Source organism: Leiobunum rupestre, chromosome 5 (genome assembly GCF_980474605.1).
Source record: "Leiobunum rupestre chromosome 5, qqLeiRupe1.1.hap1, whole genome shotgun sequence".
Lineage (NCBI taxonomy): Eukaryota > Metazoa > Arthropoda > Arachnida > Opiliones > Sclerosomatidae > Leiobunum > Leiobunum rupestre.
The window spans coordinates 27,807,027-27,879,115 of record NC_143388.1 but is presented as its reverse complement, the minus strand read 5'-3'; the positions used below and the strand labels follow the sequence as shown (position 1 = coordinate 27,879,115).

At 35.4% G+C, this 72,089-nt stretch overlaps 1 protein-coding gene across 1 annotated transcript; it reads left to right on the top strand.

Moving 5' to 3' along the window:
• Window positions 1-55,003: 55,003 nt before the first annotated feature.
• On the top strand, window positions 55,004-61,742 carry LOC149944037 (uncharacterized). Its single transcript, XM_090176274.1, has 4 exons — window positions 55,004-55,071; window positions 59,616-59,777; window positions 60,194-60,371; window positions 61,486-61,742. The coding sequence occupies exons 1-4, from the start codon at window positions 55,039-55,041 to the stop codon at window positions 61,740-61,742; spliced, it is 630 nt and encodes a 209-aa protein (XP_090032400.1). The 5' UTR covers window positions 55,004-55,038.
• Window positions 61,743-72,089: the final 10,347 nt, after the last annotated feature.

Here is a 72,089-nt window from a genome sequence, read left to right as displayed (position 1 = left end):
CGATTTCACTCTTAGCAAAAGAAAATAACTAAAAAGGGGAGATGTTAAGGGAGTAATAGCTAGAAGGCGCTAGGTGATGGTATTGAACATTGGCAATAGCAAGCTCAGCCAGAAGCGCGCAGTTGACATTAATCATCGTGGAACATGCACGATGTAATAAGGTTATGACAGAGTATGATTTAGAGCTATTTGAGATATTGTTTAATATTCGTATTTAAAAATACGAGTTTTCAATATTAAAGAGTTTGCGAACTACTCCAAGAACGGTGGTGTGACTCAGTCTACTACTTACTTAATTACAGCTCTATCAAAAAGGCAATACAACATAATTATTTATAATGGGTTCTATAAAGTTAAGAGTAACATGAAATTAATCACTGAACTTAATTATTGTTTTTCTCTTTAAATAAGGTTCAATTATTTTGGGCCTATTTGAAAGTAAAATATTGAATTTCAGAAATGAGGGAAACCTAACATCTAAAAAAATTAGGATCAAATAAAATCTTCAAGCCATTGATTATAAAAAACAACTGTTGAATGTTGGAACAAAAGCAGAAACGTTTGAAACATTTCCGCGGCAAGTCTCATAAAGACGTTTTTGTCAGAAAGCGTGAATTTAATTTGTTATGATCTTATAACTTTGTTAAAAATAGGCTTTTTTCTACCTAACCAATCCTATTTTTACAAAATGACCTACATCTTTCTCATTGCAAAATTTGCCTACCAGTGACTGATTTAAATCCAGTTTTCAAAACGGTGAAATATTTTAATTTTCTCTGAAAATTTAAAATAAATTAAATAAAGTTTCATTATTCGAGATAATATACATTTTATAAAAGGTATGTTCGAGAACGGATAGTCAGCGAACAGGCACAACACTTTGATTTTGGCAATATTCCCGGTTAAATATATATGTTCCAATATTTGATATTTTATTCCTGGATATATAGAAATGATAATAGCGTTCAAATAACATGGCGGAAATTAAATATAATATTCTTAAAAATTAAATTAATTTTAGTATTGCAAGGCTTACCAGCACCCTTGATATCTAGGCTTTTTTTTTTCAAGAATAGGGTCCCCTCCAAAATATTTGTTTTGATTTTGCTATGTTATAGCATTTTAATATGGAATCTACTGTCATTAGGTGGGGTTTATATATGCAACCCTGGTGATTGTAAAGAACGGGGTTTGGGGGGGGGCTGTCCAACCCCGCAGCGCTCGAGCGAAGGGAGTGCGCGGTGCCATCGGGCTCCAATGTATAGAGTCTTTGGATAATTTTTAATTAACTATATCTCCTTAAGTATTAATTTCCGAAAAAATAGTGCCCCGTGATCAGGACCACTTGGCGTATTTGGGAACAAAACAATACCCCGACAGGAGGAGTTATGGTTAAAATTTGCCAAATTCCCAAAAAGATTATTCATTACCGTGATACTAATATTTATAACATTACAGTGATACGTATAGAAAAAAATTATATAAATGAAGTTATTTATGTGCAGTTTTTCGGTCTAGTGGACATCTGATCTTAAAGAAGGAAGATGTTTAAGTAAAGAGACCTGAAGACAATATAAATAAGTTTAGAGGTGGAGAGCAAATCTTTCTGTGGAGACCTAGAGCCCATATATAAAAGCTGAGGTCCCGAGGTTCCCTACGGTTTAGTTGAGCAAATTATTAAAGTATTTATTTACTTTTATTTTTTTCACGACTACATAATATAAAATAAATAATACGCAAAAAATTGGTAAGCATAGAGATCTAGGTTGGTAGGGTACGCGACCATATTGGACGCATTTAGAAATTAAAAATCAAGACACGTGAAATTAGTTATATACTTTCCGAAATAATTCATACGCTACATAACTACTGATATTGTAAATTTTATCTCTGAACTTTGTAACGTTTATGTGGAATATCCACTGCTGCACTAGCAGTGGATATTGCTGCTGTAAAATTGAACCTTGAAAAATAAAACTAAAATAAAGTTGAATAAACGTTCTACTCACACAAAGTTCATTCTATTGATTTTGTTTTGAGAGCAGTTTCTCGAGAAAGGCATGATAGCGTAATCGGCGTGTAAAGGTCTAGAGAAGTAAAAGATCTCCGGATATTGAAACAAATCAATATATGATTCGATTGTGCCAACTAGTAGTACATAACTCGAACATAGTAGATGCAGTTCTCCTTTCAATAGACCTTCGAAAATACTATCATCGAAGAATTCATTCAAATCAATGTAAAATTTTCCTTTAGAATCAGTGATTCGCCTCTTCAATTCATGGTAGATCTTCCGCTCCTCCGCCTTCAAATAAATGAGGCACATTACGAATATACGGAATTTTTGTAAATGCCAAAGTCAAACCCAAAAATTTAAAATTTATAACCAAGCTGGGGTGGCTACACAAAGAATTGTAAAGTGATCTAAAACTACTGATTTTGTACAATATCTACGAAGCTGTGGTTACAAGAAGATCCATATTAAACCTCAGTATTTACATTTTTGTCCATGTTTTTGCTTATCACGCGGGTGTATTGTGGTAAAGTCTCTGAATACGTAAGAAACTATCCACTTGCACCGCGTGTTTGTCACCCTCGTTGCGCGTCTAATAAGCATTCCTCCTCCTTTGTTCCCTTCTTTCATACAGAGCTGGGCAAAACCGACATTTAGTTCACCGGTTTTGAACTATTTCGAGTTCGCTCGTGTTCAGTTTACGAACCATCAGGGGGAAAAATAGGCTTCCGTCTTTCGTTCATTGCAGGAATAATTATTATAATATAATAAATAATAATAACCAACTCTCCCTTCCTCTCAGCATGAATTCAACGACAGTCAAGTCTTTTCAACTCCTCTTTTTGGCCGCCTGCTAGTCGGCCACTGCCTGGAACCACCGGCGGGGAGTCTAGGTTCGGTCTTTGGTCTCATCATATGGAGAATGGTGGTTTATGGGGGTAAGCTCAACATGGACTCGGCCCATAAAATTCTCTATAAATGAGTGCATATCTGTATGAGATAACTATTAATTAATCTTCTGACTATGTTTCTTTTAACGTTATTCGCTTGGTTCATATACCCACCCAGTGACCCAGACTCACACTGGCAGGGCCGTGCTAAGGTCTTTAGCAGCCCTGTGCGAAAATGAGTTTAACGACCCTATCCAGGAGCGCACTAGCGTAACTAGAGGGAGCGGTTCGCCCTGGGTGGCACGTTTTGGTAACAAATAAGTGTGACACTGATCGAAGCCCAACCCGTCACTTTCAACGTATTAGAGTACATTTCCTAGTGTTGAAAGGGGGCAATTTTTTATTTCGTTTCTCCAAAGGTGGTCAAAATCTGCGACCTATTGATTATACCCTCTTTAAGAGGAAACCCAATGAAGATTAAGTACCACCCCCTTCTCGACTCCCCCCTTGACGAATTTGTGGCTACGCCACTGCCGAATAAAAGCACTATATGGCAACCGGGTTTCAATTTTGACATTAATTTTCCCTTAGCATCACGCTGTATTGACTGATACTGCACTGACGAAATGTTTTGTAACCAGAAGTTAATTATTCTTTTATTTTCACTCCATAACTAATCATATTCCGGCCGTAAATTAAGTAAATGAAACGAAAATAGATATGGCTGCCTTTAGAAGGGCTAAAAGCCTAACACTCAATAATAAAGGGAATTTTAGAGCGATTATAGTTTGCGAAAGGATAACCAAATTCCCCATTTATAATTTAAGTAATTTAAAAATATTTAAGACCTGAATTAAAAATCTAATTACCCTGAAACATGGTCCAATATATATTAATAAAAATAAAACCAATCGCAGCCTTCTATCTTATACCGTTTTCTCACAAAATTGCCCGTAAAATCGGTTCCGATTAGAATAATATATGAACCACCACATTCTACATTCACGAAGCTTTGACGTGACATAATTTGACCAATAAGATTCAAGGCTAAGAAATAAACACCAAAAACCTGAAGAACATTAAGCGAAAATGTCAACGAGACCATGCTCAAAGGTTAATCAATTTGAGAATTTCTTAGCTGAGGACCTTCGCCAGGCGGCCCCCATTATCAAACTAATCCGCGCAGCTATTTTTACGACGAAGAGATAATAAAAGACGAGTTTCCTCTTCCTAACTTCCGATTACGCAATCGCTTTGTGACAGACTAGTACATTAACCGAAATCGTTAAGTGTCATACTTAGGTTTCCCCTTCGCGTAAAAACTTGTTGAAATTTACGGTAATAGTAGGTACTGCAGATTCAGTGAGCGTGATCTTTTCAAAACGAACCATATCAGAAATGCCCAGATCTGCTTTCATGCAGGCATTGCGTATCCCATATACTTACAATACACGGGTCAAAGGTGTAACGTGGCAACCGACAGCGCCACACGGGTCTCAAATGAGGGTTTATTCTTTCAGAAACGACTGAAATCGGTATTCCGCGAAACACAGTTCGCAACTTTGCAAGCCGATGTTTCAATAATGGTTTGACATGAAACGATTAATAGATCCTTATTATTTTTAACAATCACTTATTTTACACTTTTGAAAGCAAAAACGCCGAAATGAGAGAATCAGTATCTTAGAATTGATTTAATATCAATACAGGCTGAACTAAATTCTACCAGAACAAGTGACTCCAGCACCAAAAATCGGAAATCCTAAAAAACCTTCCCTTAAAAAATTTAATTAAGTGGTATAATAAATTTATGTATCAAGCGTTTCTTATTTACGTTGCTGTGAATATCGATACAAATTTGTAAAAGTGCAGAAATGTATTAAAATAGCCGAACACATCAACGTTATAAAAAGATTCGTGATTTCTATTACATTAAAAATACTCGTCACTAATGTCGAGTAAAGTGCAACATAAGCATCTTTTGGATCCTGATATTGGTTCTTCGGTGCTGAAAGGAATCGTTGTTTTGCCAATGTTAATGGTTTAAGCTCACCATTACCTCGTAGTAACTTCAACGATATATATTTTAATTTTAAATACCTTAAAAACACAACATACCATCATATTAATGAAAATTTCTTCCGTGCCATCTTTAACAAGGGCCAATTTTTTTAAATGTTCCTTCATGAGGTCCTCCACGGTGTCGATTACGAAATATTCGGTGCTCGAAAACTTTGACTTCATGTGACTAGTTAGTTCGATGCTGATAATTGCGGATGCAAGTAACCACACCCCAGATACTACTCTCCATTTAAATCCATTTGAACTCACACTATCGGGATACGCTAAAACCAAAAGTGATATAATTACCAAAAGTGTGACAATCAATGTACTTTCGTATGCTAAAGGTTTAATGAATGCTCGACTCGAGATGGACCACATAAAAGACTATTTATTGTCACCTTTCTGTATCTTTTTTTAAAACTATGGTATTATATCGTAGGTAGATGGCTATAGCATCTCCACAGAACGACGAAAAATCAAAAAATACACTAACTTTGACCAGTGCTACTTAGTTCCTCCGCTCCTCACTACGAGGCGTTATTTGTTGGTTTTAACTTCTTTCTCTCCCCAAGACATACTTCCCCTTCTCCCCTCCCAACTTGTATTTCGCTCGTAACATTCATTCAGAAATTGGTACGATTGACACACTTTTTGTAATTACGTCACTTTTGCTAAAACAATTATTTAATGATCAGCGAGGTTAAAAATCAAGGCATTGTTCTAAGCCTAAATCGGTTGGTTTCTTGTAAAGTCACGGTAAGAGGTAGCCAATTTAGTATGCGTAACCTCATCATGACGTATAAGCTACAGCTAGCTTTCCTTAACAAGAACGTATTCAGGTTAGCAGTAAATAAGAAGTCGTTAGTATATCGGATGTATCCTCTGTTTTTACGAAAACCTGAAAATGTGGAAAGAATAAACAAAGTAAGGGGGAAGAGTGTGGTTTTTCTTTCCGGAAACCAGAGGTGTGTTTTCTGTTCACCTAAATACATCCTTAGTTAAACCTTTAAAATTAACATTTTTGCATGGAAAGGTGAAAGTTATCTTGTTTGCGATAAAACTTGGAATTTCACAGCTTCAACATCTCATTCGAACTTTCGCAAGGCGCCACCAGCTTTGATCGTGAGACTAAAGTTCATCCAAGCACTCCACCTAAAGAACACAAAGTGAATTGCACACAATAAAAATAAAAAAACCTTATCCCCAAAACATCAACCGACTTTTTATGCCTTTAATTCAGATAGCCGGTTACAATTCGTAGTAAGGTGGTCGCCAAGTAATCCATTAGCTCCCAACACTTACTGAGAGTTTTGTTACAGTGCACCTGGCACAAAAACGGAATCATAAAGGTCCCAATACAGAGTTTTACAGCCCCCAAAGGGAACGCATGTCAATAAGTATTTTAGTTTGGAATACTTCTTTTAAAAAGTCATAGATAAAGGGGGATTCCAAGATAAGTCCTATTTAACTGTTCTAAATTTACAATTAGTTCCAAGTTAAAGGTAGTCTGACTCTCTTGACGAGTTTCTGGAAAAGCAACACTCTAAAAAAGGTTGGGTAAAAAGGTACCCAAAATGAGTAAACTTTTACAAAAAACTATTATGGTCACTATTTCACCTATCCAAGAAGTTGGGCAAATCTTAAAATACCCAAATTAGACAAAAAGTATAACCAAAATGTGGGTCAATATAAAATAACCCTAAATTTTGGGTAATAAATTGTTAACCCAAAAAATGGGTTTTATTCAAAATACTTGGCTTAAATTGTGACTTTTGTCATCAACCGTAACTCGAGGAAAAAACCAAATATGGTATTCCGCTCATTGACGCTCTCAAGATCTCGCCCACCCCGCCATACACCTTCATGGGCTACATTGAACGTTTCAGCATTCACATAGGAATTGCCCAGTGGGGCTTTCTGACTGACGACGTGAGTGAAACAAGATGATTTACAAACTGAAGTGCACGCTCATTGTGGGAGATTGTCAAAAACAAGCGCTTTCAACTTTTGCTCACCTCTGATATACCCTGATAACTTAACAAACGTGTATTATACTACCAATTATAATAATCAACTTTACGTCACGTTTTAGTTGGGCACTTTTAATCTTTGCTTTGATTAAGTATTAACGGAATCTAATAGTAATGAACATTAAACAGGGGCGTACCGAAGAGTGTCTCTACCCTCAAAACATCCCTTCGCCCGTACCCTACGCTCCTATCTTACCCTCTCCTGTGCTTAACGTTTTACTGTATTCATATTGGTTTTTTTTGGGTTTTATATATATATATATATATATAAAACCCAAAAAAAACCAAGTATGAAACAAAGTTTGTCAAGTCGTCTGAGTTTGGATTGTTACGGTAGATTGAAATTTTTTATTAAAATTATTATATATTATATTTCGCGAAACCGCGACTACCGAAAGCGCCTATGTCATTCTAGCGGTACTACTCCCAATTCAATGGCGAAAACGGCTCGGCGTCTAGTTATAATAAGTGAAGCATTTGCGTACTCTCTTTATATATAAAGCGAGATACACGAAAAAGAAAAAAAGAGATTGAACGATGCTACAGCAATTTCAAAATCCAATCAAACCCGCTTACTATATTTATCGTCGTTTATCCCGCTGTAGTAAAAATATATACATTTCATCCTGACGAATACTAGTTGTTTTTTAACTGAACTGCTTTGAATAACTGGAATTATTCATACCCAAATATAACATAAACAATTCAAACACTTATTACTGAAATATTAACGTAAGAACAACCGACACTGTATCACACGTTATCTTTACCCAACGCAACTTTATGAATATTGGCTTGTAAAATTTTCACTTTCCTAAAGAATATCACTATAATATTCACGACTTACCTAATTTACAATAAGTAAAAAAAACTGTAACATCTCCTATAGAAATTAAAACTAGGTATTTTTATAAATTTTTTACAGATTGCCAAATTTAACGTAGAAAATTAACACTGAAAAAATAACGAACAACCGATATTCTCTATCTGCCTTTGAATTTTAAAAGGTGCTGTAGGAAAAATGACTATTTAAAAAGCTTTTACCACAAGGCTGAACTAAAGTTCCGACACACTATAGCTGCCTAGCATAGAAATCAGGTCTTGTAAGTTATACATAAGGAGAAGCAACTACATCGAAATCACAAACATAGTTAATGACTTTAGGGAAGTAAATTGCTGGGAAATTCTAAATGATTTGTTGCAACATCGTTTACAATCGATTTAGTAGTTTTTTAATTAACAAACATGTTTCATAATTTTTATTTTGCCAAGTCCACCTCGATTTGCCAACTCTACAAAGCAGGCTCCCCCCCCCCCCCCAAAGGTACGTCCCTGACATTAAAAGTACTTGTTGCTTTAATTTATTTATGCTAATAAAATCTATTAATAATTAATTTATAAGTCGAATCTAATTCTAAAAGCAATCCTAAGTAGTATAATATAAAGTGGGAAATCACTTTTATTTTATAAACCAGAAAGTTTGGAAGACGACAAAATTTATTTTACTACCTTGTGGGAAGAAAATAAGCTATAATCCATAAATAACCCAAAAAGCATTGGTATTCCAACTGTATTCGAAGATTTGATAACCAAATTTTGTAACTTAAATCAATACTAATTTCGTAAAGCTCATCCTTCCCAAATTTGACGAAAGAATAGTTAAGGCTTTCATAACATACGTGTGTTAAAATATATTTTAACTGCGGTCAAATTTTTATTAATCCTAGAGAAAATTGTGACAAAAAGTATCGAATCAGTTTCTGGGTGAAAAAATTAGAAAATGCATATGAAAAATATCGACTCTGCGAATTAAGAGTAAAATGTTTGTTGCAATAAACAAGAAAGGGGTTTGCCTTGGTTCTTCTGTCTGACAAAGCGGCTATAATGGCAATAACAGCCTTTTTCGAATTAAGTTTGCATTAATGTAAAAGTAAACTACAGTAAACTAGAGTTGAGTCTTGGGAACGCTAAAGGCGGGCGTACCCGACCCGACCCAAGGTGTATTATTTTTTTTCGGGTCCGGTCGGGTCGGGCTTTTAACATAAAACTGACCAGATCGGGTCGAGCTTTTTATATATTAGTGATCAGGCCTTCAAGTTTCTATTTAATTTGCAACCGCAAATCTCTACATATAGAAAGCGAATCATTATCACGAGTTAATCATACCCTTGGCACGTTCACTCATTTTTAATCGTTTCTCAAAGAGCTGTAAGCGCCATCTACTGACACAAGCTTTAAACAATACTGTAAAAGTATTAACCTTTGTACTTTGTAGTTGAGAAATCGTGCTGTCTCTGACTCACCAGCAAAATACTACTATTAGATACTCAACCTCAGCTACTCGAATTTTGACGATGCGCAAATCAGTATCCTGCTTTAAAAATAGTTGCGCAAAGAGTTTTGGGAATACCGGTATCAGAAGCTACTGACGAACGAGTTTTTTCGACAACAGGTGAAACTCTCGGGCCACGGAGAACTTATTTGAAAGGCTCAACCCTTTCTTCCATAACATTTGTGCACAAAAACTACTTGGATAAATAATCTGTGCGTAGGATCTACGTATGGTGTTATAACGCATTTCAATCAAATTATTTTGTTAATATTTTTCAAGAGAAAATAAATAATTGAGTTCCTAATGCTATTGACCATTTTTGAAAGCCTTTAGGAAATCATAGCATTTAAAATTTTTAATCTGGGATCCTGGCAGTCTGCTCTGGCAAGCAGTGGCGTAAATAGTGCCCCCGCAGACCCCGCGGCGCGTGGGGGGGGGCACCGAGAACTAAGGGGCCCCCAAACGTTAATGATTAAAATCGGTGCTATTTAAAAGGGCCCCGAGTCGTTTTTCGCGGGGGGGGGGGGGGCGGAGAAAAATCCTAAAGGGAATTTATTCAATGGGCAACGGTTTTGCCATGGCAACGAAAAATGTTTTTGACAACATAAAATGGAAATTTTCCCATTAAAAATAACTTGGGATTTAGACCGATTCCAATGGTCCCAAGTGTGAAAATTTTTTAAAAATTTTAAAAAACATTAAAATACCAAAATATTAAAAAAAATTTAAAAATTGACCAAGAAAATCAAAATTGATAACATTTTGATCAATTTGAATTAAATGGGTGAATATGAACCGATATGGCTTAAATAGGAAAAATTTCCATTTTATGTTGTCAAAATCATTTTTCGTTGCCATGGCAAAACCGTTGCCCATTGAATAAATTCCCTTTAGGATTTTTCAAGTTACATGAAGGTCTACCAATCCCCTGAGATTGAACAAAATCGGTGTGTAACACCTCGGGTCGTCTCCTTGTTAGTGTACCTACGTACATTCATTTTCGTAAAGTTGTAAGTTCTGATGTAAGGGATGCACTTGCGAAATACCGAAGGAATGAATGTAAATTGATAGACTGGAATTCAGTGGTAAAAATAAGTAAATAACCACTCATTTGTTAAGTGTTATCGGTACACAAAAAATGATCAACACACGCTCAGTTTTTAATAATGTTTAAATTCATAAATAACTCTACTTTTTTCGTCGCGTACTCATTTTACCCAAAAATTTCACCACAAATGGTTGGCCTACCTCCCCAAAAATCCTGGCGCCGCTACTGTCCTAGTTACGCCACTGTCTGGCATATAGTACAAGCGTAAACTATAAACATAAAAAGGGCTAGTTTTTCGGGTCAGGCCAGGTTTCAATTTTATCGGGCGGGGTTTAATTCTTTTTTTTAAATTGTCTCGGGCCGGACCGGGTCGGGTTTCAACTTTGGCATGCCGGGTCGGGTCGGGTTTTCGAAATGAATAAATTTGGCGGTCGGAGTCGGGTCGGGTTTTCGAAATGAATAAATTTGGCGGTCGGAGTCGGGTCGGGTTTCAATTTTGTATTTTCTTATCGGGTCGGGTCGGGCTTTAAAACTAGTCGGCCCGACTCATCTCTACAGTAAACATCATTTAGTAGATGGTTTACATATAGGGTAAGACTTTCGTTATAGGCGACACCGCTACGCAACTTTAACCATGAAAACTCATTTTCGATTATGTAATCGTGTAATGAATTAATTTAAATATTTGCTAAATAGTTTGCAAATAAAGCCTACATTCGAAGAAAAGAATACACAAATTCATCCAAATATTTTCCAGGAAATTATAAACCGTCGTTTTAAGTTTTTGCATCTTCTTTTGTTGAATCGAAGTCAATTTGATTTTAGCGTAGAGACTCATGAACAGTGACACGGACAACCAACAAACAACGAAATAGGCAACACTCTGAAAGAAAATTCGTCAATCAAATAATTAAAATTATTTGCCTTTATCTAAATTTATATATTCTGTTTATTTAACTGCCCTATCAAGGCTTCCATTAAATATGAATATTCGCTGCCAGTATTTTTATTAACTTTTGACCAACAAAGCCATCGCAGCCTTGTTGACCTATTAATGAATAATTATTTGGTTCATGCGAAAGAAACGTTTACCACTAGAAGATTTTGGTGCAGAATTTTAAACTATTAGATGAAACTCTTTTATGGTTATTAACGGTTTTTGTCACAAGATGGGGTAAAAACTCTAATTTTTCACAGTGTTGATTATTTACGACAGACTCAACTCCAGTCGCGTTAGAACACGGGAGGTTGTCGTTGAAATGGCCAATAATTCGCGGTGGAATTCGCAGTGGAAAAATTGGGAAGACGTACAGGTGCAAGCTTATCATTTTAATCACATTTCATCAAAAGTTGCTGCAAGTTCCCGCAGAAGCCAAAAATGTTCCTCAAAAACAAAAAGAGATAGACCATCAAAGGCTAAGAAAGCTTTGGTGGTTGTTCATGCCAATTAACTTGTGTCGACATTTGTACCTATTAAATGTTTCTTTTATTTGACGTTTGTGGTAAATTATACACTTGGATAAAATTATTCGATTTGTGGATGATTTTACCATTTATTTGAGGAACCTTTAATTTTATGCCTTTTTCTAATTAGACTCCTTTTAATTTTGTTATATCGTAATAAAGATGAATAAAAGTAACTATGCGTCTTACTTCAAAGTCAATATTCAAGATATCCATGGTTGTCGCCTTGATTGGCCTCGGATGAGTAGACACTATTAAAATATCAGTTGCGTGCAAAACCCTCGAAGTTATCGATAATGCGTTATTTGTCCTGTCCGGCGTAAAATACGACAGCTCGCACAGAAAGAAGAACGCGTCGACGTCCTGCAATGATAAAAATAAGTTCATATTTCCCATTCTTTTGTAAAATGCTTTATATTAAAGGTGATTTATACCGGGTTTTTTCCTTCAGACAAGTGATTTTTTACCAAAACTACTTAAGGTAAAAATTAATTAATTTGGTAGTAAAACATAATGTGGTCAAAATGTTAAGTGATTGAACCTAGGATGTCGAATAGTAAAGGATCAGTCGAAATCGATTTTGACATTATTAAAATAGTTATTTTAAAGTTTCGATATGGGTACTTCTACACTTAACAAGATTCGAATAATTTATTACACTCATTTCGGGGTTTTTGTTTTTGGGACAATTGATTATATACGAAAACTACTTGGTTTTAAAAGTTAATACACAGGGAAAATTAATTGGTTAAATATAATCGTTTTCTGAAAATAGTTTCACAATTTTCGAAAAATTATTCTTTGTACCAATAGTTGTTAGATCAATTTGGTCAATTGACAATCTGTAAAGCATCGTCTGAAACCTACGAATATCTTTGATTCGATGGAAAAAGACTTATTTATCACTGAAATAAACGAGTTGAAAAATTAACAAGTTGGGAAAGGCAAAATAATCTTGATTGTTCCGGAAATTTTACGTTTTATGAGAATCGACGGAAACCTCCAAAAAATGAATACCTGTACTAGTTTTAATAAAATGCCATACACGTAGAATAGTTTGCACGTTCAAAAATAGTATTCGTGATTTATTAAATACAATCATTTATTTCAAACTCTCTAAATAATGTTTTAAAAGTGGGTTAAATCGTACGCCCATCGGCTGCAACGCAATCTTGAGCACGGATGTAGATCATCTAACAATCTACTTGGAGAAGGTGACCGAATTCAAAGTAGAGTGTGTGCGATTTTTGAAGTGCGACATCCAAACTGAAGGCCGTCCCTAAATACAGTAAAGCTAGCTCTCAGTGACTTTCAACAGTTTAGTTATGTAGAACCTAGGTTTCGTGGATTGGGTCACCTAATTTGGACTTTGAGAGCACTGTTCTCGCATATTTTGCTGCATACTCTCGAAGAAGTTGCGCGTCCGTTAGTTCCGATTTATTTTTCAGAAAAAGCGTGTTAAGACAAATTTACGCAAATATAGGTACCATCCATACAGAGCTACGCTTCACGAAGAACTCATTGATGGGGATTTTCAAAGACGTTACGACTTCTGGAACTAGCTGCTCAATGTGGGGAAAGACGATCCCCAATTTACCTTTTAAAATCCCAATATATCGCTATTTATTAGTTTTAAAGGAACTACATCCTGATATTTAAACACAATCTAGAAGTAATATAATATCTCACACCATGCTTAACCCGGACTTGAATTTTCATGTAAGAACACTACCGTGACCCCGCCCAGGAATTTTATGTTTCAGTACGCGCACTACAATTCAGTAGTTAAAAAAGATACTTCAAATTAAAAAAAAAGTGATCTTACCCAATTTCGTGATAAATCAACATCGAATCCTTTCGCGAACGTTTCTGCTATAGGAAAGTCGAAAAGTACGACACTAGGAAACAAAATTGATGAATTAGATTTATTTTGGCTCATAATATGACCGTTTAAATCGTTTATTAGCCAGGTTATAAATTATCTTCCTTCTCTTCATTAATAAGTTTCTTAAGACAACCAAGTATAAATAACTTTAAATCTTAATCTTTTATAAACAAAATTAATAATTACAAACTGAATGTACGGTAGTTTTTATTTCAGTCTCGAAATCAATTACGCTCAAATAAATATGTTTCTTAATTTTATCAAGAATGTATTTATTTATACTCAGGGAGAATGAATATGTCGAGACTATCGACGGACACGTTGAGCCCCTAACCCCGTCACGCTAAGGGGGGGGGGGGAGAAGGAGGCGGTCTTATTTTTTGCGTCCTCGCAGCAGCGTTAATCGCGTCGAAAAACGTAATTTTTAAGAACCAATGAGATTGCAGTATTATTTGATTTTATTAAAGCGGAGCAGCATACCGGGGGGCCCAACGGGTGGAATTGGAGAAACGCTAAAAATAATCTCGACATATTCATTCTCCCTGAGTATAAATAAATACATTCTTGATTTTATCAAATGTTCTTCATTTCTATCGACAATTTCAAAATTAGTTTCATCCCATTATACGAATTTCTTAATCAGTGTTTATCGGCGGTTTCACTCAGTGAAACCAATAACGCCCAATTATTAGTTGAAGGTTCGCGCCTGGTTTTTTGCGAAATAAATTTCTTTGGTCTTCTTATATGTGAACAGTACCCACCGTGGCCTCACGTATTAACACTTTCGCAGGGACCGTGTTCCCTATTTAGAATAATGCAGAGTTAGAGGAAGCATGGAACTAATAAGAAGCTTCGCTTAGGGACGTTTTACTTGAGTGGAAGGAGAAAAATAACCGTTCCCCTCTCCATCTATCGGGAAAAATGTCTAAACCGGAAATCGGTTTAATTTTGTTTGAGCAAACAAAACCTCGTGCGATTCGTACCGGCTTGTTACTTTTGCGTTGGTTAGAATCTTTTCAGCATTATGTAATATATTCAGTTATCGTGAGCTTCCAATGAATTAGGTAAATAACAGAAAAATTAGCAAAATATGATCAGATTTTTCCTGAGGGATATTCTTTTCAAACAGGCCCACTTACAGATAGGCCTACTAACACCATTTACTATGATGACTTATCTTCTGAATCTTCAGGTAAATCATTTATTTTTACTATTGTTTAAATTTGAACCTATTTTAAACTATTAAATTTAAATAGATGACAGTAACACAAAATTGTGGGGGAAATATGCGAGTGTAAGTGGTAATGATTGCGAGAATGTGAGAAAAGGACCTCTGATGAGTCCGTCGAGGCCAGGAAATTCAGGATAAAGTTATGCAAATCTGTAAGTTTCATGAAATATCAATATATTTTTATGTGGTATCTTTTGCTTATTTGGGTTTCGAATTATTTTCTTAGTAACAAGAGCCCTACAAAACCTGGTGCTTCAGAACTAAATGCTTAAAATTTGTAGGTTTATTTAGCTATTAATAATTATGTTTGTTTCATAATTAAATCCTTTATCTTTATCTAGAAATGTTCCTATTAACAAAGAAAGGAAACGTAAAAAAGCAGATGAAACATTTTAACAGAAAATTGTGGAAGGTTGGTATTAATAGCACTAGAACATTGACTTTATATATATATATTAAATTTATAAGTATCATTTAAACTTGTAGTTTTTACGGCAATGCTGACGTCCTTGGGGCAAAAGCTGGGACAAAAAATTAGATTTTTTTTAGACTTTAACGTAGTAACGAGAACTTCTGTTAATTTTAGTTTTTCTTTCCGAAGTTAACTACGAGAAAATGTTTGAAAAAACATTTATCATAGCACAGAAAGAAGTTTTGAAGGAATTGGACCTTTTCTCGGAAGTAGAAAAGAATTACTTAAAAGAGTGGATTGGACAGCTGGATTTCAGTAGCATTGGTTTTTTTTTTCAAGTTAAAAGATGAATTAAGGAAGATGTTCACAAGCACTAGAGAAGACCAACTGTGAAAGTTTCAAGAAAATTCTAAAAAACTAAAATTTCAAACACATTGTGGAAGAGTTACATAATGACCAATTTAATGTAATATATTGCTTAGAATTTCATTTCCTTGTCACAAATTTTAATTATAATCATAATTTCAGATTTCCAATTTGAAAGACCCAGAAATTGTGATGGGGCTACATTTGATGATTCCGCACATTTACGAAACGGGGATATCTTTCCAATGTGATCCTGTTAAACTCTATATTAGCTAACCATTTTTAGAAATGGATTGCAGCCTGTACTATGTTGTAGGGTTCATTCTTAATAAACTATTAAAGCCTAATAGTCCTGATGACTTATAGAAAATTGGAAGAACAATATCCGTGAGTGATAAAACTCTAGTGCCAATTGAGTACCGCAAATGGACCGAGGCTCTAGATAGAGGGGGCTTAAAATATCCAAACTTTAAAGGATTTGAGCTTTTCAAGGAAATTCAAGCATGAATTGGTATATTTTACAATGACACATTCATAAAATTCAAAAAAAAAGAAAGGCCGGTATGATATATATGTAGATAAAAATATTGAAATGAAATGGACGAGCATTGATATTAAAGCTGGAGTTACTTAAGAACATGCAACTAAAGTAAGGAACATGATCCGTTAGGATTTTTCTTTTGGCTTGACCCCGAATTCGTCCATTCTGTCTGCAATCTCTCCATTCAAACTGAAGATTTAAGGCTTCTTGATTGGTTTTGGGTTCATACGTGTTGAGCAGTGCTAGCCACATCCCTCGTGCGCTGGACTGAACTCGTATCAACGGAAAATCACTAGGATCGACCATCTTCGCAATAATGATTTTCGCTGCCTTTTTGCCCTTTTCTCACTCGGCGACCTTCTTGGCGTGCGCAGACTGCTGTACTGGTGTTGCAGTTTCCGTTAGTGGAACGGGAATAGTGAGTTCTCCCTGTACTACTTCATTTGCGCCTGGTTTCTCCATTAGTAATATCTCAACGCCAAACCACCAGTTGGACCAATTGGACGATCCCTACAATTTCTGAAATCTAGCCAAGTCTTCTGCCATTGCCACGACCCACTGAATTAATATTGCGCTCAACAAGAAAAACCAAAGAACCAAATGAATATGGTACAGGAACACCAGCGACAAAGAGACAACTCGAAAGCGTTCTGAATTACTACAGTACCCGGAACATACCACCAGTTGCAAAAAACAAACACATGATCTTGCTATTTCTATCTTAACCACGCTCTGCTACCATGATAAGAAAGACCGAAACTAGGTTGATAAAAATAGTAGATAAAAACACAACTGTATTAACCAACTTGAGTGCATGAAAAGGATATGTATTGAACGACAGTTGGGGTATTTATATATACAATAAAGAACAATAATACATATGAAACAAAGTGCATATAGCTAAAAAACATAAAGCAAACATATATGTTTACACTATCCTTTTTTAACATAGAACCAATAGAAAACCAGTAAGGCTTAAGTTAATTAACCATATGATAGGGAATCATTAGACAACCCGTAGGAATCATCTGGTGAAAAACGTAGGGAACCATTTGAAAAACCAATGGTAACTATCTGGTTAAAAACTTTAGGAGCCATTTGAAAAAGCAGTGGGAACCACCTGGTTTTACCCAGAGGGGTACCCATTAGATGTCCTTCTGGCTTTATCCGTAGTACACCACTATTAACCAGTAATGTCCATCTGGGCTTATCCATAAGACCCCACTAGAAAAACCACTAACGCCACTCAATTTAAACCAACTGGAAACCCATATACGACCATTAATACTAGACCCATTGGAAACGTAAGGGAAAAATCAGCAGTTCTTTTGATAAGGGGGGTACAGACCACTAAGGACCTCTGTCAGCATCCACCTTCTCCTTAAAGCTTTTCCCACCACCATGGTGAGTAGTGTTAAATACTTTATTTTCGGTATTTAAGATAAATAATATATACTCCAACGATAAAGTATTTAAAGTAAAATACTAAATACTCATAGCGTAAAGCATTTAAATTAAAATACTTTATTTTAGTATTTTTAAATACTATATACTCAAAATACTGTAATTTTTTTAAAAGCGGAAAAAAGGCTTTATTACATAAAAAAGCGGTACAGTGAGCAGCTTAATCCAATTTATCGGAACCTTTAGTGCTCCGACTTGTCAAATTGCACAAGTTAGTGCATTTGGTCATTGCGCTTCTAATCCTTTTTGTAATTACTTTTATCTTTAATTATGCATTATTTACATCTGTAGTCGCTAGCAAATACAAATTAAGCAGCTTTCTTGGTAGTTTAGTATTCTTGAACTTGACTTCGCTGACCATTTGATGGATAAAGTATTTTCGCTAATAAAATTCGGTATTTTCTTCAAAATACAAGTAAAAATAAATTTAAAATAAAAAACTAAATACATTTCTTTAAAAGTATTTAAAATAAAAAACTAAATGCATTTCTTTAAAAGTATTTAAAATAAAAAACTAAGTACATTTATTTTAAAGTATTTAAAATGAAAAACTAAATGCATTTCTTTTAAAGTATTTAAAATAAAAACTAAATACATTTCTTTAAAAGTATTTAAAATAAAAAACTAAGTACATTTCTTTAAAAGTATTTAAAAAATACAAAATACATTTCTTTAAAAGTATTTAAAATGAAAATTTAAATACATTTCTTTAAAAGTATTTAAAATAAAAACTAAATACATTTCTTTAAAAGTATTTAAAAAAATACAAAATACATTTCTTTAAAAGTATTTAAAATAAAATACAAAATACTGAAAAAGTACAATTCAAGAAGTATCTTAATTCAAGGAATACACTGCGCATACTTCCATACCAGAGATAATGAGAAAAATATATTAGATTACCTCATTTTTATCTTTTTAGCTATATAAATACCTGAAATTAGGTACCACTACACTTGTTTCGCGAAGAATGTTATAAATACTTCCAAATCTTCAGAACGATTACAAATTGGGGTTTTTAAATTCATTTTCTGATAAGCCTTTTTTGCGGGGAAAGATGACGCATGCTTTTCGTGGCAAAGCTGGGACCAATGAATTTGAAATGTTGTGTTACGCCTTACAAGATTATTCTCGAGAGGTGGTTCGATGGTACGGTTGGAATATTTGGGAGAGCTAAATATATTATCGGACGCCGACTGAAAAACGTCTGAGAACTTGACTAATAACCGTGAATTGAGGAAACGATGAGTTTAAAATTAAATAACACTTTAATATCTTAACTATTTTCTACGCAATACTTCGCGATACAATTGGGTCCCTTTGCTGGGACAGCTAACTAAAAATGGTCTTTGCTTTGACCGCTCTCAATCTCAACAGATTTTCCGTTATTAACGGTCTCTTTTTTAAAAAACATCTTTTTAAACAATATTACTATACATCGAATAAATACCGCGAGGCGCGCGCTTACTCGCGACAAGGCAGGGTTTTTCTTTTTCTTTTTAATTATTTTGCTAGCATTTTTACGTTATGAAGTTGCAATTTACATGTAAAGGTTATGAATTTATTATAATTTTGAAAGTATAAAGGGAAAAATGGGGCGCGTAAGAAACTATTTTACAGGGGTTTTAAAATTCATTTTCTGATAAGCCATTTTTGCGGGGAAAGATGACGCATGCTTTTCGTGGCAAAGCTGGGACCAATGAATTTGAAATGTTGTGTTACGCCTTACACTCGACGTAGTTAAGCCCCGCCTTTTTCTCGACGCCCTTTCGTAACACCGTGCCAATGGAACCTAAGACATTCCAAGTATATACCTATATAGTTTCCTGATGCATCATTAAAGATAAAAGTAATTACAAAAAGGATATATATATATATATATATATATATATATATATATATATATAGTGTTGTTGTTGTCATCCCCAATTGCAACACTTATCCATATCTTTTTATCCAGTAATAATATGAGTACCATTTTTCTACGATATACTTCATAGGGTTTACTCTACCCGCCAAACCAAGTTTCGTTAGTTAAAAAGAGTTAGCATTGATTTGTAAGCCCTTTTCATTTGACCCACCTTAAACACTTTAAAAATATACGCAGTATTATAATTTTTGACCGATTGACTTTTAAATTCCGTTTCATTTTTAATCAAGATAACCGCTATAAATCTACACTGTGTGCACGTTTCAGCTCTCTCAGGTGAACTAGGGGGACGACCCCCCTTAAAAAAGTCAAAAGCAATTACGCACTCTTATAATTTTGGATCCGATTGACTTTTTCCAATACGAAACAATTTAAACAGTTTATTCCAAGACAAAAACAGTAAAAATTTCTTCCAAGACGAAAATAAATTCCCACAAGACATGAACTTAATTTTGTCTTGTTTGGAGGGCCATATTTCGGCGCGCTGTTAGAGTTTTGCTTGCCTTATTTCTTATAAATTTAAATGAGAAACGGGGGAGCATTCAACCGCCTCAACTTCATAAACGAGCCTTCTCAAATTAGTTTTTTAGTGTCCACTGTTCCACTGCGGCCAGGGCAATGCTGTTTCTTGGAGGGATTTTTTGTCAAAATCAAAATTGACAAAAAACATTTATCCATCAATGTCAATGCGCATATGGAGAAGGGGCGGTAGCGAAATATCAAACTATCAATTCTGTAAGTTCCATTTTAATTTGTGGCAATATGTTACGCTATATCCGGTTTTTAGTCAAATAATAAACAAAATGCTTAAGTGGACGTAAAATAATTCTTTATTTTTGTGCCCAAGGCTTAAATTGGCACCATCGACTGTATGTCGTAACACTTCATTAAAATCACTTACGTCGGCATAACAGACCGCCACAATTTTGAATTTGACCAATGCTATCGATAGTTTGATATTTCGCTAGCAGCCTATTCTGACAACGCGCACTGTCATTCTTGAGAAATCATGATATTTTTGTAATTTTCATTTTTACTAAAGAGCATCCCAGGATTCTTTAGCTGATTATTATTATTAAACACTTACCTGAAATTGGATCGATATTCGACAGCATCTGTCACCTGTGTTACGTAACTCTTTATTGAAGTAATAAAAGTTGTTTCCTATTTTACAAATACCAAAACCCGTTAACTACTTTTTTAAATATATAAACTCTATAGAAAAATTATAAAATATCCTGGCACGATTTGAAAAAGAGATGGGAGACGCTCAATGTACCGTACGTGGCTATTCATGTTTCAGGGTTGAAAAACGGTGCTGTTTGTGGATATTCGATTTAGAAGGGAGGAAGCCTATTGCGCTATTAAATAATTAAGAAAGGAAGGAAGTGAAATAATCCATTTCTACCAAATCGTCAATGAGAAGGCGAAAAGAGAGTGCATTTTTTGCGTTTAAATTCCAAAATATTGTTTTGATTTTGGAGATTCCCGCATTTATTGTTAAAAAAAGCAATTTTCAAACCTTTTCCTACCGTTATTTCTAACCATTTTAATTTAAGGGTGCTTAGAAAAATAGTTCTTACCGTAATCACACCCATCCTTATAATTGACGAATCATCTCCTTTCCCCAATTCCATCGCCATTTCTCTTCGTCAACTGAAAAATTGCAAGAGAAGTTTTAAAAAATGTAATAATGTTTGAGATGTTGCATAGGCAAAGAAATTTAACCCTGGAGTCTGGGTAAACACAGTCTAAATCAAGGGATCTGGGTAAACGTAGTCTGAATAAAAAAATAGAAATCTTTTTGATTTTGATTTCCACTACACCCTAGGCAGTGAGGAATACGTTCAAAGTCCACAGCAATCGTGTAAAACAGTTAAAATGCCGCGTGGTAATTACAATGATTGACTTGTAAGAGAAAACCTGCCTCAAAAAGGTATCTATACTTTTTTTTGCTTTTTTGGAATTAATATTTTTTAAACTTCTCTTAATTATTTTCTCCCTTCCTGGAAACTCAAAAAACGTTCTTACGCCACTGTGTCAACTACCCGACGAAGTTAACTATCTTTTTCTAAAGTAAAAGACGCACAGAAAGTATTCAGATATCCGAGGCTTGGAAAAAGCGCAGTTGAACTAGAAGCAATTTATTCCAGTTTGAAGTAACGGGTGGTATTCATTTTTAGAAGTAATTAGTTCTAAAAAGTTCCCATTTGTTACTCAGAATACTCCTAGCTTACTATGTCATGAAACGAACTAATAATATATTTACATTTCTACCGAATAGGAAAAATAATTAATAAATAAACTGCAATTTTCCCATTATATTTGTAAGCGCACTTGATAGAAAATGCGACGGAAGGCTGCCGAAAATACAAAATACCATTAACTCGGTCGATTTATCGTGAAGCGGTACTTTAGGCAATTTAAGTTCCAGTGATGTAATGACTCCAGAGTCGCGTACTAAAATAAATAGTAAACGGAAGTGCCCCGAGCAAACTTTAGATTTAGAAGCAAGAGATGGTGTCTTAGGCGTTGTCAAATTGAAAGTTGCTTTTCAATATTTCCTATGGCTAGAGCTACTCCACCAAAGCTCGACTTTACGCGGCTAATTCCCGCTCTTGTGTTATTTCTCATTTCGAATACGGGGAACATTAAATTTCATATGGCGTGTCAAGTTTCTTCACGTGAGAATAGAGAGATCAAGCTCGCCACAAGAAACGAATATCTAGAACGTATAGGAAAGATAGACGTAGCCTTATTGCACGCAGCCTTTATGGGGTACGCGTTCGTCGTACACTTTGGTTTTATTCTTAGTAAATGTTTCTAATATTTTAAAACGAGAAAGGCTAAAGGCCGCATACGTTATTAGTAATGTTCCAAACATATACGCTTTATCTAAGTAAACAAAACTTGGCTTTAATCAGTTACAAAATTGTATTTTCAAATTATGTCTTTCGCCCGAATCGTGTTGATATTTGTCATTACTTTTCGACGTTTTGCAACGTCTTGTACCGCTTCTCGGTGACGTTTTCGGCTTCGTTCATGGCATGTAACTCAACGTCCATAATTATCTATTGACAAAGAGTGGTGTAGGCGTCCCAACATTTTTTGGTTCCACTTACAATGTTAGTTTTAGAAGTAGGCAACTAAAGACCTTTTTACACGAGCCAACTTTTCAAATCAAAATGCTGAGTCAGCAAAAATGGATCAGTGATCCATTTTTTTCTCGCGTACTTTTTTGGTGGATCAACTCATTGAACTTTTATTCACACGAACCAACTAGTTGACTCAACTCAAGTTGACTCATCTAGTTGGATCAAAAAGTTGGTTCGTGTGAAAAGGCTTTTAGAAAGAACTAACTTTTCGTTATAGCCGTCGAACTGAACGTGGTTGTTTCAACGTCTTCAGAGCTTTTCTTAACCCATCTATTAAGGCCTTCTCTCACGAGCCAACTTTTTGACCCAACTAGATGAGTCAACTTGAGTTGAGTCAACTAGTTGGTTCGTGTGAATAAAAGTTTGATGAGTTGATCCACCAAAAAAGTACGCGAGAAAAAAATGGATCACTGATCCATTTTTGCTGACTCAGCATTTTGATTTCAAAAGTTGGCTCTTGACTGTGTTTCACAAAAGCGTGTCTGAGCTAGGACCTAATTAAGCTAGAGGCGCTTATCCTTCTTGGTAGGCATGGTCCCATTTGATCGATTTCCAAAATATCGACGAATGGTCCTTTTGATCGACACTGTGGTTTCATTTTATCGACAAGTTTTTAAAAGGAACCATTTGATCGAAAAATTGAGAGCATTAGTTATTTATAAGGGAAATAGTTAAAAGGGTTTAGGTTCTATGTTGCAAGTGTCTTGTGTATAAAATTAATAGATGCAGCCTATTAATGTTCATTTTGAAATAATGGTTGCTCAATATCGGGTTGGGTCGGGTTGTGTTAGGTTAAATTTATTTTACGGATTTTCTAGGGTTTAAGACAATATAATTAATAAATACACTTTTATATGTTTTAATATAAACCTTTCGATAATGTGGGAACTGCTTTTCAGTTGTCAATGAAATACACGTCGATCCAAAGAACCCATTGTCGAAAATTTGGAAATCGATCAAAAGCATTCAAATCTTCTAGATAACACGTCATATATACGTCACTCCACATAAAGCTAAAATTGTTAGTTCGACTAGCTGACACACTTATAGATATAAGAAAACAGAATACCAAACTAAGGTCATGATGTTAAAATCGGACCTAAATTGGATCGTTGGCACAAATCTTTTATCCAAACAACCCAATACATCCCATGAATGGGTTTATTATAAATATATAGAAAGATGCACTATTTTGAACTTTGATGATTGAATATTTTTTCATTTATTACAGTTGTAGAATTTACGCGTGTTGTATTTTTCTGACCGGTTGCATTTGATGACATGCTGTTACTCTTTTACCTATTCATTGGTGCGTTTGGTCTTTGGTGATACGGACGACGTAGCAGACCACAATGATGACTTAGAGAAAACTGAAAAGTACAATTGTTTTCCCTCTGTATAATAAAAGAAAATTATTCAGAAATTATATGGAGAATAGTGTATAACAGGTTGTTTTAAACATGGTTGTTTTAGTTCCATTGAGTAGAAGCGTTGACGATTCTGGCATGTTGTCAAAGTTCTTGATAAATTGGCGGAAATAATTTACTGACTAATTGTTCGTGCTTATGGGTTGGCGTTGGAAACAGCCATGCGCTTTTTCTTTTTAGCTGCCCACATTGAATCTCATTTCGAAACCAAGGTCATTTATTTTATCCTGAAGGAAAAATAAATTCTTGAGATTCAAGGTTAAGTTGGCTCTTCGTAAAGTGGTTCCCGGACCTTTCCGGTGTTCCTTTTTTTCTTCCGTTACTTTAAGAATAAATATATCTTCAAGGTACCCTAAGGGTATTGAATATCGTTATGGTAACCGGGTTGTATTATTAAACGAGTAACAGGAGAGCTCCTTAGATATACCGATGATCCAAAAAATGGGTTCCATATAAAGAAGCTACTGTTGGCCAGGGAATATTGGAGTTCTACTTCTAGCTAATGTTTTCCTTAATATCATAAAAGATAGGCATCGCAGTTACTGACTGCCAAATAGATGAACACCTACAGAAATTATGGGAGGTTTTCTCGACGACCTTGTCTATCGAAATCTTAAATTCAATGTGAAAACCATTTTCCAAAGAGACGAAACGGGAAGATATAAAGTACGTTAACTATTTCGCAACGCGGCAAAAGACCTCGGAGAACCAAAAAGCATATAGCAATGCAACGATTTTTTTCAAACCCAATCCAAATCTAAACAAGCAATATCAGTTCGTGAATGAATATCTGAAGTTAGGCCACATGGAGCTGATACAATCTCTAGAAAGAGTTGTCGAGAAGAGAACGAAGTATTAACTTCTCCATCACGCCGTCTTAAATGAATCAAGTTCAACTTTTAAATTACGCATCGTAATCGATGCCTCAGTGAAAACATCAAATGAAATATCTCCTCTAGTTGGTCCTAAGCTTCAAAACGATCTTGTCAAATTGTGTATTCGTTTTTAGATTACAACCTTAGCTATAACCACTGAGCATATTCCACTGAGTACGCCCTGAAAACTAAATTTCAATTACTTGCAAGCACCAAGCACGCAAATGAGCATCTAACAATCAGGATTTATTGGAGTCCTTAGCAAGGAAAATAATTGCCCACTAGCAATTGAAGCAGTCGATCAGTTTTTTACGTTTTATCACATGTATCCCACCCAGTAACTGTGACTAAACGTGACATATTAATGAAGAACTTGAATTGGTCTTAGATCATTGGACTAAAGTCACTCAGAATGAAATCTTTGAAGCAGAGATTCGACTCCTATTTAAAAACAAGTCGCTAACTAGAATAGGCAAGCTTTCACCCCTAAATCCAATAAAGAAATTCTACGTAATACACACGCAAACCTGCTATTGAACTAAACCCATCTCCTAACTAATAACTTGCATATCAAAAATAAACATGGCGGTCTACAATTGTTGATTTCATTGGAGATGCGGTTCGATATCACAAACGAAGATGTATCCGTTGCGTTAGTGTTCAAATCAAAACATTATCTCAGACCGTAGTAGCTAGAGTAAGTCTTGTCAGAGTATTTCTTTGATGCGGCGTCGATTATGCCGGTCCGTTCCTCCAACGAGTTCTCAAGGGACGTTGACAAAAAAATTCTGGGGTAACGTCGAAACACAAATGATTCCTTAAATATGGTTTGGTGCAGCATCGTTGGTTGTGAAAGTATTTATGGAGCTCCAGGAAAAGGATTCCATCGCATTCTAAAGAAGATAATAATTCACAGAAAAATTGGAGCCCAGCACCGAGTTCATGGGTTTCATGGGTTGGAGCCTATGGAATCTTGACTGGATTCCAACGCTTAATTTACCATCCAGTAGAATAATACCCCAATCAAAACATGAATTAGTGAAAAAGAAGGGCAGCTAGACAAGAATAAATAAATATAAGAAAGGTAAGTAAATTAAATTGGTTCCTAAACTTGAGCCTTGTCAGTTTCGAAAATTTCAAGAATTAATTCGATTATGCCTTATTTCTAGGAAGAGTATAAAGTTTTTACGAATTAATTGGTTCAAGAGCAAATACTTGGTCTTTCACTATATTTTCATCATTATAACCTGGTAGAAGACTTTTCTAAAGAACAACCTACCTTAAGAAATTGGGTCAGTGGGCACGGTTGCCCTGTTTAAACAGAAACTCTTATTATTCATGACTTTAATGAATAGTGATATAATTTTTAATAATGATTATTTGGGCTGTATGGCTGAATAGCCCTAGCCCCTACCCCAAAAATTTGAGCTAAGAAAGTTGAAACTCGTGTCACCGATCACAACCACAAGATAGGATAAAAAGGCTACCGTGTTACCAACAGAAGATTTGCGTTAACATTTTAAGGAATCAGTGGTAATCTCCGGCTTCTTTAATCCAGAAACGAATGGAAATGTAGCTACGGAAGTTAACTTACCACCTGAGGCTTGTCGATTAAAGTTTTATTCTAACGGAACTCATATTGAACTTGAAATTAAGAACCGAACTTTTTGAGAAAGAATTAAAGCACTGAAAGAGGAAATGATGAAGAAGATTTGGGGAGTAGAAAAAATAAGAGGCAATTATGAAATAAAGTTTTACACTGGATTACCGTTCTTGGTCATTTTTATGTTCACGTAAGTGTTCAAATATTTTAAGCGATAAATAAGATAAAAATATTAATAATTGTAAATAAAAGGTTCTTACAACCAAAAGCAGAAAGAATGACGTACTGGAGCGCGAAGAAAAGTACCTCAACTTATAAAAACGGAAGCTTTCTCTTGTGGATCATATTATCACCAATATAATGATACTGGAAGTTGGACTCTTTCCTCAATATGTAGCTGAACAATTTGAAATTTCAATAACAACAATATTCCGTCATTAGTGACCGTTCACTTGGTTCAATGGTGAATGTATTTTCATACTGAATCCTGCCAATCGGCTATAATTATCGACCACGCATATTTGCGGGAGGTATTTTAATTGTTAAAAGAAACACTATTACATTTCATAACACAGAACTAACCAAATAACCTTTCATTTAAATACCTATCTAGTTCCGATGGATTTAAGATGCAGTCCACTAACGACGTTGGAAATTATTTCTCTATGCAAGCTAAAACTTGTTATTCTCCCTCGTCTTAATGACTTCCACAATTTGTTGGTTGACTGTTCTTCATTTTCAATGAACTCGACCACTTCTTTTCTTACTACTTGAAAGTTTACTAACTGCTCCCGCACATTTTCATCGATATCACGGTATATGAAAGCTAGAATTAAACATTTGTTAACCAAATGTTACTAACCACGATTGTAAAGAAGTTTCTCGAGCTGGCCATAAAGAAATGCGATTGTATCATGAACGTCATCCGACGGAACTGAGCTTTCAACTTCAACACAAATAATTGTATCCAAATTGTCAAGTCAGAGGCGTACCGACCGGGTTCCGGGGATACATTTTGAACAGGACGCCACCTTTAATGTCGGGGCCGCCAAAAACACTTCTATCCTTAAAATATCAAAGCAATTTATATTTTTTTTTGTATAGAAGCAGGCACCATATTCCCTCCATACGACTCTGTGTCAAGTACAATAACCAAACGGTAACTGTCATATATGGGTAATATCTTGATTTGATGTATAGAAACTGCCCATCAATCTATTTATTTAGAATAAATAATTAGTCACGAATTAAAGCAGGATTAAATTAATCGATATCACTATCAACAAACCACACTCTTTTCTAATCCTCCGATAATATCGTTCGCATCACGATGGGCCACTGCTTTTTCAAAACCTTTGAAAAGTTTATTGCTGTTGTTGTTAATGACAGATTAGTCTTCAACCATATAATTGTAAATTTCAACAGATGTAATTAGTGGTAGAGTTCAAAGAAGGGTACGAGCTTTCCAGTTTAATATTTTATGTGGTTGTGGAACATCTTTCCGCATAAATCTATTCATTAAAGTTTGAAAATGTTTAATGACTTAAGTTAATAAAACCTACCAGCATTTTTTTTTAAATCAACTTCCTCGGAACCACTTATGAACACCACAACCAAGCAAAAAATCAGGCTTTTTCTTGAAAAACGCTTCGCTCGAGCGCTGAGGGCACGCGGCGCCACCTTTACCCCATTCTTGATATCACGATGAGCCGTCTACAACGCGACCTAGAGGACAGTACCTAGCCATAACGAACAAAGTATATTGTCCAATTTATTATTGACCTACTGTGTCGCAAAAAGGGAGTATAAAATAAATCGAAAAACTGTCTGCTTTCTAACGTGACTAGCGCCAATTATTCCTAGTTTTGGAAATGTGAAATGAGTTGGTCCATATAAATAACAAACAATAAAAAGTAATTTTTGAATTTGAAATAAAAATGATTGCAACGAATTTTCGGGTAGCTTCAGCTAATCTGAGGGTCAGTTTAACATTCTCAAAAATCCCTAAATATTCTTGTCCCTGAGAAGTACGATGTTCACATTTAAGAGGGGTCGGAGTGTGCAATAACTGGTGGCTTTACCGGGGAGTCGGGGTCCGGCTCTTGTAACCCATAAGGGCGGTGGCGCACTGGGAGATGTTAGCTCCGTCCAAAGGGTCCTATCTCCGACCTCCGACTTCGGTCAGGTGTGGGCTGGATACTGGGCTTCGGCCCGGGCTAACGGAGAGGGGCCGGGAAAACTGGCCACCTCGGCGGATTGGGTAGCCTGCTGTTGGGCTGCGGGCCTCCGTATGAGGGCACGGCGGACCTATCTCCCGGCCTTTTGTAGCTCCACCGGGATCTCCGGTGCCAGCTGTGCCGGGTTATGCGGGCTGCTGTGTGCCCACCGTTCCCCTTTAGGAGCTCTTTCCAAAGGGCCTGGCTCGCTGCCTTTATAGGTGGGGTGTCGGCCGGAGTTGCTAGAGCATCCGTTCTCTATCCCACTGCTGTGTGCGAAGTGGCGGGCTGGTCGTCCCATTGTTGCACCTTCCGCTGGGTTGAGTGGCTTGCGTCAAAGGTGCGACCATCACTAGTGGGGTTCTGCTACCTATGCTGGTTTTGTCACCTGTCCGGACTTGTGGACGCTGGCGTAGGGCATTCTGATGATAGGCCTCCGGTGGTGTGGTTCTTTTCTTACCGGTACACCGTTCTATAAATTCTGACAACATGTTCACATTTAAGCAAGCGCTCATTTTAATACCTGATCCCGCTTAGATTGCTGAATTTTCCACCTGAATATAAGCTTAACCTCTACAAAATACAGCTTAAGAAGGTCTAATGCAACTGTTACAAGCTGCATTTATTCCTTCGAACCGAGCAACTTATTCACAGCTCAACAGATACATTATCATCTTAGCCGAAAGGCCGAGAAACTACGAATTGCTGTTCGACTAAACATAAATACCCTAGATAATATTTTAACGAACAATATTTAACCGTAGAAAAACATTAAAATTATTGCTTTTTACAGCACGACCGAACATAAAACATACAATAGCAGTTCAGCTGGATGCTAAACAAAGTAATGACAAAAACACCGACCCGAAATGACGTTTTCCAAGGAAAAAAGGCTTAATTTACATTATTTAAGTCATGAAGAGCCATGCGCATATGTAAAATATCTGCGCAAGTGGAAAACGCGCAAATGGAAAACTGTGGAAATGGGAAACTGCGCAAGTGAAACTTGAGCAAATGTAAAACCGCGTAATTGCATATGAGCTAATGATAAATGCGTAAAAGAGAAAACCGTGAAAATGTAAAATATCTGCGCAAGTGGAAAACTGCGCTTATAAAAAATGGGCAAATGAAAAACGAGCCAATGGAAAACTGCGGAAATGGTTAACTGCGGAAGTGAAACTCGCGCAATTGCATATGCGCTAATGGGAACTACGCAAAAAAGAACTGCGTAATTGGACCAATACCGGTGGAAGTCTTCTTTTGCAACGTGAACTGGAGTTTTTAGATTCAGGTAAATTTCAAATCAACGAACATAGTATCACCAGTGGCGTAAATAGTGCCCCCGTAGACCCCGCAATGCGCCTTCCCAAATTATGAATCGTATTAGATGCCTAGTATTGTTTAAAGTTGATCGTAACTAAGACAGCTTAGTAAATTAATGCAGACGACCATTTAGAATAAAAATCTTTTATGGGTAGGGGTATTAGTAATAGTTTTTATAGTTTTTATATAACGTTATTTATAATTTATTTCTAAGCTAACTTCTGTCCTACTTGATCTAATTTGATCTTTGTCCTTGGAAGTGGTCGTAGCAACAAAAATGACAATAGAGGTCGTATCCGATATGGGCGCCGTAGAAGCACCGCGTATCAGTCGGACAAGAAGAAAACTGAGCAAATGGGCTCAACCGAACGCAGTACAGATTTAAAATCGAATACTCGACCAACAGGCACTAGTGATTCACATTCTTCAACATTTATACGGTCTACCCTGTCCACGGTCACTGGTGACAGGCCTCAGATTGATGTTACAATTAATGACACCGTTATTACTTGCCTCGTTGTCATTTGAGCTGGTATCAACCTTATACCCAAGGAAAGATTTGTGAAAATAGACCACTACGTTTTTCCACTCACGTTTGTTCAGCCCTCAGACAAGTTTTAAATAGCTTGAAGGAGTATGAATTCACCTTCAAAGCGAGGATAAACAAGTGTCACGTGCTTTCGTCACATTTGTGGGCAACAAGGCTGTTCCCCCGAAGATCAAAAAGTGAAAGCCATTCGAGATGGATCACCGCCAACGTGCGCGAAAGATGTCTGTAGTTTTATCCGCTAAGAAAGCGATAGAAGTAAACCAAACCTTAGATAATTCAATCCCGAGTTATCTACTTACCAGACAGTAGACGCCAGCCCTGTAGGAGAAATTATGTCACAGGATAATTCAGATGGAATTTTTTTTTTATTTCCTACGAAAGCAAGGCGCTCACAGATAAGATATCCTCATGTTTTATCGAGACGTCCCTTAAAAGATATCTCCGCAATTCAGAGTTACTTACTAAAAACATAATCCCGGTTCAATCCCGCCCGGTATAATAATTTTAATTTCATTAAAATAATTGAGACGAAACAACCAAGTTGAATTTATTCAGAATAATATAAATTAAGTAGTTACAACCGCGAGTTAGATCTAAGACCATTTACACCTGGACTACAATATATAAATATAACTCCGATTTCAGAGTGTCCGCTACAAAACACCACCAAGTGGAGAAAATCCGCGAAAGTAATCCACAAACATGCAGCAACCCTCCCTTTTTTTATCCCCCTTCTTTAAGAGGCGAACGGTTCGCGCTCTCTTCCGCTGTTTTTCTCGGACTCGGAGTTCCTCTTCATTTCTAGCGGGGTCAAAATAAATTTTCGGTGGTCTGCAACTTCACGCCCGTTAAGTGCTTAAGCCTAGGGCCCTAGGCAACAATAACGCTGGCTATTCGGTGCTCTTGTGGTGCATGCAAAAACGATAAGCGGTATATTCAAGACAATATTAAGTTAATTAAGTTTCCCAGTGTAAAACTGGAACGTGCCAAATGTTATAAGTGGGTCAAGGCTTGTGGTAGGTTAGACTTTACAAAGAAAGATTTGAAGAGTCGATACTCGAACAAACGATTTTACGTGTGCTTGTCGCATTAATAACTCATAATTAAACATACCTTCAACAAGTTCCTAAAACATTTTAGGTGGAATTTCAATAAACTTTGCCATGTGGTTTCCACTTAAGCCTTGACGCCGTAAATAACCGTAATAACGGGCGAAAATTGGGCACGTAAAATGTCGGGAGAGGAGGGCGCGACGCTATGAACGAAAGGAGCGCGAAGTGAACGCGTTTTTTCAGCATGAATTCCCTTGTGGACGATAGTTGCCTCTAAATAACGATGGTGGCGTTGGAGTAGCGACGACACTGGCCTAACAACAACGCCTATCTTCATTACAGTTCAGGTGTAAATGGTCTTAGGTTAGACGTACTAAAACAATGCACAATTGAATTTAACCCTATTTATAGAACAAGTTTATCAGTTAAATATAATACGAAGCAAATTTTAATAAAAGAAATATCTACAAAGGGTATTTGTATTTTTCTCACTTACGAACTACTTGCCGCATCTTTAACGCTCATTTTATTTCAACACTCGCCCTTGAAGAAGATACCGTAGAATAGCTATATTTGACATCTGGTAGTGGACGACTCATAGACTTCCAGTTGACGTTGTTACACATACCGCATGCAAAAGACCAATTTCCAATATCATATAATGACTCGCACACCCAGGAAATCAATGACTGCGTTATGAATCGTAGATATCCAAATATCCAAACTAATAAAAATGAATTAACAAGAAGCGAAAAACTTACCATTCACAAAGCACAGAAAGCCACTTGACTAAACAACAGCTCGTTAATCAATAAATGACCGTAGATGGAATAGTTAGGGCTCTTTATAAATAAAACAAACAAACCCAGTTGATGAACTGCATTAAACATCTTAATCAGTCGAGAAAACGTTTAAATTAAATTACGAAGTAATGATGACATAGTTAAAAACCCAGACCAACATAAGTATAAGAGCAAAAGCTGTTTTCGAAAAACACTGTAGCTTAACAAGCGTCGGTAGCTCAGTGGTTAGAGTAAATCTCTTGCACGTAGCAGACCCGGTTCGATTCCCGGCCGGCACCAAAAATCGCAAATTAATACTAAGACGAATACCGTAAACAATTGGTGGAAACCCTGCCCTTGGACGTTGAGAGGTGGCCACAACAAACAAACATAACAGACTCATCAAAAAAAAACACAACAGACTCAACAGTCTCAACACCCACAACCGTCATAACACAAACACAACAAACTCAACACCCACAACCGTCATAACACAAACTCAACATTCACACCCTACACATAGACATTGCAATAACGAAATATCCAATCAAACGGAGTTAAAACTGTCGCGACGGTGAGCCAAACCTTCCAAACCAAACCCAACCGCAAATTAATCCGTTAACGCTCACCGTCACACGGTGGTTTTTCCAACCCTTCGACAGTCCTAGCAACTGCGAACGCAATGATTAACCAATGAAAATGCGGACGCGTTCGCAGGACAGACAGACACACAGACAGACACGGTGATTGTATAACCCCTCCTAGGGGACTTTGTCCCCTCGGAGAGGTAATATGTGACCGTTTTTACAACTTAATAAATGGAGTTAATTTTTAAAAATATAAAAATTGTGTGACTTAACATTTAACAAATATTTAAATAAGATGAACATTCGAAAAATGGGGTTGGTTTTTTATCGTTCCAACACCATTAAAACACAATGTGATGACTCGAAACCCGTTTCAACAACTTTCAAAAATTAAAACACTCGTGACGACCGAACCGAGTTTGAGCCGAGCCGAGTCGACTCAACGGCGGCTCGATTATTAAATGGGCGAGCTTTTTTGGCCGAGACGAGCCAATTAAGTCAATAACTATCGAGCCATATTGGCTCGCTAGCTTATTGGCTATAAGTGGGTATTGCCTTACTTACACCCCCGCGCAAATTCGGAGAAACAAGTCACAATTTAAATATTTTTTCAATAAATTCTTAATTCTTAAAATCTTAGTAACTTGAGATTTTTTTAAACAAGCATCTAAAGCGGGCAGGCTCGGCGTGGCTCGTTTTTTTTTCGAGTCGAGTTGCGCTCGAGCCGTGCCAAACTTCAGCTCGGCTCGACTCGAGTACAGCCGCTGCTTTTGGTAGTTGAGTCGAGCCGAGCTATCAAAAACTGACTCAGCTCTGCTCGTGAATAGTCGAAGAGGAAAGTACTAACTATAAACGGTTTTAATCGGCTTTGACCTCTTCTTCAGTACCTTCTGGAACTTTTTACACCATCTCACTCTCTCTCTCACTCGATTACTTGCTGGTTGTACTGGCTCGCTCTCTCTTAGTCTACGATATCCCACTGACCAACCGTAAATTAAGTGCATTATATTCGGAATTAGTTAAATGTGCCATACTTGTTAAAACTTTTGAAGGAAAAATAAGACTTTTAGAAACCGAATTTTAATTTTATACCATCCAAATTTTAAATATTACAGGAGCTTAAAATACAAATACAATATTGTATTTTACAATTTAAAGGGGGGTCATTTGAAAGACCTATTGTACAAGAAGGAAGAACGAGACGTTGAGGAACTACGTCAAGGCATAATTAAAGGTTGTGAGACAACTCGAAACACGCCAGGAACTTTTGCCAGAGTTCATGAAGCATTCATGTAATTGAATGAACAATTCCTGTAATTATTGATAATTGCAACTTTAAATCTTATTAATTAGTACCATATGAATTTTTAGCAAAAATAAAATAAAAACTTGTTTTTTGAATAGGATCGAGTCATTTAAATTAGGTTGGCATTACTAAAATCATTATTACATACTTCTAACAGTTCAATAATAAATTTTTGGCACTTGTTTATAACTTGATCGTTTCATCAAAAAGAGCAAAAGCTTATTTCATGCAAACAATTTGGTTCAAGGCAGAATACCAAGGGAGGGATTTGAAGGATTTTAGTTGTTTTCGAACGTACATTTTGGGGGCCCATATCTCTGAAACGAAGCACGGTAGTACCTATATTTATAAGACCTTTTCGACTCATCTGGACCCAAAGAACATGCCCCCAAGTTTACGATATGCTATCTGAAACAACCTGTATACTTAAGGTTTTTTGTTATTTCCCAAAACAAAACAAACGAAGTGATCAGTACACCAGCCAAGAAAACCAAGAAAGGGAAATACAAGTTGTAGAAAAATAGGCAAGCAGGATTTTGCAAGTATACCTTTCTTACATCGCTGTAAAGAAGTCCACTAGCGAGGTATCGTTCAATTCTGGAAATTAAATGGCATTCACTTTTGAAATAAAAGGTTTTACTGTAACCAAAAATGTACTTATGTTGATATGTTGAGGCGATTATTTCGTTGCGTTTAATCCCTTGCGCTGGAAGAGAAAGGTCCTTACCCTAACTAAAATCCGCCAAGTTCCCTAAAAATGATGTTTTTTGAAGCTCACGCCGATGACGTTTTTCCTTCCCCCACTCGACCGGGTAGCCCGTTGATCGTCTCAACATTATCAATATCAATAAATTTATTATTAATTAAACCAAGATAAGGAGGACAAAGGACTGGTATGATTTCGAAATTAATTGAAATATTAAAATTAACCTTTGTTGCTCAGAAAATGTAAAACTATTAAATCGTTAGGGTATAAAAATGTGTTAACTTATTTGAAAATACCTAGTAACTTTATAAATTGTATCTATTGTGTTGTTTTAACATTTTTAGAAACTTTAGAGATGATGCACAAATATCTAGATACTGATTAAACTTAATCAATGAGAAATTATTTCTATCACGACTACAAAAAAGTCACCATCTTAGACATCTAGCGATTTTTAATGCCTTTAAATCTGGTAGCCGGTTTACAAAGCGTTTCGAATAATTAAGAATTTTTATGTTGTATAAAATGTAAATCACGGTCATTCTTTAAAATCCTTTACACTAGAAAGAGTCAAACATTTTAGAATTCTAGTTGAAATTTTAACCAAAAAACTTTTCTAAAACCTCTCAAAGTCAGTTTCGGATTGTCCTAATCGGTTCGGGACCCTTTGGAAATAATAGTTTGATTGGCAAAGTAAAAGTACATTTATTTCCCTGTGGTACAAGTAAATTGGTTTTTGAAGTTTTCCTGGTCAATTAAAGGTATGGTTCGGTTAGAAACAACTCTTTCGAAACGTAAAAGTGCAAATTGGGATTTCCACACATTTCCATGAGGGCCAAAGAAAACAAGTTGGCAAGCCAAAATATACCTCTCCTCGGAAGAATTGTCCCTATAGTGGTAATAATTTATCGAAATGACCCTTAAAGATAGATCTCCGCAATTCAGAGCTATTTACTAAAACCGTAATCCCGGTTCTATCCCGCCCGGTATAAAATTTTAATTATAATTAAAATAATTGAGACGAAACAACCGATTATAATTTATTCAGAATATTATAAATTAAGTAGTTACAACAGTGCATTAGACAGTCCAGGTGTAAATGGTCTTAGGTTAGACGTACTAAAACAATGCACAATTGAATTTAACCCTATTTACAGAACAAGTTTATCAGTTGAATATAATACGAAGCAAATTTTAATAAAAGAAATATCTACAAAGGGTAAAATGGCGCCAATTCTCTGTGCATCTAAAATGTATCAGGTTGCGGCTTAAAGAGTTTCAAGCTAATGGCCAAGTTATAAAACCATGTGATGCTAAATACATTGAAACATTTTATTTATAACAAAGTTAGCCTTGTCTCAACGTCACACGCATTCAAAATACGCAGAAGTAACGTTATACTACACCCAATGCAATATCAAACATTAAAGTAACAAGCCTTCTTAACAGTCACCCTTATCATACTTACCGAGCGTCACTCAATCAAGCCAGCACCGAGCGCTGTAATAGGTGGGGGTGCCGAAACGGGATTGGGACGACGGGACCAATAAACTTGCCCGCAAGACGGCGCCACAATGAGATCTCGCACCACCAGAAAAACTTGCTAGGGCCGCTACTGAATCAAGCACTACACAATGGAGACATGCAGCACCGATACGAAGTCTGCAACTGGCCTAAAATAGTTATTCGGAAAAATAAATCGGGTTATCATTTAAAAAAACAATTACTTATTTTTAAACAGTTATAACGAAAAATAACTAACACAGATTCACTATTCGCACACCACTATCAAACGGGACCTGAAATTTGTACGGTCTTCCTGGACAGCATGGACTCTTTGTAAAAATGTATTCTATTTGGCACAAATCAATTAAGCACAGATTGAAATACCTCCAGCGAATATGTTTGAAATTTCCCAGAAAGTGGACTTACTGCAGCCAAAATATGAGGGGCATGAAAAATTGGTGCTACTTTTTCATACACTAAGGATTCTTTTCCATTGAATTAATATATAAATCAACTTGACTGGTTTCAAATAATTTCCTTTTTTACCTCTGTGAATCCATAACCGTTCATCGTCAGCTGGAATATCATCATGGAGATAATTTGGGAATTATTTGCGATGATCATGATGAATATTGCATATGTGGTTCATAAACGAGGTCCCTTTTCCAATGCGTTCTTCTTTAGTTTTGGATGAACTAGCCACCCAATAGAGGTGATAAATAATAGACTGCATCCCAACCTCAATGTCTTCACAACCTTTTATAGTCGCAACTGCCCTTAGCTTCTTCTTTATATCTTTTTTTTTTATAAATTTGAGAAACAGGTTTTAAAAATTAAAGTCAAGTCATATTCTACTTTAAGTCACGTGCCAGTTGTCAAATTCGTGAACTATTTCTGGATGTTTTTTCTCATATATGCAGTACTTCCAATATGTTGGTCCGTTACAAAAATACCAATTTTTATACCTTGCTCATGGAAAAAATTTAAGCCTCTGATAAGGCCTTCCATTTCCATTTGGTTGGAGCATTTAACTTCAGTTTTCAAAATTTATAATTTTAAATTTAGTTTATATTTTTCTGGTAGAAAATTACTTGTACAAGTTCAACATTTATAATTTTATTAGTTTAACCCCTCATAAAGTGGTACTGTCCGTATTTAGCCGACAACCTTAAATTAATAAATGGAAGATTATTAATCCAAAGATTCGGAAAATGTAATTGATTAATGAAAAAACAGGGACTAACTGCCCTTCCATCCGAGCACAATAATATATTTTGCATCAAGTGGTCAATACCTTTTCAATCACTGGGTGGGACAATCTTTGATAATAAAAAATACATCCTAGGACTGAAGCATTGAGTTTTAAAATTTTTCAAAACATTCAACCTTTTTTGTGGGTAGAACTACAGTAAAAAACATGCAAGCCGCTAACAAATAATTCCCTCATGATGTGCCACCAAATTTTGGCTGACTTTCCCATTTAAAAATATGACCTTCAACACATTATGCTGGAACACACAGATTGTGAACCACAAATTCTTTGTTTAACATTTACTACTGGATATTTATGAATATTTGACAAATTATGAAAAGTGTCGAAAGATATGATGAAAAGACAATCAATTTATCTTCAAGATGGGGATCAAATTCAGATGGTAATGTCTCTGTAAATATAAAGAAATTTTAAGAAAAAATTAAAATTGAATTATATTTCAAATGTCATACTCAGAAGTCTTAAAGTCCTCAGCCTCTTCACTTTCAACTATCGTCCCTCTACTGGTTTCATATGAGATATCGCTATAATGTTTACCACCTTAACTGGTTACAGTTTCTTCTTCTACAATATCCTCTTCTATATTTCATAATTAAAATGATTCAAGTTCTTACCGGCTCGCTTGTCACTTCATATAAATTAAAATCCAGTAATATAACCACTATTGCACAATTAAAAATTCATTTATTAACACAACAGCTGTTTCGAGACGGCTTTCTGTTGAAGTAATTGCTCAACGGCAATTTGGCAAACAGCAAAGCTCCCGAAAGGATGACGACGAGGATAAAATTACGAGAACTGGTTTATTTACATACAATACAGAGTTACAAGATAACGTTAAAGTTAGAACTGCACTACCGAAATGAGCGAAGCTAATGAGACAAGTTACAATAATAAAGCAGTTATTATATACGCATTAATAAAAAACATGATTATCGGGTTATTTAGTAAAAAAGGCGTTTCCCGATAATCTATCAGGGTAAATGCATTGCGGGTCGAGAGTCCTCATCGCATTATCTCCCACATTTTCGCGCCTCGGCGAATTTCTAATAATGGGGGAGCAGAAAAAGCAGCAAAGCTTGGTTCACCACTAGTAGCGCTTAGCACTTTATTACTTTACATGTTTCTAATACAATTATAAACGCATTTTTGAAACTTTCTTAGGTAGCTGTATATAAACTGATTTGTATGCCGGTTTATCTTAATTTATACGCATTTAAACTAATAATAGATTTCACCCAATTTAACGGGGTGTGTACAATTTAATGGAGTTTGTCCAATTTAATGGAGTTTGTCCAATTTAATGGAGTTTGTCCAATTTAATGGAGTTTGTCCAATTTAATGGAGTTTGTCCAATTTAATGGAGTTTGTCCAATTTCATTGAATTTCTCCAATTTAATGGGGCTGGTCCAATTTAATTGATTTCATCCAATTTATCGGGGTCTGTCCAATTTAATTGAGTTTCTCCAATTTAATGGAGTGGATCCAATTTCATGCAGTTGGTCCAAATTAAGGGAGTTTGCCCATTTAATTGAGTTTGTCCAATATAGTCTAATTGAACTAAAAAACTTGGATTAACAAATTTTAATATCATTTTACACATTTTCTTTATCTTACCTAAATTTACTGGCATTTTCTTTAATTATCTCTCATTTACCGAAAATGGGCTTATTCACCCAAAAGTAGAATAATTTTACAATTTTATGCACAGGGGGACCCTTAAAATCATTGATTTTTCCCATGTTAAATTACATAGAAAACGTTTCATTTTTGGTTGCCATGGCAAATTTATAGGTTAATAAATCTCTTCCCTAAATTGCAATTTTCAAGTGACGTTAAGGTCGACTAAATCCCTGAGTTGAAACAAAGTCGTTGGGTTACACCTCGGGTCGTATTTGATTAATCCATAACTAAAATTGAATATATTTAACCACTTTTGGTTATAGACTTTCTCTACAGTGAGTAGGCTCTTGGAACGATCGAGTTCGAAGCTAAACAAGCGGTCTCATTTTGCGACTACAAACGCGATAAAAGTGATCAGAGAGTATTATATCAGGCATACATTCAAAGTTCGTTACCTTTATGAGCTCTTAATATTCGGCAATGCCATTAATTTTTATTTATCAGTACGGGGAAAAACGCCGTTGAATAAATAATGTTGTTATTTTTCAAGTACCCTCCGAGTATATTATCAATCAATCTCCCTTTGCTACCTCAATTAGGTAATGAAAAAGACACCCAACGCGTAGGTGCTTGTGGGAAATTAACAAACCGCTCAATATAAAACACCATTATTAATGCTTTGTTATCAAGTTTCTCTAAATAGGCATGATTAAATAATATAAAAAATATAGATCGTAGATTCCACTAGAGTGCGAAATGCGTACATTTTTGTTATGCTCTGCAAAAGTCCCCGGCTTCGGCCAAGTTTTACGAGTTTAGGGATAAAAGCGAGAATTTTACGTATGTTGTAGGTTGATAAGAAACATTTCACTGCGGTTTCCAGATTCATTGCATCCAGTTTTATTAACGTGGTCTATGAAATTTGTGAGTATTTTTGAATAAATTATCTTTGTAAAGGCAAGAGTAAATTGGGGGAGTATAAGGCTTCATTGCAATTTTTGAGAGCTGGCCCTTTTCAAGAAAGCTCCAGCCTTTCTCCTTCTCATTTCTGGAGTTTTTACGCGGATGAATACAACCAGTGAAGGAACTACAATGTGCAACGCTCCGAGCAATTAAGACGCGTCTAAGCGCCGTAATTTGGCGCTAGCTCTAGATGGGGATTTGGCGAGGGGGTAACGACTACGTGTAGTAGGTGTACATTTTGAAAAAGTAATACTTTAAGTATCATTGGGAAATATGAAAAATAAACTGTAATATATTCGAAATCTTGTATTACCGCTTAATATCGTGTATTCCGCGGAATAAGAGATGAAGTACTGAGAATATTCGTAATATTTCGTGAAGTATAATGAATATTAAGAATATTCGTGAAGTATTTTTCGAAGTATAACGAATATTAAGAATAAAAGTATAGTATTTCGCGAAGTATCACGAATATTAAGGAAACTCGTGAAGTATATCATAAGATTTCTAATATTGAAAAAATCACGAAATATTTTCGAAATATTTCAATTCCATATAATATTGAGAATTACCGTAGGAATACGATGAGCGACGATGAGTACCGGTAGTAGCGAGGTTTTGAATTCTTGATATTTGGGAGTTTTTCGGTGTAGTCTAAATAGTTTTTTGGTTTTCGACGCGAATCCTACTATACCTCAAAATCTTCTTGGGAAATTATTTCGGCCAATTATCCGCGGTTCAAAACCCTTTACAACTTTCATGGCATTGGAGTTGAGGAGTCCTCTTTTACTAATGAACAAGCTAATATGGCAAATTATTATCCAGTGGCGGCGCTAGGGGGTAGGCCAGGTATAATGAAACAGTGGTATTTGAGTCTTTCATTGTAAAATTTATTCCAGGAACCAAGTATATTAAAAGGTTTTAATCGTAATTTTTTATTCAAGCATTTCGTTGAAAAAGGGGGGGGGGGGGGGTGGGGTTTTGTTCCCATTTATTTATTTATTTCACCTTAATAATTTGTACACTTATTAAATTCGTGTTTCCCACTCTACTTTAAGTTTGAAGATATGATAGATATCTTATAAAACATAAAAACAATAACTTAAGTCTGAAGTGCAATAAAAAACAATTTTTGATAACTACTTGTGCAGGAAAAGCAGAATATCGCATTGTTTATTATAGCTTTCTACTATATAATAATATCCAACTTTGAATGGGTCACTACTCATAAAAATTAAATGTATAGAATAATTTATGAATTTAGACTTTCAAATATACTTAAATAATATAGTATACGTTTATAAGTTTAGTAACAGTACAGTACCTGAGGATTTGAGGCTAAATAAGCTAATATTTAAAAATGATTAAGATTCAGAGCATCTGGAGCTCTCCGGCGCAATTTATTTTTTTGTTAGAGTAGATGGAACAATACAATCCGCCATCGACAAATAACATAGGGACTCATAAGGTAAGCCAAATTCCCGGCAAGGAAATTTCCCAAGAACGGTCACGCTAAACGACTGGATCGCCACCTCGCGAATTTTTAAGGAAACAAAAATTTAGTACAATATGGCTGCCTCCTAGGTCTCTGTTAATTTACGAAAAATTTAAATTTTTTAAGTATAATGACGGTAAAAAGGGTTTTTATGGCGACTGCAAAAATGATTCAAGGCGCGAAGTTAAGGAATTAAATACTATAGGTTTCCAAACACTAAAAAACAATTTACAAAATTTGAAACGTGGTTATTGAACACAATGAACAGCGGTTGGGACTTGGCCTATATTGATAAATTCGACTACAAGAAGAGTGCCAAATATGTTTGCTCACTACATTTCACAGGACAATCTCGACCAACTATTTTAAATCCACATCTAGTGCCATTAATTGGAAAGGTAATTAATCAGTCTGCTTATAATATTTCACATATTAGGTTTTCAAATTCGTTGTTAAGAATATCTGAAAAAAAATCTATTAGCCAAGGCCTAGAAATCATAAGTAATTATCAAAACAAATATTCTAAACACAAGGCTAGAAAGATTCATTTCATTTTCTAACTATTCCAAATTTATTATTACTAACACAAAATTAATTAATCCTGTATCAAAATAACTCAAAAAACATTTTTTCATGTTTATCACCGTCATGCAGTCCTTGGTGAAGTGTCGCTCGATAAGGATGAAAATGGTGTCTTTTGAGTGTTCTCCAAACGTAGTTTCGATCCAACCCTAAGTCAAAGCTGGTAGTCCTGACGCTCGCTCGAGGATAGGCGACGAAGTAGGCAAGTATGGTGTTTTCCATGTCGATGTCCTGGAGACCACGAAACCTCGGATTGATATTACCCCAGTTGTCGAAGTCGCGGACCACTCTAAGAACCGTCGTATGACTTGGTCTGCAATTGGGAAATCTTCGTCTAAATAACTGACTTACTAGAGTAGCATTACGACGACCTTCTCTGTAAAATAATTCTAGCATATGAGCGCGCTGATCTCGAGTGTAAAGAGGCATACTGGACAACAATTGGCTAAGCTGAGATAATGTTTTAACTTTGAAATGTAAACGCTTTAAATACTACTCGGACAATTGATATTTCACGTTAAAAAACAACAAAATAAAAATAATTGTAATTTTTGGTCTACAAATCTTTGTTTGATGATCTTACTCGTAACCACGGCGAAATGGAAGACGCGGTCTTTGTCTACTTTGTCTAATTAGGTGTTGAACGTAATAATTTTCTTTAACAATAACTTTTTGCAGATCTGATTATTAACTACATAGCTGAAAGCATAAGTTCCCTAAAATAAATGTACATGTGTGTTGTGATTATGTACGATTGTTTACGTTAAAGGCTATTGCCTGCTAGTACAACTTGTTTTTCCCCCGACCTCCAAACTCAGTGAAAAATAGGTCTTTTTCAACCGAACCAAAATTATTTTTACACTTTCGACTATGCCCTACAACTTTTCTATTGAAACATTTTGCGTGACACCTACCGGTGAAAAAATAAATTTTCCAAAACGGCACAAAATCGTTCGATTTTTCTGAAATTTAGTAACCAAAGCCTTCCATACCTAACAAAGAAACCTTGAAAATTTCAGAACCCTAGCATAAATACATTTTGAGAAAAATGGCCTGATCGAGCAAATTGAGACACCCTGTATACGAAGTATCGTGTAATATCAGAAAGGGTCGTGTAATATCTGGAAGTATCGTGTAATACCTGAAAGTATCGTGTAATATCTGAAAGTATCGTGTAATATCTGGAAGTATCGTGTAATATCTGGAAGTATCGTGTAATATCTGAAAGTATCGTGTAATATCTGAAAGTATCGTGTAATATCTGAAAGTATCGTGTAATATCTGAAAGTATCGTGTAATATCTGAAAGTATCGTGTAATATCTGGAAGTACTTTAAAAATGTGTATTTTAAATTTTGTTTGTAAACATTTTCTTTGAAAAAGTTTACTATTATAGTTTAAATCTATTAAATAAAATATAAATTATACATTTGGTTTAGTATTTTACTATTGCAAGTAAAATGAACGGTGATTTCAATTACTTTTTACTTTTTGACAAATATGCAAACTATTTGGTTATTTCAAAATACCAATAACTACTTACTGAAGTTGTTCGTAAATTTAACAAGTTGGCAAGCCAAAATATACCTCTCCTCGGAAGAATGGTCCCTAGTGGTATTAATTTATCGAGACGACCCCGAGGGGCTAACCATTCTCTGAAAATCTGTACACCGATTACCAATGAGTACAGCCTTTGGTAGTGCTAAATCTGTACTCATTTACGTAATCATTTTAGTGCAGTCAAAGGTACAGGCTTGTACACCGATTACGGGGAGTGGTTAGCCCCTCGGACGACCCTTAAGATATCTCCGCAATTCAGAATTTTAATTTAAATAATTGAGACGAGTTTGATTTATCCAGAATATTATAAATTAAGTAGTTACAACAACGCGTTAGACTTACTAAAACAATGCACAATTGAATTTAACCCTTTTTACAGTACATGTTTATCAGTTGAATATAATACGAAGCAAATTTTAATGAAAGAAATATCTACAGATGTTATTGGTTTTTCCTCGCTTACGAAATACTTGCCGCATCTTTAACACTCATTTTATTTCAACACTCGTAGACTTTCAGTTGACGTTGTGACACATACCACATGAAAAAGACCAATACCATCCAATTTCCAATATCATATAATGACTGCGTTAGAAATCGTAGATATCCAAATATCCACACCAAATATATTTACAAGAAGCAAAAACCTTACCATCAACAAAGCACAGAGAGCCAATTTACTAACCGACAGCTCTTAAAGCAATAAACGTTAAATTATCGACTTTGCATTAACACAACTATATATAGGTCGATAAGAAAACCCGTAAATAAATAACAAAAAACTAACAAAGTGGACCACCCACAGGGTCTACCCTTTAACCCTCTTATCTCGGCTGACTGCGCTAAAACAAGATTTGACCTTTAAAATTTCATACGTAAAAAATTTAGACTTTAAAAACCATTAATATACTCTTCCACTAAGCTGAGTTTATAATTTTTAAAGAAGCGTAACATCTATCGGTGGTTCTGTGGTAGAACATTCGCCTGTCATGCAGAAGGGCTCGGGTTCGAAACCTGGGCGGCGCTTTCCTTTTTAATCAACAGAGAATACGCTACATTAGAGTTACTTCGATGCAATAATTTAAATGGAACACGAAATTTCGTTTTATTTAATAACAAGGTTAAATCAACATAATTTCACTCGTAAAACAAGCGTTGGTGGCTGAGTGGTTAGAGGCAGACCCGGGTTCAATTCCCGGCCGGCGCTAAGAAATCGCAAATTGATACTAAGACGAATACCGTGTTCAACTGGTGGAAACCCTGCCATTGGACGTTGAGAGGTAGCATTACACTCACACTCGGTTCGTCCCAAAGTCATTAAGAAGAAGTTGGAGAGAAAACGCCCATACTAACACAACAGACTCACCATCATAACACAACCATCATAACACAAGCTCAACACTCACAACCGTCTTAACAATCACAACACGAACTCAACATTCACGACCTACAACATAACAATAACGAAATATCCGGTGAACGTTGACGAAAAAAGACCAACCAAACCCAGCCGCAAATCAATCCGTTAACGCTCACCGTCACACGGTGGTTTTGCCAACCCTTCGAGAAACTGCGTACGCAGTGATTACCCTTTGCCCCGAAAATGCGAACGCGTTCGCAGGCCACACACACATACATATACATACACACACACACCCACCCACAGACGGACACGCTGGTGGTATAACCCCTCCTAGGGGACTTTGTCCCCTCGGAGAGGTAAAAATCGGTCTTTACAAAATGAAAGGTTTTTTAATTCACTTAAAAAAGCAAGTTCGGGACGTTATTGAATACGCGCCGATTTCCTCTCAAGATCATCCAAGTCTCCGCAGATGCAGTATTTAGTTACCTCAGTGACCGACTGGTGGCGTTGCTCCGTCAGCCAAGCGCATCCGTCGATCTTTTCCAAAATGTTCTACGATTTGCTAAATTCAAACATTATCGCTTCACTATTCATAAAAATAGAGTTTGGGAGAATAGGAAGTGTCATACTTAAGTTTATTTTGTTACTTATGGCTTCATTTAGATGTCTTAAAAAATAACTACTGTTAAGAAAATGCAATATTTTACAGTTACTTTTGAAAAACTGGGAAACACTTGGGTGATAAATGGGTGGACTTCTCAGAACCACTGCTTGAGACCGTTAGTTTTTCACGGCTAGCGCGGAACCGTTCGAGAAAACTAGAAACTAGCGAAACACCTTAAACGCACTTTTAAGAGTTAAATTAACAAATTGACGCGACTTTATTCAGCAAAATCCACTGAATAATTTGAATTAATTCGCAACATTTCTAAGGGTAGATAGTAATTTATCTCTCATTGTCAGTGGCGTACCCTAAAAATACTTGGATTATAAAATCATATCCGGGCACATTTGTTCTGAGGGCTTTACTCGAAAGGACGCTATTTCATAAATTTTCCATCTTTCACCATAAGAAGAAAGCCAGACTCACAGGTATATTGTTTTTATAATCTCTTAGTGTTACTTCCCACACTATTTGGCGATATACCTGAAGGTACTTATTTTTCAAATTTGAGATTTAGACGCTTTTTGTGTGGCATTTATCAACCCGAGCGTGGTTGCTCTATCAAATAAGAGAATATTTTAGATGTAGAAGTTTTGAAAAATGAGATGTAGCTACTGCCCGATTGGAATCTGTTCCATTGCGCTGAGTCCCATTCGACCGAAAAAGCCGTACTTTGGCGGATTTAGGATTCGGTCAAACGGGATTGTCCCATTCGACCGAAAAACCAGCACTTCTCCGGGTTTAGGATTCGGTTTTAACCGTTTCAGCATCTGTCAAAACAGCATGCAGTGTTACCTAACCTAACCTAACCTAAAGGAGTAAAATGAAAAATTATTTTTTTGCGGTCGCTCAATTGTGAATATTGCGTCGGTCGATTAGAAAAATACAAAAACCGTCTTTGGGCTAATTTCATCAAAAACATTGGCGGAATTCGGTCTAATGGGATTCGGCGCAATGGCAAGATACCCCCGATCGTCGTACGTTAATTTTCTTATCTCCAGGACAACGCCGTTACCATGGGCCCCCATGGTAGACCTTTACTTATGAGGACCTTATGATAGGTTTATGGTGTTACAAATATGATTCCTATGGTGGTTGTGTTAAACTGTCTTGGTTGAAGTGATCCGGATTCTACTAATGTTTGCCGCTTTTTCTCACAGTGTCCCCTTTCTAATTGTAATTTTGTTTATATAAATTATATTTACATTTAATATTTATTTTCGAAATGTTAATTTAATACGTAAATAAGGACATAAATAATAGAAAGTATAAATTACTGTTGAAAGAAAATAATGTCAATGATACTTTAAAGGGTCCTTAGCTTATAATACCAGTTTCGAACTATTCTCAAACCTGTCAGTTCATATCTCTAGGATTGTACAATAACGCAAAAATCAATAAGCTAGCGCTCGTGAAATTAAGTCATATTTCCTAATTTCCATATTTTCGGAACACTTGAAGATTAAACATGAAATATAATCTGTGGAAATCGAAAGATAAAATTATTTATTTTTCTTATATTAATGTATATTTGAGCTTCGGGCACTTCAAACCAACATTTTGATATAAATTTTCGTATTGAGATATTTTTTGACGTATCAAATTCAGTTCACGTTTTCGTCATCATTTAATTAAGTTAATCGTTTATTCAAAGATTTGAGACATGGAAGATTATAAATTTGAATCACACCAAGGATTTTTGAAATACCGGTATGATTTATAACTTTTTTTGGGAAACCAAATTATTAATTCGTAGGTATTTTTGTCCAGGGTGGTTAACACGTCGATAATTAATGTTGGAGTCATTTCGGTAAGTAGTTTCGAAATATATTATCTTCCAAAAATATAATTTTTCGCTCAGTATTTTAGTAGACTGCGCTTTTAAAACACTTTTATGACTGAAAATGTTAATGATAATGATAATAATAATATTGTTTAATGTGCACCTTCAACGGTACAGCCGACCTTCAAGGAAGGGCACAAGTAAATAAATTAACATTATCCACGTAAAAGTAAAAACAATACAAATATCACAGCAAAAATTTAAATTAAATACATCCCGCAAAAAACAATTAAATCAATAAATCTAATCAATAGAACTAATTTTTAATTTGAATTTGTCTGTCATTATTTTTAGTAAAGGTAGCCATGCCTTAATAAAAGGTGTCATAGTCTTTCATTAATTTATTCAAAGGAGTAGAATTCCTAATGTTATAGTAAAAGGTATTTTGAATTGGATAAATGCTTAAAAGTTATATACAGTCCATTTGAGATAAAAATCATAAAAGCAATTTAAAAAAAAGAAATGTCCAACTTAATGAGGCAAATAGTGATATAATCTAAACATAATTTTCTTAGAATAACCTCGTATTTATACGGTTTATTATTAATAAAATAGTAGTTACAATAAAATATAAAATTTCGCTGAACAGATTCAAGTTGTGCAGTGGAAGATAGGGAAGCGCCGCAATAAGTCAAGGAGCTAAACAGAATAATGGGCTTTAGTGAGGTTTGAAATAGTCGACGAAAACAGTCCTTTGAGTTTAGGTGACAATGATGATATGGATTATTTTATCACCATTATTTTGCGATACAAAACAGCTACTTAATAAGAAGAAAGTTTTTACGAAAAATATAACCCACTTATAATAATTCCCATAAACTAGAGTATTCTAAGAATGTCCCTAAAATATGAAATCTTATAAAAACATTTTGTTGGCGAAGTTGAAATCCCTCTTTTCAGTGGGAATTTGTGGTGGTCACGTAGTCCTGTGGGAAACAGGGGTCCTATTGTCATGGTCATTTTCTGTTTTAGCGGGGTGTGGTTTTTGGCCAGGGCTGCCCCCGCCTGTCAGCCTGTTTTTCACGCTTCTTTCTAGCGGGGTAGCGGTTATTTCGCACCACTTGGGTACCGTCTTCACTAATTCCCCCGTTTCCCCCTATTCCTAAGAATTCGAAATATGAGGGTTGCCAAACCTTAAAAATACTAAGCACCTTATCGAATGTTCGCTTGATATTTTTATTTTTTTGGTTTACAATGAATGGTGATAGAGAGATGCTTGGAACGATGTACGCGTCCGTGAAAGTGCGCGTTCTCGGGTTTTTAACTCTTGCGTCAGTGACGTCAATCTACACTGTTAAAAATAAAGGTTTTATTTTAGACCTCTAAAGTGGTTAAAACTTTTATCATAAACCATATTTAAACCTTCTGCTCCCCAAATTCAGTCCTTTTGTGGAGTGTTTAAGTACTTATTTTACACTCTTTTATCCAGTTTACTGCATAAACAGTAAGAGGTCAATCCTTTTTAACTTTATTTTCAGTCCTGTATAGGCCCTTATTTAATTAATTTTTGTTATTATTCAATACGACTCAATATATTAACCATTATCATGGCCAGATTAGGCTGGTTTTCGTTCGGGGGAAATAACCGAATGAGCGTCCCTGAAGTCGTTGAACGACGGGAGTTTATCACGTAAAGTATCATTTGATACTTTCAGTTTTTGATGTACAATAAGGCAAGAATTCTTTGGTGCCGATATTTGGACACCTTAATCAATATCCCCTATATCTAAAATCTGTTATCAAATTTTTAAAGACTTAACCTTAATTAAATATTCCTGGCGATTGGAATTTCTTCGCATTATGTTATTTTAAAGAAAATATTGAAAAACGAAATAACGTAGTATTCAAATACTAGTCTCGAAATTGGTCCATATCATTTTTTCTTCGTTTAGGGGAATTAAATGGGTATTCAAAAGGACTAAATGTTCCCTTTCAATAGTCACAGTTTTTTTAAATAGTTTTTATCGTGGGGAGAAAAATAATACCACAATGGCGGCCATGGCCAAAGCTACGGAGTGCCAAGTCTCTATACCCCAAAAGGTATTGTATTAAACATGAAAGTGTAAAATGGGTCTAAAATAATTGATTAGACCGTTTTTAGTAACCAAATGGTTTGAAATAAATTAAAAGTCCAATTTTGGTCGTTTTATAAACCCTTATTTTTAACAGTGTATGGAGGTTTCCCAAAGAAAAAAAGAGAGGAAGAAAGGACACTTGAACGAAGCTCCGAAATCACCGAAGCAATAAAGCCAAATTCCAGTTATGGTAGTTCGGCTTCTATTTGCGTGCCCCGATTAATCATCCAAAAACTAACGTGAACCCCGAAAAGTTCCTCGTACTTGTCGGCCATCGAGAGATGTTTAGCCAGCTGCACCTCGCAGTACCAGCCGGATTGAACTATAAGTATCCGTTTTATTGTTAGGAGCAGGATTGGCAAAAGCCCGGCTAAAACTAGTTTTTGCCGGGCCAAGTGGAAAAAACCGGTTAAAACCGGAAAAGACCGGCAAAAAGTGGAAAATTGGCAGTATTTAACCTCAATGACTTAAGAATAACATAATAAAAATAAAAATGTAGTATTTGCATTGTTTAGGATGTAAAAGGTTAAAGAAATAGAAAACAATTATAGTTTTAAATTCCGTTTATTAATTATATAAGTAGTAGAAAAATTAGAACTCAAAATTTCCTGGGTGCTTTCTATTTAACATTTGATAGCAAAATAGAAGTTTAGATGCTGTTTCTATCTTTAATCTATTTCTTAATTTACCATAAATGAGAACATTCTCTCTATGGAGGCTGAGCTAGCTGGGCAAATTAATAAGTGGCTTATTAATTTCGTGAATTCCTTGGGAATTAAGCTAGTTCTAGAAACTGCCTCCCACCAAACATTTGTTTTCATATTTTCAATGACATTTGGAACGAAATAGGATGAAGGAAACGGCTCACTCTTAGCCTCGTAAGCTATAACATATTGTAAAAATCTTTTATTGTTTAACTTGCCATCTTTTTCATTTTTGGTAATTTTATAACGCAAACAGTTTTAAAAATCCACTTAAATTGAAAACAAATGGATTTTCCCACCCGGTTTTAGCTTTGTTTAAGCTAGGTGGAAAAAACCGCGGAAAAATCAGGTTTTTGCCTTAATTGTTCTTAGTTCATCCAGGGCCGTGCAGAGGGGGAGGGGGCAGGGGTAGGGCAAAATCCCTGGGGCCCAGGCGCAAAGGGCCCACTAGGAGGGCCGTAGCTGTAGGACCCCTCGAAGATGCTCGGGGGGGGGGGGGGTGCAAATCAAGATAACTTGGGAAAAGGTTTCGGGGCTCAAGGGGGGGGTGAAAATTGAAGGGGCCCGCGAGTAAGTTTGTCCCCGGGCCCCAGGATACCTCTGCACGGCCCTGAGTTCGGCTCTTTACTAGTTTGCACACAGTCGTTGTTGTTTTATGTCCATACTGGCTTTATCATTTTAACTTTAAAATAAATATCTTGTTCTTTGGCAACCCTCTAAACTCTGGTTTTAATAATAATGGTTCCTCATAATATAATCCCCTAGACAACCTTTAAATTCGATTAACCGCTAACTACGAAAGTTAAGCGTGAAAATACGGCAACTTTAAATGTGGAGCTTATAATTGAAAAACCTTTCGAGCGCTCGCTTTCTCATACCATTATCATTAGGCTTACGTTAAGGACATAACATATTTATCTACAAAGTTAGGCTTCATTGTCACCCTAAAGATTAGTTTCCACTTGAGAGGCGACCCGCGGGTGATTTAACCCCAAAAACCCTTCACTGAGTAAGAACTGCCATTGCAATGAAATTAGCCAGAAAATAAACACTTAAACGCTAGCTAATAAGAACCTGCAAACATTAGATTTCTATATGATATGTTATATCCACGGAAAAGTAAGTAGATTTAAAATAAAGAATTGAAAGTGGAATCGATTATTTGAATCTAAAAATAGCTTCAAATATATCATAAAAGATGTCTAAAGCGTGATTTTAAACGTATATTTAATTTTTTTTAAATTATTGTCCTAAATTTAAAATATGCACTTAACTACCTATTTAATAAAATAAAACAAACTTCATCCTTATTTTGCGCCCTTTTTTCATAAAAACCTTATTAACAAATTGCCCAAAATTTTAATTTTATTTGCTCCGCGCAGTTTTAAAAAGAACATATTAGTGAGAGCGCATATGGTTACAAAAAACAGCCGAATTGTTCGGAATTAGTATACAGCTCTGAAAATTGATATACACGTTCCTGAAACTATACTATCGACTACCCAATTTTAATTTTTCAAAAAAACCTACTGGAAAAAAGTTTATAAGCAAAAACGTAGTACTATGACACGTATCACCGTAAAAAAATGATGCATAACTTAACCACCTTTACCACCCGAGCTACACCCGATTTACCACATTTCCCTAAGGTTAAATCGTAAACAACGTCAAGGAAAAATATATCTCGATGTGGTTCCATATCAGATTTTAAGTACTATGACACGAATCGCCGTAAAAAAAATCATAACTTTACCACCTTTAACATCAGAGCTACACGCGATTAACCATTTTTTATTTGTAAATTTGCGGGTATGCAGTGCAACTTAAAATATACGATTTGAAAACGCACTCAAACTAACGTAAGATGCGCGCGTCCTCGGCAACAAGTGGGTTTTTTGCTTATAAGGTCGAGAGTATAGTTCAAGGCACGTGCATATAAATTTTCAGAACCTTATAACAATTCCGATCAATTTATCACCATGCGCTCTCACTCTAAGCGCAAAAAATGTTATTTGGTTTACATGTCTTAGTATTTAGTGAATAATTGACCTTTTTTGGCAGACCTAACTTACCTTGTTACAGTAGTTGTATGAGCTACAACATTTTAACTCTGTAGAAAAACTATTAATTTATATATATGTTTTTCTGCAATTTTCCAATTAAGAAGTTGAATTACTAGATCAATCAAATTGAAACACTCGGTATATTAAAATATTATAAAATAAAATAATTCAATAAATATGCTATAAAAATAGATAGGAGGTTTTCTGACTTATGTTTTTGTTTACCTCTTTTATAGGAAGTTTACGTGTGCGATTTACTTTGGCAAATGTTGGAAAAGTTTAAAGGAGCCTATTTGAAATTATATAATCTAGAGTAATGACTTGTTTATTATTTCCCGTTTTTTACATGGCTGATGATTTTTCATTTAAATCGAAAAATAAGCTAGCAATGTATCTCAATTTTTAGTTAGACATCGAAATTATATATTTCGATAGAAGTGGAACTATTGGTTTCTTCCGTAACACCTTTCAAAACTTTTTATCAGGACTTCAAATCGTCATCTTTTTCAAAATGATTATAGGGCTACTCGCTACCTGCAGTGCCAAGATCCGTCAGTTTCAACTATTTATTTACAATTTGGCCGAACGTTTAGTTTTACCGCTCCTGAAATTTCGGTGATTGTTTACGCACTCTAATAACTATTTCCCAGAACTACTTATCAATGTCTTTTCTTTTAAAGGAATTTATCTGGATCGTCTTTATCGTTCAAACGCAAACGGGAGATTTTGCGCCCCTTTGGTTCTAGCCCCTCAATGTAACTCTTATAACGCAGTCCGCATAAATGACAAAATTAGTTCATTTAAATTATTTTTTCAATGATGGTTTTGATCATCCCCTTCGAACAAATAACACTAAACAGGGCCGTTGCCATAAAGAAATTAATTAATCTGGGTCCAGGCGCGCTGACGATGACTCGAGTTAATCGCGGTGGTATAGGGTGTCGTCACATCCATATTTCCAAAACCAGGTATGTAAAACAATTCAGATTGGGTGATGATCATTTAAATTTTAACACGGTTCTATCACGATACCCATTGGGGACCTCTGGGGCCCGTAATTTTGGACGTTGACTTCCCAGCGACCACTGAGGTGACAGATATGAACGATACGACCATTAATGGGGTATGAAAAACTCTCAGAGGTGTGATACCCGTTTGGACCCTTGATTTGTCGGCAACCACTGAGACCATAAATATAAACGATATGTCAATTAATGAGTGATTATATTTTATCTCGATACCTAGTGGGGGCCCCTAGGGCCCTTAAATTTAGGAAATTGATTTCTTAGAAACCGCTGAGACCGCATATGTTAACGGATACGTAATAATAACAATTATAATAATAATCAGCTAGTCGATTCATAAGGTAGAAAGTTTTATCTAGCGATGCCCATTGGGGCTCTTGGGGACATTTGGCTGATGTGTTTTGACTACTAGAATTCATCAATATTATTTCCTTTTTATGAGCTATGAATACAGTATTTAATATATGAAGATTTCCCCACAAAAATGCCTACGGTCGCCCATGGCACCTAGGAAAACTTTCACGGATCAAATTAGGGTAACAAAATTTTCAGTATCAGGTACTTTGACTAATCCTTAATTGGGGTATCGGGTTTTACTTTATTAAGAAGAAAACTGCTTAAAAAAGTTTTAGAAATTCTTTCAAAACTTTCCGTAAATTTCGAAGAAAAATCATAAAATAAGAACACTAACGTAGGTATATACAATTTGAAAAAGAAATTAAAATATTGATAGGAAAACGGCTTTTGAGATAACATAAGTACCCCATTGGAACATTTGCATTTTTAGACCAAGGTAGACATTTTATAAAATGTTCTGACCCTAAAAACACCCATCTCTACCTTAAATAAAATCATAACCCTAAAATTGTTGATCTATAAAATTGGAAAATTACGAACCCTGAAGATAAAATCCCTTAAGATATTATTGTTAGAACATTATGTTTAAGAAATTTCTTCAGTTTATCTGAATATTCGATGCTTCGAACTATATTTTGATCATGATATATTTTCAGGTTCAATATTATAGAATGTGATTATGACCAAATTATGCCAGAAGGAAGTAAAACTCCAAACGTTGAAGTAACTATTCGAAACGTATTGAAGTGATTCCGAGAAAATGTTTTTCTAATGATATTTTTATAATTTTTAAAATGAATTTAATTAGAAAATCAAATACCATTGGCACACTAATAATTATAAATGGTTTTTATAACCTTTTTTGCGGTCTGGACAAGTAACAATAACACTAGCTAGATTTTTTCTTCAGTCAACGTATACAAATGAATTAAAAACATGATTCTTTACAAATCAGTTAGAAGGGTAAAATATCTCAGAAACAGATTTAAAAAATGGTTTAGATAAAAAACGAAATATTTAAAATTTATATATATATACGTTAAGGTATGTAGGGAATAGAGCGCTTGACTAAAATAGCATTTGTTAAAATAGCGTTTTAAAAAGCACGTTTTTCGAAACAGCATTTTGTTGCAACGGCGCTTTGTTAAAACAGCGGTTGTTGAAATAGCGTTTCTCAATACCGCGGTTTGTCGAAAGAGCGTTTTGTTTAGTCAGCGTTTTTTGGTTAAGCGTTTCTCAGTAGAGCGGTTTGTCAAAACAGCTATTTCCATAAACAGCGTTTCTGAAAACAGCGTTTCTCAAATTTGCGATTTTGAAACAGCGGTTTTGGTCAAGACAGCGGTTTCTTAAAATTTATATGAATTGACGATGGAAAATGTATAACATACATATGAACTTCAGGGGTTAGGTTAGGTTAGGTTAGGTTAGTTAAGTTTGCAATACTAACTATCGGCAGAAACCATTAGGTAATGAAATTTGCCGAAATTCCAGAAAAATATGTATTACAATAGGCCTATATTATTAGTGCTATAGAAAGCAGTGCCGTTTTGGGAAACGCTGTTTCGACAAAATACGGTTTTGAGAACCACTGCTATGACAAAGCGCCGTTTGAACAATTTGTTGTTTTGGAAAATGCTGATTAAACAAATGTTGTTTAGGAAAGCGCTGTAGTCCCTACAAATCATACGTTAATAGTGGGATACCTAAAGTCAAAAATTTCAAGGTCAAGATTGTCTTGTTTTCTTAAATCACACTGTTACAATAAAGTGCCTTTTTGATTTATGTTAGATTGGTTAAGCTAACCAAAGATAAAAGAAACCTGAAATTAGTTCCATTATTTCTTAAGCTCAGAATTAAGAATAATTTTTAAAGTCTTAAAATATGTCACCTTTGGCACCTTAAAGTTCTATAATTGAAATCGTATATTTAAAACTTTTTCATAATTTATATATCATGATTTGGAAAATTACAATATTTGCACAGGTAAATTAGCCGAAAATAGTTTGGAACTAGATGAAATTAGTAACAAGCTAATTCCAACGGAAATGTAAAGTACTTCTGGTTCTTATTATTGGGAAAAAAACTCCCGCACTTCCGGGGTGTGAAAGAGACCCAAAATGACCGCCATTTTGTAAACTTAGTTTTTTGCATTTTACGCGTAAGCCGTAATTCATAGGGGAAAACTGTCAATGTTCTAAAGAAAGAAGTTGTAAACCGAAATCTTACGATAAACAGGGATTTTCAGAGAAGTCTGGCACAAATTTACAGGTAACAAGGAATAAAAGCGTTCTTGCAGAATATGTATGGACTCGCTTGGGGAAATGCGGCGCTTGTATCAGGAGCACTTTCCTCAAAGACAGCTTCCAAATCGACAAACGTTCACGGCGGTTAATAGACGCTTAAGAGAAAATGGAAAAATGCAACCCACGGAACCTGGTACTGCAGAAGACGTTCCAGAAGACGTGGAGGAAGTACTTGTTATCTACGAGGATGATTCTACGACAAGTACGAGGCCCGTTGGACTTCAATTGCGAGTCGACCATGTATCCTTTGAGGACACCAGTACCACCCATTCCATTTACAAAAGGTTCAATCTTTAAATGAGGCTGATTACCCAAGACGAGTCGAATTTTGTCAGTGGTTTCAGGAGAAGACGGACGACGTCAATTGGTTAAGTACGCCCCTAGTTTCTGAAGAGGTTAATTTTTCCAGTGACGGAATCTTCAATTTACATAATCGTCATGAGTGGCAGCAAGAAAGTCCGCTTAGGTTACATAAGGTGCAGTTTAGTCTCAAGTTCTCAACGTCTGGTGCGGAATTGTTGGCGACCATTTAATTGGACCTTATTTTCTAGCACCAAGACAAACTGGTAAGTCGTACCTAAGCTTTCTACAAGACACTTTCCCAGATCTACTTGAAGACGTACAACTTGCAGTAAGACAACGAATGTGGTTTATGCACCCCCTCATTTTAGCCTGAGTTTCCTCGGGGGTGGATAGGTTGAGGTGAAACAATTGCATGGCCAGCCAGATCTCCTGATTTGAAACCCATGTGATTTCTATCTTTAGGCCCATATCAAGGACTCGGTTTACATGACTGAAGTTCAAGACGTTGAATACCTACATCATCGCATAATTGATCGTTGTGAAAGAAACGGGGCTAGATGACGTAACGGTGCCGAACCGTATAAGAGCTCTAATTACGTCAGGCGTCTGCTTAAGTTTCTAACTTGCTAGCTTCCACAGTGTATTAAATTTGATTTCGGACGAATAGTTTCGCCCGCCACCGTTAAGGAGCGCAACCATAGTTTTCGAACGCGAACGTGTTCAAGAATGATTTGCTTGTGTCCAAGGTGATAATTTTGTTCATTTTTTGTAATTCAGTTAAATTTGTACTTATGGCATTTAGAGAAGAAAAACGAAATTCAGTGAGTAACTTTCATTCAATGAATGGCTTGACTATTAAACACCTTGTTATTGTTAATTTATACACGTAGAATACTTCTTTAAATTAACGAACTTTTGATATTAGTGATCGTTTTCTTATCTTTTTCGATAAAAACCAAATGCTTAGTAAAAGGAAACAATTGGGTCCAAGAAATAATAGAAACTACTCATTTGCGCGTTTTGGAGGCCGATTTTCGACAGCCAATTATTCGGATACGGTTCAATTTAGGAAAACGTTTCTTAGGACCTTTTTTACACCTGGTTACCCGAAGAACACTCCTGTAAATTAGTGCCAGACTCTCTAAACACCCTGTATAGTACTCCCTATGATGTGTTTTGTTTTCAAGTTTATTTTAAAATAGTCCTAAATAATCTTTAGTTTTTTTCAGTATAGACCCTTATGTAGAAGACTACTCGCACAACGTTGGAGCTCGTGAAAGTTGAAATATTCAAAATGGCGCTTTATCCAAAAACGGAGCAAATTTAAATATCGTTAGATTGCGGTTTACACCTTCTTTCTTTCGAACATTGAGTTTTTACCTCTTCTATAACCACCGATACACATTACGTTTCTTTGAAAATTATAATCTCAGCTTAGCGGAATAGTATATTAATGGTTTTTAAAGTCTACATTTTTTAAGTATGAAATTTTAAAGGTCAAATCTTGTTTAAGTGCAGTCAGCAGAGATAAGAGGGTTGAAGGGTGATCCACTTTGTTAGTTTTTTGTTATTTATTTACGGGTTTTCTAATCGTCTTAAATATAGTTGCTATACAGCGAAAGCGTTCATTTAACGTTTATTGATATTCGAGGTTGCGTTTAGCCAAGTGGCTCTTTGTGCTTTGTTGATGGTAAGGTTTTTGCTTCTTGTTAATACATTTGGTGTGGATATTTGGATATCTACGATTCCTTATACAGTCATTGGTTTCCTGGGTTTGCGAGTCAATATATGATATTGGAAATTGGACGGCATTGGTCTTTTTCATGCGGTATGTGTCACAACGTCAACTGGAAGTCTACGAGTCGTCCACTACGAGATGTCGAAAATGGCTATTCTACGATGTCTTCATCAAGGGAAAGTGTTGATAGTTTTTCGTAAGCGAGAAAAATACAAATACCCTCTGTAGATATTTCTTTCATTAAAATTTGCTTCGTTTTATATTCAACTGATAAAAGGGTTTAATTCAATTGTGCATTGTTATAGTACGTCTAACTCACTGTTGTAACTACTTAACTTATGATATTCTGAATAAATTAAAATTGGTCGTTTCGTCTCAATTATTTTAATTATAATTAAAACTTTATACCGGGCGGGATAGAACTGGGATAACATTTTTAGCAAATAACTCTGAATTGCGGAGATATATCTTTAAGGGTTATCTCGGGAAATTAATACCAATTCTTCCGAGGAGAGGTATATTTTGGCTTGCCAACTTGTTTCCTATAATGTACGGCTTACGCGTAAAATGCGAAAAACCTAAATTTTCAAAATGATGTGAACTTTTTTCCCCATAATAAGCACAAGATGTACTTTACATTCCCGTTGGAAATAGCTTGTTACTAATTTGGTCTAGATTTAATTTTAATTTCCCTGGGCTATATATTCTTAGGGTAAAAATATTTACTCTTCGATAATTCTAATTGTTGGTTTTTAAAACCTAGAGAATTAATGCTGTGATTTAAATTCGACACCATCTTGTAATACGGTGGCATGTGATTTAAATCCGATGCCATCTTGTAATATGGTGGCATGTGATAATATATATTTAGTTTTTTAATAATTTATTTTTAAAGGGTTTCTATATTTGAAGTTTTTACACAGGGTTTTGCAATGTTTATCCATTTGTTTTCGGTTGAAGATGTATATTTAAGCTCAAAATGGATATACTCTCCAACATTTATGGTTTCGGACATGGTCTTACTTTCTTCTTCGCCAAAGCCCAAAGAAAACGTCTCTTTCGACCTGTTCGACATTGATAGAACCGTAAGTACACAAGGTAATTTTATTATTTATAAAAATTGGGATTAAGCATCCCCACTAGTAACGACTGTTTGTAAAACTGTTTCTTAAAGACCTTTTGACGAAATTAAATTAAATTTGCAGAACTTGGAGTCTCTAATGAGGTGCCGGAACATTATTTTATGTGTACCCAAATGTCCCTCATATCTTGTTTACCTATACTTCGTATCTTAAGCCTACTCAGTCTTTGGTTAATCCTAAAATGAGTTTGGTTGACAATATAATTGCATCGTGGGTTCAACTAAATCCTAGAATAATGGTAATACTGAAAACTATATATTCCCTACAAATCGTTTCAGTGCAAAAGCATGGATTTTTTTACGAACGACGGGTTAGTTAAGAAAACAACGTTTGACATTTGTTAAAATTTGTATTTCTAGGTGGTTTTTCTACTTTTATTTTTTTTAACACTAATATCGCTTTTAAGTTCAATGCGAGGCTTTGAAAAATCTATTGAAAAGAGTCGGAAAAGAAGAAGAAGCCAGCAACAGAGCCAGAAATTCTTGGTTCGATGCGCGGATCAAATGTGGGATCTTTTCTTTTTGTTCTTCTATGAACGTAAGACTAAAAGGACGTGTGCTTCTATATTTTGTGCAACGAAAAAACCAAACAAATTTGACGAGTTCTTAAAATTTCACTCCGTTTGATAATTGTTAGAATTGCAATTGATTTTTTGGAATTAATTTATATAATCTAGAAGAAAGTGAAAGCTGACTTTTGATTTACTTTAAAGTTATTTATTCAAAAACAAATTTGGTATTTGCTTAAATACGTATTAAACTATTTTCTTCTTGGAGCACATTTCATATTTTGTTTCTCAATTATGTTTTGGAAATAATTAAAATGCCCTTATATCATCCATTATGAGTTCACCACGTATTAGCAGTTAGCAACTGTGAAATCTTTTTCCTTCGCGGCGGAGATATGATTTATTTCAAATGTCGATGTCTTCTTGGAAGGGTACTAGTTATTATTATTACCTTCCGTAGGAAACGGGAAAGTCAAAATTTAGTGTAGTTAAACTAACGAACACCGCGTAATAGACCTTAGATAGGTTTCAACTAAAGTCAATTAATCATATCATGAATTTAGTTATTGACACTAATTAATTCATATTTATTTCATATTAATTATTTGAGTTTATAAATAACTTCATTCTGGATTATATGAAACATAATTTTTGCGGCTTTTTCCAATGGAAGGCCCTATCATTCAACTAAATTTATTTCTAGTACAAATATAAAGCAATATTCACGTGTGGTAAGTGGATATTTCAATGTATAGGAAATGACATTACGGAAATATTTACAAAAGAAAACATCGTTATTCCACTGTAAAATTAAATTGAGAAATCTTCGTTTCTATTTGAGGCCACTTTTGTGGAATAATTCAAACGGTCGAATACAGTCCTCGTTCCACGTGCCGCCGCGAAAGATTTCAAGCTTAAATTTTTAATACGCTTTTGTGTGTGGAATATTTGATATTTGGTTAAACTATAAACACTTTTCAAAACGTTACTTTAGTTATATAGTTGAAATCTACTTGCGAACTTCCTTACCGATCACCATTCGAAAATACCGCGAAAGATCTGTATCATTGAAAATCTAAGGTGGTCAGATTAAGATCCGTGTATAAGTGTACTTTTGTTTGATTACTTCTAATGTGATTTTAGCCCTCGCAGAGAAAACGCATGATTCCTGGAGATTAATGGTTGGCACTTGGCTTTTTTGTGTCGTCTCCATTTCTTCGTATTTGTCCTGCATCTTCAAATCGGATGCTTATCAGATCGACTACCAATACATAAACACTTTGGATCATTGGAGCGCATTTACAAATACGCCATTAATAGTTTTAAAAAATTCCGATACGCACAAATATTTTAATAATTGGGTACGTCAATTTATTTTCCATTCAACGAAACCTCTGTAACAGTGAAAAATAATATCAAAATAAACAAGAACAATTGTTTTAGTGTGTGAATAGTGATACAAAACAATTAGAGACTGATTTAGAAATTAATTGATCTTTCTCTAAGTCGTTTTTTGGCCGACACCATGAGGCCGGCTATCCCGAAAGTTTAACCGGCTGTCTTAAAATTAACCGATTTCTTTTAATTTAATCATTTCGTAACTAAAATCAACCAGACATAACTTCAAATATTTCAAATGTCCGGAATCCGTTGGTGGTTTTAGCATTTCTCTTAGTTTAGGGTGGTTTTAATAGCTTCCTATATCCTGGGCACTAAGACATTCGAAGGCTCATGTAAGGTAAATTATATCTAGGGGCGTGGCAGCTAAGTTTCTCAACGTAAATCTTTCGTTTGCTAACCAGTACAAACAAACATTCCAGCACTTTTCCATATAGTTTAGGGATCATAATAATAAATCGTTCAAGTTAAAGTAGAAGAAAATGAATTTGGACAACACTTTAACGGAAATAGAACTCTAGCGTTTGTTATTTTTATTCCAGTAAATCAAGTTAAATGTGTCATATTAATAGGAATTAAGTAAATAAATCAATTATGATAAAACATATTTCAAATCTATTATAATTGATATTTAGGTTTTGAGCTAATTCTACTTTGTTCAGATAAGTTTCGTTAATTAACTAGAAGAATAAATGCTATTTATAATTATTCAGAGTAAGAATTGTTTATTGGTATCTTTTAAATATGACGCAATGGATTCTCGAAAAAGGGATTAAGATATCAAATGCCAAATGCGCACGTTCTTAATTATTGCCTTTGCGATAAAAACAGTTTTGTCTCATTCCACAACCAAATCTATTTAATTTTCGATGAAGCACATGTTTTCGAGTTGATATTTCATTTTTGATTAGATGATGTCAGCTAATGGAAAACCATTATCATCACGTCTTCAAACTGGTAACATGCTGGAGGTGGGAAATCCATTTTCTTTCGAAGACGTTTCAAGTGGAGAAAGCACATTTTTTTCTACGGATTGGAACATCAACTTTTATTTATACGTGGGAATCCAAATGTTCTCGGTGAAACCGACCATTTTCTTCGGAAAGAGTTTGGCTTCATCTCAATATGTTTTTCTATTTAACAAAAGTATAACCAAATTTCCCGCGTTTTGGGAAAGTTCAAATCTTGCGTAAGAAATATTTTTATTATAGGATAAATTACTTACTATATAATGGTAATATACAACCAGTCAGACTTATGTTGTTATTTAAAAAAAAAATACAGTTGCTTTCCTATAAGTAATAAATCGAATTCGGTAGACGTATTCCAAATTATTAAACATCCGCGAGGCATCATTAACAGTAGATGGCGTTTGTCATCTTCTGTTTTCGAATAGCGCCAACGTTCATAATTAGGCGGCGTTCAGTAACGGCTTATTAAACTTCCGGTTGCGACGTAACGATTGTCAGCGTTGAGCAATGATCGTGATCATCGGTTCGAAAACGCAATGTTTTCTGAAATCATCGCTGTTTCTTTGTAAAAATCGCGTGCCTTCAACGCCGTTAAACAACTTCTAATTGTAAGCGCTGGATATTCGGAAACCATCGATGATTCCACGCTGCTCTTACAGAAGCTTTACTGAACCGAGCCTTACTGTCGAGTATTTATAAATCTGTTGACGGTATACAGCTGATTACTTAGCGGTTAATTCTTTCCCGTAATCCGTAAATATTTAACACCATAAATATTTGAATGTATCAATGTAATACATCCTTTAAAAGTGAAAAGTGACGGCCACAATTGGCTTTGCAAAGTGTTTCTGAGGCCAATAAGAAAGAAAACAAGTGTAGTCGGGGCATAGAGAAAAGTCGTGCATTTTATGATAGAAGGATGGAACTTTAAATATAAGAAAGATTGTAGGCAATCTTTCATCAGCCGTCTGACACATGTGACAAGCCGTTAATGATAGGAATAATTCCTAAAGGCTTTCTTCTCGAAATCTAATCGAATGGTATTAATATTACACCATTTTTTTTAATTAATTACAAATATTTTGGTCCATTTAGGCAAATAAGCCATTAAACTACTCCGTTAATATAATTTTATTATTAAAACTAAAAAATTTAAAAAATCCATAGATTGAAAATAGTACGTTACATACCTACAGAAATTTAATTGAAACTTTTTGTACTTATGAAATTATTATTTTTACGCCCTAAACTAATTAAACTAAATTGATTTACTAATATTTAGAGCAAATTACGTTCACAGCCTCTTCCACATTTACAGAGTGCTGTACATGGTATGTAGAAAATCGGGTTTTGTTTTAATCGAATTCTATTTTCACTGGTTCTGGGAGAGCTATATTTTTCTAAATATCACCGACTGAAAAATTATATTTAAAGCGTTGTAGTGGTTTTGTTTTGTTTTAGATGGGAAGTTTCTAAACGAGCCTAAGACTGAATTAAATGACGACAAAGTTTTAGTTTTTAAAGTTTTTATTTTATGTTTAGCATGGTCAAATTTTGGAGCATTCCAAACCGACCTCTTTCTCCGAGCGAGAATGATTTAGAAATAAAATGTTTTTACAATACAATACAAAAAGAAAACTCGGTTCCAGCGTCAATAGCGTCAGGGCGGACGTCCCTTGTTGACAACCGAGTGAAATTGAGTTTCAATACATTGAGAAATATATTTTTGGGCTAATCCGCGAACGGTCCTAGTCCCTTTGGGTTTTTACGTTATTAGAGTATTTTACTATCTAGAATTATTTTAACAATGGATAATACCTTAAAGTTTAATTTTACTGACATTACTAATTTTAATTTTTAGAAGATTATAAGATTAAAATTTTATATAATTTATTTTATGGACATTTTTAACATGGTAATTGCGCAACCTTTAAAGCATCCGCATTTTAACACTTCCCGGCATGGTTGTCCAGCGGTAGGCAACGACATACAAACAATTTTTCACTCGTTCGTTTCATCAAATGTCTAGCCATAGTCTGTGGGTTTGGGTAAATTTGGGGTCTTCGTTAGAGACTGACCACAAACATGACCGGCCTGGTATGCAACCCTAAGAAAATGTTGTTGTAAGGGATCTTTGGTAGGTGGCAAGTTCTCAATCTCAGAATTATTTTGTGTAAAAGGTTTGTCGTCGTCTTCTTCTTGGCTACATCTCTCGTACATTAAAATTACGAATCTTTCGATTAGGGGTAAAACTTCTTGAAACTCTAAAACCGACAGTCCTTTACTTATTGCTTTGAAAGTTGTAGTAGTTTCGCCAAATGTGTTCGAAGTTGTCCAGGCTGTTCGTTTGCCCTTTCCATTAAAACTGGATGTCGTGTCGCAGCCTGTCAGAGCATGAAACGATGTAAGAGCTTCACACTTTTCGTAGCTCATCTTTTGCGCTATTTGCGAAGCGTCCACATATTGAAACGACTTAAAAGTGCCGATGCAACCACATGACGTGTACAAGATAAACGAGGAATTAAACTAATCGCTAAAACCAAGACATCAGTATCCACAGTTCTTATTAACACTCTTTTGAAACTGTTCTTGACGCCATGAGAAACATGGAGTAGTAGCCTCGTATCCGCTTCTTCGTGTGTGCAAGGTGCCAGATGTTCGGGTGAAATATTTGTGCTAGTAAAAACGTTTTCAACATTAGTTATAGCTACAATTCCCGGAAACTGAACCACTGTCACTAATTGACTCAAAAAAATTAAATAGCTCATCCTTGTTCTCGTCCATCCTAAGAAATTCCGGCCAATTTCGTGGAATGTCTTTACGTACCTCTACTCTTATCCTAATACCTTTCCTTCGTGTCTTTCTTATATTTGCCTTAAAACTGTTTTTCAAATAGATGGCGAAAAAATTATCAACCCGCTGCACAAATCCTTTAAATTGACTTCTCACGTAGTTAACGAACAGGGTAGCGTAGTTGTTATTCATTACTCTCACTGAGTGGTTCGCCTAAAGCTTTATTTCATTTTGTTATATTTTATATATTGGATTTGGAATTCCAAAAGTAAGATTTGCGTTGAATTCTCCGAATGTTAGGGAAGGTTCGCTGTTTTTAAAGTTCATTTTGGACCTGTACATGTTTCAATTTAACTTTTTAAGTTTATTATTCATTACTCTCACTGAACGGTTCGCCTAAAGCTTTATTTTATACTGTGATAATTTATATAGTTAAATTGTAATTCCAAAGTAAGATTTGGATAGATATTAAAATTAAGATTCGAGAAACAGTAATTTCTAGAGTACATTTTTCATTCGATAGTCTTAATTTTTTTTAAGGAATAGTATTAAATTAGTTTTATTTTGCTTCTGATTTAAAAATTAATTTTATAGTTTTTTTACATTTGTATAAGGAAGGTTATTTAATTTTTTAATAGTTTAGTTCGAAATTTGTTTTGTTATATAAAAATTAATTAACTATATAAGTTTTGTAATTTATATGTTAACTGCTAATACTTGCAGAGTTCGTGTTATTACAATCAAATTGTACACTTGTTGCTGGATTTTTCCACTATTTTAAATGTTTTGAATAAAATTTTAATATCAAGTATGGCTTTTTAAATTATTTGTTCAGAATACGATATCCAATGAACGTCCTAGTTTCATCCCTATTGAGCCATGATTGAACCAAATTAAAGGCCTAAAGACATCTCTAGGTTTTATAGAAAGACATCCAAGGGACGACCGCCGTAATCGCCGTTGGACGTCCGAAAACTCGTCTCCGGGACGTACTACGGCTATAGACAAACCGGACATTTGGACGTCCTTTAACGTCCAACCGACGTCAACCCCGGATTTTGGGATGTCCTACGGACGAAGGCAAGATCCGAGTGTGCCGTCTATCGGATGTCCATAGGACGTGTTTGTGTTTGCTGGGAATTAGTACCAATTCTCATAGCTCCGTTATCAGATAGGGAAGGAGGAAACGGTTGATGTTTAAAAAACTCACCTCGATTTCCCTCTCTAACCTGACACGATATGTACAGATTATAAAATAAATTTCGATCCCTTTTCATTGATGTAATTTGGAGTTGACTTCGTGATTTCTCTTTCTCTGGTGGTCTGCTAAATAGTGGGAAGCGGTTGTTCTTAATAACATCATTTAGTTCCACACTCCTTTCTACTATACGTTTTGAGAAGAACGCCTGGCATAGCAATTGACCCTCTTTTTCGATATTTTTTAAAGACATGGCAATTTTTTTATCAACTATTTGGCAGCTGTCTAAAACAATAAGGTTTCAGCTGGGTTCCGAAAAAGGGTTACCCATATCGGTGATAATATTAAAGAGGGATTTCACGTTAGATTTGAATTGATCTTGCGTACTCGGTGTAACTTCGTGATGAGAAGTTTTAAAGTCGGGACTTCCTTTTCCCAATATACTTTGGAACTCGTTGACTATTCGGGCCATCTCTAGTCCAGACATCATCCATCTGAGTAAAGCCGAGGGTTTTTCCGTTAGGCCGATCGCTCCCCCATCTCCTTTGACGCAAGCGTTATTTTGTTCATGGGCTTCATCCAACGACATTCTGGAAAACGGTTTTTCAGTTTTGCTAATTGTAAACTGTCCTTTACTAAACTCCTCAAAAACACTAGGATGATTATTTTTAAGAGAGATCATAACTGGAAGATGAATCGCCAAGACTCGAGCGTAATTTGGATGGTGAAGCTCGTGAAATAACCACTGTATTTTTTCAATGCTTGAACATAAAGCGCAAAGTTTCCCTGGTGAACGGCCCTGTCCCATGCTAGAATACCAAGTTCGATTTTTAGTATTAGTTGCCAGAAATGAAATTGTGGGCTGACCGACGCGCGATTTTTTCACTACTCATCAAACTGTGCGGGACTATTGTTTTCTTCATCAAGGTATTCTATTTTTCTTAAATGAAAGAGGGCATACGCTGTCAATTGATGCGCTCGCGCAGTTTTCTTTACGTGCGAAACTTTCAAGAATTAATTTGTGTTCCCTGAAGAAGCTATATTGGCTTGCTCAAGTGCCGTTGGCCAACCACTTCCGTCGATTAAATCAGCCAAACATTTTAAAGGAGTCATTTTAGTGTGAAGCCCACCAAGCATTACAACGAAGAACTTTTCTCCGTATGTCTCTGGCCATTTTCATTGTATCTCTTTAGCCATCTTGTACAAAGGCTGATCACACGCGATAATAGGAATCTGACCAGGATTTAGAACGGCGGTAGCTTGTTTAATAACATCCATTGAATTTGGAAATTTTAGCCGGTATAACGGACCCTTTTTTGGGGTGACTGAAAATTTTGATTAAATGACCTTAAACACCCGGGAATATTCAAATGTTTATGTCAACTGTCCCTACGAAAATAATCTATTACTATTCTAATGAAATGAACGATAATTATTAGTAAATTAATAAAGAATAATTAATTTAGTACTCACATACACAAATCTCAATTATTTTTAATTTAGTTAATAAGTACAAAAAGTTTCAATTAAATTTCTTAAGGTATGCAACGTTTTTTTTTTCAATCTAGGGATTTTTAATTTTTTAAGTTTTATTAATTAAACTATATTAACGGAGTAGTTTAATGACTTATTTGGCTCAATGGACCAAAATATGTATAAATTAAATAAAATGGTGTAATATTAATACCATTTGATTAGTTTTCGAGAAGAAAGCCTTTAGGAATTATCCCTAGCATTAACGGCGTAACCCCTTTGCGAAAACCACACTTTTCCGTAGGGGCCATTCATACGATCTAGTTTCGCGTAATAAGCGTCGGTGGTTCTGTGGTGGACCACTCGCATGTCAAGCAGCAGAGCCCGAGATAAATTCCCATCCGACGCTTTCGCAAATTGATAATAAGACGAACCCCATAACGCTAGGTCCGTCCCAAAAGTCAATAACTAGTAGCACACGGAGAGTAGAAATACAAAATCCCCAACATACATGTACGCACTAACACACAAATAAAACACCATAAAACACTGAAACAACACATAGAAAACCACACTTACAAGTACTCCAACATAGGGAACATAGGTTCCTCGGAGAGGTTATGATAAAATGTTTGTAGCCGGCCAGTCTACGGAAGCAGACGGTTGTCCCTCAAGGTTGTCACTGACGCTACGCTGGGGAGGCAGAAAACGACCGATTCAAGCCTTATCTCAAGTGAAGAGATCTTAAGCTCTTATTGTGTCCAAAATACGGCAATGAATTAATAACAAGTCTTATGTTTTTGACAATATTCAATTGTTCAACATTTTCAGCGAGAAAATGAATCGGGCTTTCCTTAATCTAATTTTCTATGGTGGCCATTTTCACCCCCGTTGAGAGCGGACAAGGTTGACAGAAGCTCCTTCTCGAACCATCGCCAATCAAAACTAGATATTCGAAATCAAACCGTTTTAGCTTATAAATAGACTCAACCTATCGCCGAGCGAGAAGCTATACCTACTTGTAGGGACGTAAGTATATGTATTTGTACCCCGCTGCTCCGCCTTAAGCACTACAGCGGCCACCTAAAACAACCAGCCCTGGACAAAAGTGCGCTTTGCGAAACAACGTTCGGCCAGTGAGACAGCCATTTTGACCGCCTCACATATAGCAAACAAACGCCCTCATCACGGCCCAACAAAAGGCGACACCACGGGCTGCCCGAGACCCACCCTCGCACAGCTGAGGACTAGAGTGGCTTCCTCTTCCACTGCAAACTACCCTCCTTAGTAGGTCACAGAATGACGAGTGTGGAACACCCATGAGGTTCCAGTGACCCAGCGCCCCGATCACATGACCTTGAGAGCCGGGTATGGAGCCCCCCACAGGCTCCAGTGACCCCATCACACCACTAGATAGGGACAGTGGGAATACTTGTAGGGACAGTCAGTTTAATTATCATGGATTTAAATATATTATTGGTAAATCAAATTATCAGTGGTGTACCTTTGTTCTTATACCTTTTATGTGGCCCTTTAAGCCTACGGATAAATCTTTGAACAGTTATTTATCAATTTAGATAATTAATTACGTATCTTATTTTTAGAGTGCTGACAATTTTTGAGACGAAAGCCGTGGATGACCTTTTCATACGGATGGCTTATGAGAGGCTGCTTGTGGCTTGGAAAAAGCCAAACAAAGAACTTTCATCTCTGACTTTGAAGGAATGCTACGTTCCTTTCTACTTCTTTTTTATTGGGAATATAATCTCGCTGATTACTTTGATATTTGAGCTCCTCATGTCTGCCCATCATCATTGCAAACAGAAAAATCAGATGTCTGCGACGATACATCTTGACGTGGAAATATCTCAGCGGAGAAGAAGGCGGCCGAACCAGAATATCAGATCCATGTCGAATCTGGGTGGCAATCGTGGCATCGACGAAAGTAAAGAATATATTGAAAACAAAAATAAACCAATAAAACAATAACAACCTTAAATAAAAACACACAAAGCAATAATTAATACGACGTAAAAAATTAAGTTAAAACCACATAAGCACCTTAAACTATAGGTAAACAGATGCACGTTTATTGAGAAAGGATAATATTATTATCGCAAAGTACTCGGAAGAATAATTTCTTTCGTAAAATGCTTATTACGTTTTCGTTAGAGTAATGAAGATGACAAATTTGATCCCTCAACTTGTCAATTTTTCATATCGTATCTTTCAGTGAAAAGGTCATTTGGGTCACCCAATCAATGATATAATTTATTTTTCGATTTTACTCTACCACATTCAAATTAACATAACAGTACCGATCTCACACCTTGTGGCCAAAATTTATTTTTCGAAAACATCAAATTTCACGAAACAAATCCTTCAGGACAATCACTAAAAAATAAAAAAGTCATATTTCTCATTTTTGAACAAAAATGAGCTTTGTATGTGAATATCGATAATTAAAGCTAGTAATAGCTTATTATTTTTTAATGAAAGATAATCTGCCCTCTGACTGGGGGTAATGTTAATGTCAGTTCCTTGTATTAGATGTTGTCGGGAGTCTGATTTTGTGAGCTTTAACTGTTTATTTTGGCCGGACAAATAAAGTTTTACTAGTAATGAATATATGCTTTCCTTCGAATTCTTTTCCTATGGTATAAGGTATCATTTTAGTGAGAAAAGTAATAAAATGGCCTTGACGGTAAATTTTTCGGGAAACCTCATTTAACTGCCAAAATAGTGTTGAAATGTAGTAACCAAAATAATTTTGATTATTTGTTGTTTAAAGCGTCAAGGTTCAAACCCGGTTTTTGGAAGCTCTGATGGGAGGATAGTTTATCGTTAGGGCTTTTTTGTGGAACTTTGAAAATTAATTTAAGGTAATAAAATATTGTTAATAAGTTCAAATTAATTTCTCTATTGATTATTCTTACCTAACCTTTTGAAGCCGTATGGCTATTATATTAAAATAATCAACTATATTTTATGATCTCAAATAATTTTGAAAGATTCACGAAAAGTGCGTAACGCTGTAGGAAATCAAAACCGTCGCCGATAAATTGCTCCCCGCTAAAATGCTATCAAACCCCGCCATGGTCCTATTGGTCTCAATTTTAGACCAGATGCTCCATTGACACATAAATTTCACTTTATATTCATGCCCTCTCCATTTACTAATTCGCACTAGTAAGACGTAAAATTTTGTATGGAGGCTTATCAAATTTAGTGCAAAAAGAAACTGCGTCATTGGCCTAACGGAAAAAGCCTCAGATTTACGAAAACAAGATTATTTTGAGAGACATTTCTAAAACCGATAAATTTAAATTGTTGGTCACCTTCGAATAAACTGTTTACAACTAATGAGCCACTGATCATTAAAAAGTGGATGGTTTGCAAATTTAATAAATGGAAGCCAATAACATTTGGCTAATAAATCTATCTTTTTATAGAATATTTTAAAAGTAGTGATGGAAAAGATACACCGGATTTATTTTATATAATCCGTTTTGCCATACCATAAAATATGATATCAAGGATTAACAAAATTAGCTTCTGTTGACCAAATATTTTGGAATGCTATCTGCTCCAGCAAAGTTACCTCTGAACAACAGATGAACGTTTCTGATAAAAAATATGTTTTAAAGTCCATCAGCATTTATTTTTAAAATATAACAACCCTAATATTTTACGAGTGTAGTTGTTAGTACTATTTTTTTATTAATAAATGAAAAATATATTTTGATTAGACCTCACATTCGACGTACATTGATATAATATGCATGAAAATTCAACCGTATAGAGTGTGAATAATGTTTCTATAGAAAACAACTGCCGCAATGGACAAAACTATGGAATACTTCTACTCTATTGTGTTTTTGCTGCTCAATTTTCGTTGCTATTCGTTTGGGGCC

Excerpts from the sequence above, each read along its gene's own strand:
- LOC149944037 (XM_090176274.1), top strand. The coding sequence starts at position 55,039 with ATGCCAGAAGGAAGTAAAACTCCAAACGTTGAA. Across the intron at positions 55,072-59,615 it reads GTAAAACTCCAAACGTTGAA|GGTTTTGCAATGTTTATCCA; the intron begins GTAACTATTCGA and ends GTTTTTACACAG. Across the intron at positions 59,778-60,193 it reads TGTTCGACATTGATAGAACC|GTGGTTTTTCTACTTTTATT; the intron begins GTAAGTACACAA and ends TTGTATTTCTAG.